This window comes from Cibotium barometz, chromosome 58 (genome assembly GCF_041138505.1).
Source record: "Cibotium barometz isolate CiBa-2024 chromosome 58, ASM4113850v1, whole genome shotgun sequence".
Lineage (NCBI taxonomy): Eukaryota > Viridiplantae > Streptophyta > Polypodiopsida > Cyatheales > Cibotiaceae > Cibotium > Cibotium barometz.
In genome coordinates, this window is record NC_141103.1 from 17,800,489 (window position 1) to 17,872,577 (window position 72,089).

The 72,089-nt window shown below is 39.2% G+C and overlaps 1 protein-coding gene across 3 annotated transcripts; it reads left to right on the forward strand.

Moving 5' to 3' along the window:
• The first annotated feature begins 1,393 nt into the window (after positions 1-1,393).
• On the forward strand, positions 1,394-24,626 carry LOC147605979 (homeobox protein knotted-1-like 1). 3 transcript variants are annotated; one of them, XM_086792790.1, is made up of 8 exons: positions 1,394-2,062; positions 2,204-2,281; positions 2,428-2,475; positions 3,038-3,604; positions 3,723-3,842; positions 3,938-4,073; positions 23,376-23,641; positions 24,224-24,626. In XM_086792790.1, exons 4-8 carry the CDS (start codon positions 3,056-3,058, stop codon positions 24,398-24,400), a joined length of 1,248 nt encoding a protein of 415 aa, XP_086648916.1. In that variant the 5' UTR covers positions 1,394-2,062; positions 2,204-2,281; positions 2,428-2,475; positions 3,038-3,055; the 3' UTR covers positions 24,401-24,626. The 3 variants fall into 3 exon arrangements, with proteins under 3 accessions (XP_086648916.1, XP_086648917.1, XP_086648915.1); XM_086792789.1 differs by having other exon boundaries at positions 1,395-2,062; positions 2,365-2,475; XM_086792791.1 differs by lacking the exon at positions 2,428-2,475.
• The last annotated feature ends 47,463 nt before the right edge of the window (positions 24,627-72,089 follow it).

The window sequence follows — 72,089 nt, forward strand, 5'->3', positions numbered from 1 at the left end:
CGTCCCGTCACACCCCTGCCGGCGTATTTATATGTCACCCGCAAGTTGATGGGCGGCCTCTGATGGAGTCAGACCCATCTGGGACGTTATAAACACGGAAAATATATATTGGTATTGGGACTTAGGACGGAACACCTATTGTAAAGCGCATGGCGTTGGTGATCCCGAGGTCTCTGTACGAAGACGCGGAGATGCCAGCTCCAGCATCCACTAGAGTCTAAAAAGGCCCCCGGCTAGTGTCAGATAAACTTTTCTTAACCCAATTTTATCGAAAAATAAACTTCTCTTAACCAGTTTTTATTTAAAAAAATCATAGGGGGCTTGTTTTAGTGGTTAAAGGGGTAGCTAAAAATTGAAAAAAATCATAGAGTGCTTGTTCTAGTTGTTAAAAGGGATGGCTTGTAATTGGTTCGATCCCTGGCTAGACACCCGATTGTTACCTTGCCTTTACTTTGTAGAGATATGAGGGGTCCTCACGGAGTATGTTGCACCCTTCTAATAGTTGCCAAAATTTTTGTGGAAAAGTCATAAGGTTTTATACCTAATGTTTTAAAACTTTGGCTAACCAGTGAGAGAAATAAACGATCTTAAAACTCAACCACTTTTTATTGGAAAAACGGATAGACTAACAGATTTTAAAATGTTAAAAAAATTAAAATTTTGAATCTCTAATCCAATTGTGGCAACTGTTTTTTTTCTCATGAAAATTACATTAGAAAGGACAATTTTTTTTCTATGTTTTTGTCCCTTGCCCACACAGTATGAGTAATAAACTCTTCTTTAGTGTAACTAAAGAAGAGTTTATTACATTAGAAAGGACAATTTTTTTTCTATGTTTTTGTCCCTTGCCCACACAGTATGAGTAATAAACTCTTCTTTAGTGTAACTAATGGGGACCCGCTGCTGTCGGAGTCTATCTCCCCTTGTACACTCTTGTCACGTGACAAAATAAGATGGTCATTGACAAAATAAAATATCCATAAAGAGTAGCTCGTGGGTGAATACTGTGGGAAAGGCAAGAACAATGATAATAGATTTATATTCTTTCAATTAATTAATGAATTTTATTTTTAAGTCATTGTAAGCCCTATTGAAATAAACTTTATAGTTTTAAAATTTCCATAAATTGATCATAATCTAGCCTAGCCTTTGAATTTAAATAGTCAATAAAAACCGGTTAGAAAAAATGATAATTTGTGGCACCCGCCCCCAAAAGCAGAACAACACTGCAATCCCACTTCACCCCTCCAAAGCTCCCCTGAATGAACCCATAATCAAGGCTCAGCAATCCAGGCGGTAAGTTTCTCCTTTTCCTCGCCACAGTGAAACCTAGTATTTTACCGTTTTGCGTATTTTCCTGTAGCGCTGTCGCCACCGACCGACCGTGCTGGAGCTTCCAACCAAACCCAGAAACGAAGAAGGAGAACGGCACACTCAGTAGTAGAAGCTGCCGGACAACGCCCCCAAAAACCTGCACTCGGCTGAGCGCTTGCTTCCTTAATTACTTCCCCACCCGCCCCTCCATGAGCACCTGCCGCCACTCGTTCTTAGTAATTCTACCTGCCGCCACTCGTTCATAGATTTTTTTTTCACTTGCAGCGTATTTCTGTTCATCCTCCTCCCCCCTGCCCTTATTCGTACCTTACGCATACACCTTTGCTAACCTTGCCTTTTCGTCCGACGCGAGATCTATGGCTTCCAATACCCCGGGAGCTTCCAATTTCCGACAGAAACGCCTCTACGGCGAACCCTGAGAAGAAGATGAACGCCCTCGTGCAGAACAACGCTTTTATAACCTGCACTATCCTGGTGGCTGCCTGCTTTTTTTCCATCCCCACCTCGGCCCGCCCGCGAGAAGCTGTCGCCAGTCGCGCCTAGGAAATCGCGGCGCACTTGCAGCGTTTTTCTGCCGGCTCTCCGCCTTCCCTTGGCATACCTTACACTTTACCGGCTTCCAACCATCGAACTTCCGCTTCGTTCATCGCTTGGTCAACATGCTTTGCCTCCGTAAGTCTCAGTACCCTGTGAACCCTCCAAGGATGCCGTGTGAAGCTTGGTTAAGGTAAGCCATCATAACTCTTTCGAATTCGTTCATTCGTTCTGATTGTTGTTGTTGCATAGCTTGGCAACTCACCGAATCATGTGTTTTATCTCAATTTGTTAAACCTTCATAAGCCTTTTGATCTAATTGTGATTTTTCCAGCTTCACTGTTTATATTTTTGGTACCTTCGAGCCTGATTTTTGAGCCCTAACAAGGCCTGCGAGCTCCTAAATCTGCTGGTAAGCATGATCGACTACAACACTGCTTAATTTTCATTGTAACCCCTATAGAATAAAGTTTGGATGGTAAACATGTCATGCAGAAGCAGCACGTACATCACCCTAGGGCACTGAGCAACGTTGGTGGTTGGGTTTCTGTCTCTCAGATGTTGCTCCCCCAAAAAAACCCGGTCGAAAAAGTGATCTATGACAAGGTGCCACCACACCCTATATATTGCTCTTCGACTTCTTATGCTCTTACATATGGGATAATCCACCACAACTTCTAGTCATGCGATCACTCCAGGGTAGCTACGAGAATTGCCGCTTCCAACACCTTCCAATTCGACTACCTTGATCAAACAAAGGTTAGGACCACCCAGGACCACATAGGCCAAGCTTTAATACCACGTCAAAGTCACGCAGCAGCAACACGCACACCACCCTAAGGCATTGAGCAACGTCGATGGCTAGGCTCCCATCTCCTAAACGTTGCTCCTCCCAAAAACCCGGCCGTAGGACCACTACACCCTATATATGGCTCTTGAACTTCCCATGCTCTTATATATTGGATAATCCACCACAACTTCTAGTCATGTGATAACCCAACAGTAGCTACTAGAATTTCCACCTCCAGCAAAACAATCTTCTCTTTTTGAATCCCCTATCTTGCTTGCGCTTAATCGTGTCTAAAAACCTTAATCTTGGTTGCGCTTCTGACTAAATTATTACTGTACAATCTTTCCTAACCACGAACAAGCTATTTTTGTGCGCCAGGTTACTTGAGTTGTCGGGATGGATTACAACAGCCATTTGGGATCTGATATGAAGCCGACTGCAACAATTCGCGAAGCGATGAATTACGAGGGAACGGCCGGCTCCATGATGACACTTGTTCAAGAAAACGAGCAGCATCTGTTGGCGACTACACAGGCTCATGCTCTTGACAGACCAGTCCACACCTATTACATGAACCACGCAATTACATCACAACCTTCTTCACAGAATGTCCCCTTGCAACCTAGTAATGCTACCCATCTGCAAGCTCTACACATCCACACCCATGATCAAAATCATCATTTATCCAGAGGTCACTTCGATAGCCATATTGATGAGGCGGTATTACCTGCAAGCAACCAGGAAAGAACATGGAGAATGGCCGAGGCAACTTCCAATTGGCAAAAATGCGACCAGCTAGAATCTTCATCCATGCTTGCCAGGCCAGGTGCATTTACTTCACATGATGCATCTGTATCTGCATCGGACCTGGAAAGCCAAAAATCAAAGATTATCACGCACCCTTACTTCTCTCAACTCGTACTATCTTATGCAAACTGCCACAAGGTAATTCTTTATTTTCTTTTCCACTACAGCAGTATTGCATGTTGTAGAGGCTACACGAACAACGGGGTGTACACACCTAACAATATCTAGACCTCATTCTAACAATGAGCCTAATTAGATTGGAGCTTCCCCGGAGGCGCTCATTGTCCTTGATGAGGTCTGCAAAGAGTATCAGAGCTTTCCATCGGGAACAGCAACAACTGCTATTGGGGAAGACCCGGAACTTGATGAGTTCATGGTATGCCTAAACTCTATGCCTCTCATGATTTCTAGCTGCCTTGAAACAGGCAATGTATATTTTTAACTTTGACAACATCACTGTTTGCATTGCAGTACGTGTATTGTGATAGGCTACAAAAATATCATGACGAGTTGACAGAATCCTTCAAAGAAGCTAAAACCTTTCTAAAGCGGATGCAAAAAGAACTCAATGCACTTAGCAAAGACAACAAGACAACTTTTGAAACAGGTGCGGGTATGTGGGTGTTCGTATTTAGATATAGAGAGAGAGAGAGAGAGAGAGCATGTGCACATGACTATCTCCTCTCCGGCATAGAAAGTGACTAGGCCGGAGGTAGGTCACCAGACACAGGCCTTCCTTGCACATGAAGGGATAGCTCTGATCGGTCACCCAAAAAGGTAAGTTCTTAATTAAACAGTTACTAGGGTTATGTTTCACTATTAGAAGAGATCTTTACTTTCATACAAGTTTCTGTACTCAAACACAAACCGTATAAGCCTATGGAGACTCCAACCCCAAAGTAGCATGTTTGTTACTTAGCGACTAAGAGGCACCCACCGCCCACTCCCAATCAGTGTTTGTTCGAAGAAAGTGAACAAAAAAATGAGACTAGAAATAACGGACTTGCTTAGCCTGCGATCATGTTGCATTCTCAAACGGAAGTAGTGGAACAAGGTAGCATGTATCCATGCCCATGATTCATTGACACCCCATGCTAGCCCTTTTATCTCTTCCACATTTGCATGAGGATCTCGTTGATCTTGCAGTTCAGCTTCGCCACGCATTTGTACAAAATTATGTAATAAACAACATGTAGCAACGACTTTTGGTACAAAAGTCATGGCCACATTTAAGTCCCTTAAAATATATCAACGATGTTCTAGGATCCTCAAAGCATTCTCTAACTTAACTCTATCCTTTGACAAATGTTTATCAAACATTATTTTCTCACGTAAATGTTCTCCAAACTTCGATTGATAAGGGTTGACCAAGAAAGTAGTGGACTTATATGTAGAATCTACCACAATATACGGCCCTACAGATTCTCCATGTGATTGCAACGTAGGGATATTAAGTACATGTATTCTTTAAACGTTTATACAGCCTACACACTTTGAAATATGTTGAGTCATGCATCCTCTTGAGCATTGCACCATATGGTACTTCTGGATATCTTCCTAGAGTCCATAATACCTTGTAGTCTACACATACTGGGTAGGGAAATAGCTTTTTGGTGCCTTCCATTGAAGCTTGGTGTGCAAGCCATCTACAAAACCACATATGCTAGGCAATGATGTCAATACTTTGAACTCTAATATGATACCGTAAAGATGGTTACCATGTGGTGCACTAATACCATGTCTCTTGAATATTTTTCGTGCACACAAGATACCCAAAAATCTACGCATATATTCATGAATTGGTGACTCACCTACACCAAAAAATTGGGATATGCAAATGGATGAATGCCAATTTTCTGATCTCCACACTATTATTGCTAATGCAAGCTCGATTGATATGGGATCACGAGTCGTCTTCTCATTATTAGAGCAAGGTAAATGAGGCATTTATCAATGCACACAAAACATGAAAGGACTCGTAGGACATTCTATATGCATAGAAGGACTTGTGCTTATTCTCTAATCCTGCCTCGGATAACCAAATATTGGAGTGGATGGTTCATCAAAAGGTTACGTTTTCATCCAACCCTCCTTCTCCAAGTACACTATGATTATGGAAAACATTGCAAGGCAGCTAATAACAAGCATGTACCTCAACGACAGAGACTCATACAAATGAGGGGAAGGTACTTCACTATCAAAAGTCTCATTCAATCCAAAGCATTTTGGAATACTACTCCACAATGTATTTAAAATATTATAGAATTTCCATTAGTGTCCTTGTTGAGTGCATCTAAGAGTTTCTTCCAATCCTTGGCTTGTAAATTTACGTTCTTGATATGTGACCATACATCCTTGTATCATTTTAGAAGTGTGAATGTCTATTTATCATCCTACACTACAAGATTCACCTTTGTCCTCTTTGCATTACTAACATCGGTTTGGGTGGGTGGAACTCCAATGCTATCTAAGGGGATTTTTTAAGTTTTGCCACACACGTGGAAGAAATATTTGAATTTTCCATTGGTGGGATATGTAGCGATAATGAGACATCCACTTTCGGATCTACAAATATCATTTTCTTAATTAGGGTTTCCCAAGGAGTAGTTGTCATGTCAGTAAAAGAAATTGAACCATGTTGCCCTTGTGGCCTAGAGGCATCTTCAGAAAGAGACTTATACTCCTCACAATCATCGTGCCATGTGCTGTGTACGTTTGAAGCACGACGGACAACCTAGGAATGTGCTACTCTCTTGTTACTAGACATGATATTGGATCTATTTTGTACATTTGAAGAATGCACGACCTAGGAAAGTGCTGCTCTCTTATTACTTGGATATATCTTGTACATTTGAAACACGCATGGCCTAGGAAGGTGCTTCTCTCTTGTTACTTGATATGGAAATGTATCAAACTACATAGATAATAATATTCTGTGAGCTTTTCTTATTGTTACTAATAATGGCCTTCTCACATCATACATAGAATTTGTATTGATAATGGCATTTCAAGTGTTTAGTAGGCCCAAACATGTGGAGAATTTGTACTTGTTGGGAGTATTTGTTTCACTACACATATAATAACAACACTAACATGGAATCGAGAGAGATGACTTTATGGTATCAAAGTTTCAATGCTGTTATCAACATTAAGTTCTTCCCATAATGAGACATCCACTTCATATGAGTTTTGATTTGTTCTTTCTTTCTTATATTGTTTCTTCAAGATGTCTATTCTATTCCTGGTTTGATTTGGATTGTAGGTGCCATTAGTGTCCTTGTTGATTGCATTTGAGAGTTTCTTCCAAACCTTGGGTTGTAAATTTACCTTGGGTTTTGATTTGTTCTTTCTTTCTTATATTGTTTCTTCAAGGTGTCTATTCTATTCCTGGTTTGATTTGGATTGTAGGTGCCATTAGTGTCCTTGTTGATTGCATCTGAGAGTTTCTTCCAAACCTTGGGTTGTAAATTTACCTTGTTAATATGTCACCATACATCCTCATATCTTTTTAGAAGTGTAAATGTCTACTTATAGTCCTACACTACATCATTCACCTTTATCCTCTTTGCATTACTAACATTGGTTTGGGTGGGTGGGACTTCAATGCTATCTAAGGGGATATTCAGAGTTCTCACACACATGGAAGCAATATTTGAAAGTTCCATTGGTGGGATACACAATGATATTGAGATACTTGAATGTTCCATTGGCGGGATATACAATGATAATGAGATATTTGAATGTTCCAATGGTGGGATATGTAAAAATAATGAGATAGATGAATGTTCCATTGGTGGGAAATGCAATGATAATGAGACATCCACTTTAGGAGCTACAAAGTTCATGTCCTTAGTTACGGCCTCCCAAGGAGTAGTCATTGGGATTGGGTCAATAAAAGAAATTCAACCATTTGGCCTAGAGGCCTCTTAAGAAATAGGAACATACTCCTCGCAATAATCATGCCATGTACTTTGTATATGCCCACGAAGGTGCTTCTCTCCTGTTGCTTGACATGATATTGGATTTGTCTTGTACATTTGAACCATGCATGGCCAAGGAAGGTGCTTCTCTCTTATTACTTGACACGGTTTTGGCTATATCTTGTACATTTGAAGCATGCACGATCAAGGATGGTTCTTCTCTCATATTACTTGACATGGTTATGTATCCAACTACATAGATAAGATTTTTTCTTACTACTACTAATAATGGCCTTCTCACATCATACATGACATTTCAAGTGTTTACTAGGTTCAAACATGTGGAGGATTTGTAACATTGCACATGATAGAATACCTAGACTAACATGGAATTGAGAGATGTCATTATGGTATCAAAATTTCTGATCTAAGAGGCAAAACATAGGCAAAGAAAAAATCAAGAGAAAAGGCTTGAACAAAGAATGGTAACAAGGTTTCAATGTTGTTTTCAACCACAAGTTTTTTTAATTAAATATGGTAGTTTAGATTTTGGTAGTCACTATTATACGTATAAAAGACTAGATGTGAGCCACAATGTGGGTGAACTTAATCCAGCTAACATTGGTACTTAATCCAACTAACACTGGTCAACAATACTAAAAACGAAGGGGAGCACTTTACACTTCCATGCATTCACGAGCTTGTGCACATGACTATCTTCAGCCAACTCCATCTCGCCCAAAAAAGTGACGTGGTTGGATGTTGTCACATGGAGGCCTTTCTCACACATGAAGGGAAAGCTATGACTGATCATCCAAAATGTTTGGTTATAAATTATTAAATTAAACAATTACTAGGGTTACCTTTCACCACCAAGTTCTTCAAAGAGACCTTGACTTCTGTACAAGGACTAGCACTGAAACATAAGCAGTTCGAGTCTATGTGGAATATCAAACCCTAAAGTAGTATGTTCGATACTTTGTGACCAAGAGGCTTCCCACTCCCAAGTTAGTATTTGTTTGAAGCAAGTAGAAAAAATGGAACTAAAAATAAGAAACTTGCCTATTAGCTTAGGATCATGCTAATTCTCAAACAGAAGTCATGGAATAAGGCATCTCATGTCCTCATGCCCATGATTCATTGACATGTCATATTATCCCATTTGTCATCTTCCCCAATTGAATGAGGATCTCATTGATCTTGCAGTTCAACTTCACCATGTATCTATACAGAATTATGCGATTCAGCACATGATGTAACTACTTTTGGTTTAAAAGGGTTGACCACACTTAAGTCTCTTAAAATATGCCGACAAAGTTTTAGGATTCCGAAAGCATTCTTTACTTTAACTCTTCCCTTTGAATTTTTTTATTAAAGATTATTTTTCCTCACCAGTGTTCTCTAGCCTCTAGCCTATAAAGAAAGTACTTAGTGGACTTATCTTTAGAATCTGCCATAGAAATACTCTTGTACATGGATTCTCCATGCAATTGCAAACTAGGGACATGGCATTCGTCAAGCCAAAAGACATGACCACAAATTCATAGTGATTCTATTCCATACCGAAGTGACCACAAATTCATTGTCTTCGGGATATACCCTTCAACAATCCTCACCTAGTGGTACCCACTCTTCAAGTCCACTTTTGAGAACACCTTAGTCCCATTTAGCCTCTCAATAATATAATTAATTCAATGCACGATAATCAACACACAATCGAGAAGAAAAAAACTTCAGTCTGACAAACATGATAGGTGCTGTAAATGGTGAAATAATGGGATGTATGAAGCCAAATTGTTATAGTTCTTGGAGTTGGTAGACCAACTCCAATTCCATTGCCGTGGACATGCAGTATGGAAACTTCCTCGGGGAATCCGATCCTGGGAGGAGGTCTATCTTGTGGTCCTCCGGTATAGATGGGGGGAGCTGGGAATACAGATTGTCTTGAAGAAAAATCTTCTAGAACTTATCATGGAGAGTTTGGTGCTTCTTTGAAGCACTCGCTACCATTTGGGTAGTCTGGATGTATATCATTGCACATTGTGTACCTTTCATGATTTGTCGTTTAGCTTGTAAATGGCTTATAAGAGGAGAGTTTGGGATTATTGGCTCACACATGATGGTCACTTAGGCTTTGTACATATTCTAGATAATTTGAAAAGTGTGTGTGTCCCAATCAATATCTGGTTGAAAATTATGAAACTATTAATTTCCTATAATTATGGTTGCTCCTACGAGAGGGAAAATCGTAAAATCTCATACAAACTCTATGCTATGAATCACCAATTTAGTACCTCGAGATTTAAACTTGATGCTCGTTGTCATGCATGTGCTAAAACTCTCAACTTTCTTATCCACTGAAGTCAAGACAAAATGGGATCGCCGAGCGGCCAGTTCCATGACCACATCCTCTATGCTACTGTTGTCAAACAAGACAACATCTCGTTGGAAACCTATGTAACCAAAGACCTTGAGAAATTTGTTGTGCTCATACTCATGGTCTCGGGCATCATTGTGGGGTCAACTTTACCATTATTTATACTTGCTAAAGTTCATTTTCTCGTGAAAATGAAAATGACTCAAGGAAGCTACTGGTGTTATTCTTGCCTCCAAACCTGCAAGGTATCTTTCATGTTCCACATGTCGCTTTGCATCTTTGTGTAGCAGCATAGGATGCTACTGCACAGTCTTCCATCATTCAAATCTCCAGTGCATGCATTTGCAACTTGAGCATAGAACTCGGTTGTAGTTGCAACCGTTCAAAAGAGAGGATCTGTTATCAGGATCTGGGAAACGAAAGGAGTGGGAGGAGGAGATGGAGAAATAGGGGCTCGAAACTGGGTGCGCTCTTCTAGGCCAAGATCTGTGCCTTCTGCTCTTCCAATTTGGTGCTATGTTGCGCGAGTGCGCGTATCATCTGCTAGAACATATCCTTCACACTCATGTTTTTCTCCCTCGAAGGACTACCTCGTGCACTTTGTTCCAAGGTTCGTCATTCTCTCTCTTTGTGGTAGCTCGCCACAGATACAAAATGCACTACCTTTACGAAGGACAATTTGACCATCCACTACGTGTGTGGGAGACTACCAGAGGCTAAAAACCAACCGTCCTCTTGTGGGTAGGATTCATGCCAAAAGGGGTGGTCCGTCAGAGCCTAGCGATAATTTTTTTTAAAATTTTTTTGTCGAGTTTTTGAGCTGAATCTTCACACATGAAGAAGGCTCTGATACCAATGTAGCACGCAGAAGCTTCGTGGAAGAATCGGTTAATTCAATGCTGAGAATTCAACAATCATTCATGATGATTATAAAGCACAATAATAAAGAATATGTGTACAAAATAAAGAGAGAGAGAGAGAGAGAGAGAGAGAGAGAGAGGGAGGGACGGAGGGAGAAGAGGACACAATGTTGGGTCCCAAATATCCTGTCTAGGGCCTCCACCACGAATGGTGTATTTGCTTAATAGAATTTAAAAATGGTGTATTTGCTTAATGGTGTATTTGCTTAATAGAATGATGCAAATCTAAAAATAAAGACGGAATTTAAAGTTGCACTTTTCACATTGGTTGAAGCACTTTCTCTTGGCTGTCTTGGCCCTTGAACCGCACCACCACTTGTGAATTATGAGATGCTTCTACTATTGAGTTTTTATACCCCTTCAAATGGTTGCTACCCCATACAAGGGTCAGCCTACTGAATATCCTCATGACTAGATAAAATTGCTTTTAATGTTACTTTTTGCCATTGTTTCAGACTCTATAAGTGGCTTTACATCCATGCACAAATGATGGGCTGTTGGGGAGCCCCTACGTAGGCTGTGTGGGTTTCTGGCCAACTGGTTGGGGAGGGCTTGGCGGCTGCCTAGCCCACATTAGGGCTTGGGGGCACAACTTGGGGATCTCTTGGTCCCTTGGGGTGGCACTAAGCCTACTCCATGGGCATGCAAGAGCCTTAGGCTTTGTTTGGGGTAGCCTTATGGTTCGGACCCCCTTTTCTACATGATGCAAATCCTACATGCTTCTACAAATGTCCGGCATCTGGTTGCAAATCAAATATACAGATCATCTGAGATTATTCCAAAGCAAGACTTGCAGTACAGACTGGCATTGCTTCATGTGCACGACAATGCACATCAGATCTCTTTTGCATAGGGTGGAATCTAGGTTGACTCATCTCAGACTGGGCTCGCATGGGACGAGTTTCCACTCTAGGTCTTGCACCTTCTTGTTTAAATCTATACGTGGCATCCAAGTGTGGGATGAACATAACATTTAGATTTCTTTGCTTCATCAAAGGAGACATGTTCCTCTTCAATTACGTAAACTAGCAATACGAGCATGACCTGCATTAACATGAGATGCAAGATTAGAACCTGTTAGAAGTCATCTCATGTCTATACATATACACCAGGGGTGTGCCCGCCCAAATTAGGTGTTTTCTCATTTTTCCCCACTCTTCGTATTTTTCCTTCATTTTTTTTTCATTTTTTCTCGTTTTGGATGGTTGCCCTGTGGTGGTAGGAGGACCTTGTTGTTGGACGACTACATCAGTGTACATACTGCAGAGCTGGCCGACTGATTTGCATGAGTCGTGGACTTCACATATGCTCGCCGACACCCCTGCTACTAGCCGACTGTACACTTCAGCAAGTGGAGTTTTTTGTGCTGTCGGTTGCCTTTCTATAGGTCGACTTTATCATTGGGGCCATATAAAATGGCCCCATAGTCCCTTGCCATTGTTGTATTGTATTCAGGATTTTCCTTGTGTATATAGAGTAGAGTTACACGCCTCCCTCTCTCTCTCTCTCTCTCTCTCTCTCTCCATTGCTGTTTATTTTCTGCACTTGCTCTTGTGTTCTCAAATTTTGTCTTCATCTCCGTTGCATATTCTGACATGGTATTAGAGCCCTATGCTCTTGATAGTTCTTGGGATTTGTGTGAGCATGAGGGTGATTGTTGTGTTGCTGATTGGTGGACTATTTTAGACTATTCAAGAAGAGAAGCAAGAGGAAGACATGATGATTTGCTGGAAAGCCACTTGCAAGTGTAAGTTCTTCTTTGTTCCCACCCACCCACCCTTTTCAGTTACATCCCCGCAATGGCAGATCTGATTGAGATGGTTAAGAGACATGTAAAGATCCCAACACTCCCCACATTCCCACTGGAGTGTCAGTTGGACAAGAATAACTACGGCATATGGAAGGTTATGATGTAATTTGTTCTGGAGTCTTACGACCTTGCTGATATTTCATCGTTGTTGGGGTTCCACGGCCGGAGGTAGAGGAAGGGGAGTTACCGTCGATTCGCAAGGACCGGGAGGAACAAGCATAGTTGTGGGATCGTGTCAATGCCACGGTCTGCTCATTTATCTTCCTCAACTGCACACCACAGGTAATCAATGATCTAAAGCATATGACACTGGCCAAAGGTATATGGTAGCATTTGGCTTCTCTTTATGACAGGGTATTGTCCATGACGAGGATTTCCTTGGAAGTACAGATGCGGGTTATGAACCTTGCAAAGTCATCGATGATGCGAGAGCACATGAACAAGCTGCAGGCTCTTCAACAGGAAGTTCTTCTAGCTGGCAAGGAGATATCATCAGAGGACATGGCCATAACATTGCTCTCACATTTTCCCTCTCAGTACTCACATTCTACTTGTCTTTGATTACCAGTGGTAGGCTCAGCACCATCACGTGGGAGGCGCTTGTGCCCATGGCCTTGACCGGGAGGAAAGATTCTCGAATCCTCCACACAGGAAAGAGGTTCAGAGGCCTTAACTGGCCAACGGTTGAAAGACTGTAACAACAAGGACAAAGGGAAGGCTTCTTCATAGAAGTCTTCTGAGAACCACGAGAAACTGAAGGCAGAGAGGACCTGTAATGATTATGGCGAGAAAGGGCACTATTGGAGGTAGTGTCCCAAGGGAAACACCGAGAAGGGAGGAATGCTTCCCCCCTCTACCATTGGGAACTATCTCCAACCTGCCCTCACTATAAACTGGGATAGTGGATGTATCCCCAGTAAGAATGTGACAAAAATACCTGCAGAGATCCTATAAATCTGAACAGGAAGGAGCCATGTGCCTAGAAGCACCATTGTCTAGAATCCACTTTTGAGTATCCGTACGGGGAGTCCTCCAACCTCCTCCCTGCCCGAAGAAAATGAAACATCGATGTCCATCACCTCCAGGTGCACAAATGCTGGAGTCTTCACGATTGATGCTAAGGATTCTTCACTTGCCTACAGGTGGAGTTTGATGAGCATTTTGTTGCTCTCCGGTACAAGGCAACATGCCAGGTAGTTTGGGAAGGCGGAGTGGAGAATGGAGTTTACAAACTTTTAGCACTCTCTCTCCCAGGTCCTCTGTTTTGTGATGAGTGGTAGTCTGGTAATGGCAACTTAAGTGTGGATACGTTGTAGGCTTTTGGGGACCAGATGGAGGATAGCTTGCCAGTTGATGGCAGCAGTTGGTAGGAACTTTCCAGTACATATGTTGGAGGTTCCTGTGTTCATCAGTCATAGAAAACTTTATAGATAACTTATGCTTTGATGTCTCATAGTATTCGGGACAAAGACACTCTTGTAGATGAGGAAGTTCTTTCCACGGGAACCTCTTAGAAAGCCAGGCAGGTGACAGTTGATTACTTGCAGTAGAAGGAGATGGATGTTGCACATTCTCTAGGCTTTGTGGTTTCGGATTCAGAGGGGGTTGGTTACAGGTTTTTGAAGGGCTTGAGTGGTCTTCAACAGGTTTTCCAGGACTTGGCATCCCACTGTAACAGTTGTTGATCCTTGTGAGTAGTATGGCACCTCTCTAACTCGTAAGCAGAATGGTTCATTGATTTGGTTGATGTATACCAGATTGGACGGGTGCTCTTGATGAGGCTATTGAGCTCATGTTTGCAAAGGACTCTTTGTGAGGCAGGATTGTGTATCTTGTGGTTTCTACAGCATGCAAAGGATCTTGGAATCTTTTACACAGGAGGGGGATTGATGGATAGAGTCTGACTCCACGGTTGGAGTGACTCAGATTGGGGAGGAGATCCAGACACGAGGATATCTACTTCAAGTGACAGTTTTACTCTCATCTTAGGAGCAATTTTATGGAGCAGTAAGAGGCAGCTATCTCCTACCTTGTCGACAGAGACAGAGTACCGGGCTACTTATGGTGCTGCTTGCGAGAGGTGGTGAAGTTGCAGAGGTTACTTGGCATGATTGGGTTTCCACTGGTGGAATCCTTGGTCATCTAGAGGCGCTTTGTTCGTGAAAAGATCATTGCTCATGACATCTTGCTACAGTTCTGTTCGACAGAGGACAGTGCGGTGGACCTCTTCACGAAGTCGCTATCTCAGAGGTTGCTTTGGCAGCACTCCAGCTCCTACCTTAAAATGTAACTTTTACTTTTGTAACTAGAGTACGATTCATTTAGGTTAATTGCTTTCAATGCTTTTCTAGAAATGAAATCATGCGAGCTACCATCATCGTGCAATATAGAAATTGTTTTTTCTTTTATTTTTCCTTGAATTCTTAATAAAGCATGAATTGAAAGCGTAGCTTCATCTAAATAGTCGGGATCAGAGTTGCCCTCTTGCTTGAAAGAATCATTGTCGTCTTCTTCAATAACATTGAGTCAAGCCATAGCTATGGAATTCTTCTTTTTTGTCAGGACAGTCTTGTGTGAGGTGTCCTTCCTTGTGACATTTCTAGCATCTGAAGATTCGATTCTTAGGTTGACCATTCGAGGGTTTGTTGTTGTTGTGTTTTCGAGCATCTCGTTTAATCACATCTTTACCTTTTTGCATCTTGGATTTATCAAAATTACTAGAAGGGAAAGAAGATTTAGTAGAATTGATAAAAGATTTACCTTCCATCTTGAAATCTTTAGATATAGATGTTTTCGAGCATCTCGTTTAATCACATCTTTACCTTTTTGCATCTTGGATTTATCAAAAGTACTAGAAGGGAAAGAAGATTTAGTAGAATTGATAAAAGATTAACCTTCCATCTTGAAGTCTTTAGATATAGATGTTTTATGTTTTGAATATAAAGCGAGGTCCATAGCAGAACTAAGGTCATGTGGATAGAACATATTAAAATCAGCTCTAATGGTAGACTTAAGTCTAGCAATAAATTTTCTACGTTGTTCTTTCTCCTAGACTTTTTCAATTACTTGAACTTGTAAAAGAATACTCTAAAATTTATTAATATAAGCTTGGACATTCTCTTTTTCAATCTGGCATAGAGTTTCCCATCGTTGACGTTCTTTAGCCTTGTATTGAGATGGTAGAAAATGCTTCTTTAAGAGTTTTTGAAACTCTTTCCATATTAAAGTCTATTTCACCCTATTTGATCACATTCTACCATAACTCAACACTTTTGATGAAGTGATTTACAAGCACATTTAATTTCATCTTTTTTTGAGAACTTTTTGCTAGAGAAATAGTCATTCAGTTGGCTAATCCATGTAATAAGATCTCGTGCATCCTTTTTGCCATGATAATTCTGGAAAGTGAGCGTCTTTTGACTGATTCGTAAGTTTTTTCGGGTTTTTTGAGCACACAAGGAAGCTTTAACAGTGCGTCGAACATGATCACTTTCCTCCTCATCTGAGTCGGAAGAGTTAGAAGAATCGCTTTTGCATTTGAATTGCGTCACGTTATGCTCTAATTTGCATTGGAGTTCTCGCTTACTAGCAATTTATTCTTGTAGTGCTAAGATTTGTTCTTGCATAGTGGGAGATGTGGATAAAGTGGCCATTTCAATTAAATAGATAAAGAAAATGCAAAGAAATAAATGAAGATGGAAAACCTAGCCCTAAAATTGTTGAATTCATCGTTCGATGGTTGGCCTTGATTCCGTGCTTCAAGAATTTGCCGAAAGTCGATAATTCTTTGATGTCGAAAATTTTATAGCAAGAGGCTTCCAATTTCTCGAAAGAGTAAAGAAAACTTTTTTTGAGATCTTTATGTAGATTTTTTGCACCTCTGAGAGGTGAATTTCTCTGAATTTTTTTTCTTTGAATAAACTCTTTTTCTTCTTTGAGATCCTTGAATGGTTTTCTAAAGATAAGCTTTTATAAAATAACATTTTAAAGCTTATTTAAAGCTTCACTTTAAAGCTTAAAGCTAAAGCTTAGCTTTGTAAAGCTTACAAAGCTAAAACAAAACTGTACTTCTTTTCTTTGGAAAACCCGTCGGCTGCACATTGTAAAGGAGGATAAAAACTACGTTGTCGCCGTCGTGGGGAAGAAGAGAGAGAGAGAGAGAGAGAGAGACAAATGTTCGCTGTGGAGAGAAGGGAAAAGCTTAATTCATTAAGCTTTTATTTAGCCTGCAAAAAGTGATTAAAGCTTCTTCAAGAGAAATTGATTTGAAGATAAATAAGGATCCTCCATTATGGATTTTTCTCTGTAGCAGTGGTCTAGCAATTGAATCATGGGATCCAAACCACCTTCAATAGTTGCTTTAATCTATACGGTTGGATCAATGTGAGGTATGAACTTGGGAAAAGCACTTTTGAACAAGAAGATGGTTTCATGGTTTTCTGCAGAGTGGTTTGCTACTTCCTTTATCCCTTGGTCTATGTCCCTTGGATAATAGAGTGCAACTCTTCAAGAACCTTTGAATCAAGCCTTCAATTCTTGTCTCCATCTTCCTAGATTTAGCTTTGATACCACTGTCTACGGATCTAATTCTTCTAGGAAAATAGAGTTTAAAGAAACTTTGCAAGAGATGATTAAATCAAATTAATTCATCAAATTCTACATCGTCCATATATTTAATAATTGAGTAAAACATAAATAACACGAGAAAATACTTAGCTCACAAAGCATGACTCCAAGATTGGGTGCAATCATTCGCCCTCGTGTGTGGACTCTCCCCACTCAACATGAGTATTTACAGATTATTTTATTACAATTTAGGCCATAGCCTCCAAAAATACAAAAAGATACTTTTTTTTTGCACGACACTCTCTTATACTCAAAACAGAGAGTCCATAAATAGAGGCTAGGGTTTAAATCATATCATGGTTTTCAAAATATTAAAATTTAAGTCTATGCTTGATAAACTAAGGCTTTTTCAAATAAATCAACTTGTGCACAAACTAGCACATGTATATACAAATCTTGTTTACAAAAATGATGTGCCAAGTAATAAATTTATGTAATTTCTACTCAATCTTCGGAATCCTCTTTACTTATAAAATAACCAATAATAAGTTGGTGAAATAAATATTCCATAAGTATACAAACCATAACCACACATGTTTGCCAGGCGTAAGTAAGCTAGGAACCACTCTTCCACATAAACCAATATGAAACAAACATTGGAGGTCCCAAACATATGTCAATATCCACCAAACGTATTAATATTTATAATGGCATCACCCATGATATTAACATAATTTGGCTTGACGCAAAGATAATCCAAGCGTCTCTAATTATAATATTTTTAAGAGGGCTTAAAATATATTTCCATAACAACAATTCAATGCTTTGTATTTTAAAGATCATGCTTTCACTATTGTGTTTTCATATACTTCGGCCATGTAGACTTAACCATAATCTGATTCGAGCTCAATTTTACTGAAAACCCTAGTCCCTTTGAGTTTATCAAATAAGTAATGTGCTCTAGAGACCGGGTTTTTTTTGGGTGATCTTGTTAGGAGCATGCTAGTAAATTAAAATTCAGAGAGTTTTGTTATTGTTTGACGAGAAAGTCTCGAACTTCAAATGGTGAACTACTAGGTCTAATCAAACCTCTTTCCTTTTGATTCACGATATTAACTCTATATTGATCTTTACAAAACTAATAGTTTCGAAGAATTATCACAATTTTCTTGTCCTTTGGTCAGGATTTAAGAAGCAATGTTAAGGTACTTTGTCCATGAAGCAATTAGAGAATTTTGAGAGAAATGGATGTTAAGATGGAATAGTCGGTGTGAACATTAGAATTAGCTATCAATAGATTGATTAACACCAAAAGAGGATTATCTTTCTTTCTCAAATTTTTCTTTTCTTGGGTATGACTTACTAAAGCACACAATTCTTCTTTATATTGTTACCTTACATAGTTTTTTTTATCATCTTTCACTAACCAAAAGGTGTGTGGGTCATGGTCGATCTTTAGGTTATGTTAATGCCTCAATGGCATACCCAAAATGATATCTACTCTCTCAAGTGTGGCTATAGAAACTCTTTTTTTTTAATGATGTATTTTTTAAAGGTGTGTTTTATGTCCTGTGCACAATATTTGTGAGGTCCCCACACCCACAACCTCAACACATAGAAATTACAAAACTATGATGTAAAGTTTTCACATTCAGTGGGAATTTATCACTCTCATTGTCATCATGATATAACTTGAATTCACAAGAAATGAATTTAAAAAAAGAGATTCACTGACAATAACTTAAGAACACACCATGTCACCTTCTTTAAATTCTATCCATGCCTCTTCTTATCATAGTTACTCATTTGTCTATCCTAAGCAGCACTCATACACTCCCTAACGAGTTTAATATCCTTTTCCATTATCATTAACATCTCACGAGACACCTCTACTCTATTAGTAGGATTGTTAAAATTTATGGATGTCTCGCAATCTTGACCATATATAGCTTTGAAAGTAGACATTTTAATTAAACTATGCCAAGAACTACTATAGGAAAATTGAACTAAGGGTAAGAATTAATTTTAGTTGGGTTTTCCTTGATTTACATACATTATTCACGTCTTCTAGTACATTATTTACCCTCTCAATCTACTAGTGGAAAATAGCTACATATATTTTTGTTAATTATGTTCATATTGGCTCCTGGAATAGATATCTTTTGAATAATTTGAGTACATGGACCTCTATATTTTAAGATGGGACTTGCAAAGTGCATGAAAAATGGTAGAGTGTAAGCATAAAAATCTATATTAGCAATAAACTTTAGGGTATGTCTTCTCCACCTAAGAGGATAGCTCATTTCGAGACTCTTATTTAACGAGATGAGGAGGAGGGGATGAGGGCTAGGAGAACCTACCCTGATACCAATTATTGGAGTGGAGACAAAGGTATCACAACTCATATGCAAATGCATGCAAGAAAGCATAGATATAGAGAAGCACAATACTTAAAGAAGATTGATAAGAAAGAGTGAAGTATAAGTAAGTAACATGATAAGGTCACTTAGTCACACTCATGAGAGTGTGTATATATATGCTTGGGAAAAAAAGTCTCCTAAGAAGAGAAATAGTGGCCCGATCCATTACTAGGCTATGTCCACATATCACTATCATATAAATGGCTATACTCCTCATCTTCATTGATCATATCTACTCGTGCCATGGATTTTATATGTCATTTAAGATATACATGTGATTTAGTTTTCGCTTTCTAGAAAAAGTAGCATTAGATCAAACGTTCCTTTTGATTTTTGTTAGAAATTTTTGTAGCATCTTTATTTCTCACAATATCTTTTTCTTTAGTCATCCTAGTCTTGGAAAAATAGTGCGGTCTAGAAGACTTTAAAAAGTATGTGTAACATACTAGTGCTTCTCTACAAACACCATTTTTTCTATTAAAGTTAAAAGCTGAAGAGATTTTCTCACTAATAGAGTGAGGACATAACGTTGAGTGGCATGCTGAAATAGATCAGGCACAAAAGATTAATCTATCTTTTTCTTTCCTTTGCATAAGACATTTATATCTACATCTATCCTCAACCTGCTTGACCATGGACTAACATTGGATCCATTTCTAGAGGACTCTTGACGTCCACAAAGCATCTATGATTGCTATTCTATATGTGGGATAGTATCATTACTTCTTACATCTATTTGCATCTTCTGTTTCTTTCCATGAGGCATACCAACTACTCATGTCATCAAGCACAACATCTTTGCTTACTTACATCTTATAAGTGGTGGGATTATAACATTTGTATCCTTTTTCTCTAAAGCATAACCAATGAAGATGTATTTCTTTGCCTTTGGATTCAACTTTTTTCTCACTTCATTGGGAACATGCATATATACAATACATCTAAACATTTGCAAGTGAAACACATCTTGTTTTATCCTTGTAAACCTATGTTTAGGTGTCATACCATGAACATCTATAATGGGAGTCGTATTTACAATGTAAGCAACATTTGTTACTATTTTTACCCAAAAATAATTTAGCATATTCTTTTAGACATTAAGGCATGTGTCACTTCTACAATGTCTCTATAACATCATTCTGTTTGCAGAGTGTACTTACATGGTGAACTGTCTCTTGATTCCGTACTTTTTAAAGAAATCATTAAACTTGTTGAAAAAATACTCTCCTCCATCATTTGATCTCAGGCATTTTATCTTCATATCCTTTTCTTTCTCGACCAAGGCTTTAAATCTATAAAAGTAAGCAAACATAAGTTATATAGGATGGAATGACACCTAAAGATATATATGATACCTTGGTAATGCTACATAGCACAAGTACCAATTATCACTTTCCTTGTGTCATCTTATCAATGAATGTAATATGAAGTCTACAACTTGCAATTGTTACAGTCTTGTTCAATCTCCTTATATCCGAATGGCTTTGCACTGACATGCTTTTTATAAAAGAAAGTACGTTTGCATTGTTTTTCAAGTTGACATACTTCACATACTTTATGCATAGCATAACCTTAAACTTTAACGAACTTGCAATAATATTTTGAGCCTACAAGGACTTCAGCCTCTATATATTTACATGAACAATGCACATGTGTCATATGTCAATATATATAATAAAACGTATCCTATATGCGAATATAGCTTCTTTCACCTTAAGCATATTAACATTCAAAGTAAACATCTTGCTATTTCTATTATCCTTTGCAACCCAACAGCACTGATTTTTGATGTCTTACATAAAACATTCTTAGGATTGAACCTAAATTGCGGACCCTCTATCCACCAACAAAAACCAAGCTCTTTGTAATGTTTAGAACATGAAGTACTTCATTTTGTCATTCTAAATAGATAATGGAACTTTACCAACATGCACAGTGGGTTATGGAGTATCAGCACATGTTTCTATATAACTTGGTTTTTTCATTTTTTACATATCTCTAAACCATTCACCATGACTAGTCATGTGGTTTCTCTAAGATTAGAAGAAAACAGACCTTTTAATGCAAAGATAGTTTTCATGCACGTATTTTCTCCCTAATGGATAGGGTCTACTTGGAGTTCAAGCATGCAATAGACTATAGAACATACCTATATTTCGCAAGATGTATCCCAATTGAACATGGTGTCAAAAGATAGTTTTCTGTAGTGTTTCAAGGCAAAGCCTCTTTAGTCAACAATACTTTTTGGGAATAGCTTGATTGAATCCTTTGCAAAGAGGGGAACTCTTTGCTCTCTGGTGCCTAGTTACAATGGTAGTCTGGTGCATATCATTTCTTGGTACTAGTGTTCAAACTCGAGCATGTACTCCAAAATGAGTGCCTAATGTGGGTCAATTTTCCAAACTTACCATACTATCTATGGCCGGAGTTGTCCACGATGGCTAGTTTGTTAGGAAAAGTTCTTTTTGTACCGAGTGAGGTCTTTGCACATGCCACATACTCTAGGATGAAATGAATGATATTCTTGATGAGCTCACTCTCTCTACACCACAAGGAATTGGGATTAACATGGTTATCAAAGTTTGGCAAACGTACCATTTTGCCAAAGATTATCCACAAGGATGCTCTTCTGGTACCAAGGTAAAGACTTCAGATTCCCCCACATGGGATGCACAACGGAGCAGATCTGATATCCCCTCAGGTTAGGTTGGCTCCTCTACTAAACCACTTTTCGCTTGCTGTCAAAGCAGAGACCTCTCGTAAGCACAATCCGGACCCACCATGGAATACCACCTTGGGGGTAGATGGTAAGTCCCCTAGCACCCGCACTCTCCTGCATCTAAAAGACCCTAACATCCCCACCTCGCTTCAAGGTAACGGCTTCCTGCAATAAAGAGGAAAGAGCCAAAGGCCAAGCACTCACTGTGGGCAATAAGTATGGAGTCCCCGGATTTGGAAATGTTGAAGGTAATCCCTAGCACTGGTTAATATGTCCATGCATGCGCAAGTCAACATCCTCTCTTGGAACATCCTATGCTATGTCTATACACCTGATGAATCTACTAAAAGGGTGGCCCTATGGGACTACCTTCGTTGCCTCCTAGAAAGGGACGAAGCCATTCTCATTGGGGATTCTAACATGGTGGAGGATCATGCAGTCCGCGCTCCCATGCCCATAGAGATATGTACCTGAGGAGGAGGCTACAATGGCTCTCCCAGAATTGCTCCCTTGTGGAAAAGTGAATGAGGCCTCCACTGCATGCAAGTACGTACACATGGACAGGACAAACATGCAAGCGCGCAACAAACCAAGGCTAAGATTCTCAGAGGCGATGCAAACAGAAGGAACGAAACCACAGTCACTACACTAATCAATGACCTGGATGGATTTCGTCAAGAGCAAGCTCACATTAAGCCTCAAGGTACCAGGCACCAGAGTCCACTCCCAGATCAAATGATTGGCCAAGGGAAATGCCCCCACAAGCTTCTTCTTTCATTATGTCAAAGAGAAGCATAAGCGAGAACGGATTGGAAAGCTCCAACTCCCTGGCTCCTTCGTGATCAGTCTGTTTCTTTTTAGTGGATTTTTAGCTAGCGCTGCAGATAAAAGGGATCCCTTGAAACCAGATTAAACCATATGGACCACTACTGATATGCAATCTACTGTATGCAAACACTTTCTTAAGGCGAGGTATACGTGATATACTTCGGTCACTCGCATCTTCGTTTCTTTAATCAGAAATGCTTACCGAAGAAAGATTGAGTTTATTTTTTTGTTTAATGAACCGGCGCAGTTTGTGTCGTTACGATCATGTAGAAAACTGCCATAGTTTATGAAGCTGCGATAATTTGGAAGTGCTAAGTTCCTGTTGTATCGATCGATTATGGTATTAAAGCCAGGGAGAAGCTGGTGGAGAGAATCGGACCTTCAGAAGAAGAGCTGGATGGAAGCTGTTGTGAGGTAGACCATGATGATCTAAGAGACGCGCTAGCCGACGACAGCCAGATTAAAGAGAAACTATTACGTAAGTATGGTGGCTACGTGATCTCAAGTTTAAAGAGAGAGTTTCTGAAGAGGAAGAAGAGAGGAAAGCTACCAAAGCAGGCCCGCCAAAAGCTGCTCGACTGGTGGAGTGAGCACTACAAGTGGCCTTACCCATCTGTAAGTATTGAAGTAGTATATGTATGTGAATTTCGTCAGAGGTTTGGATGGGTCTCACTGTTGCTGTTCTGGCTCGGCTTTCTTTCATATAAATACCATGTGTTCGTTCCTCTGGGGGTGTGTGTTTGGGGTGGGTGTGTGTGTGTGTGGGGTGGGTGTATGTTGTTCATGTTACGGATGTTAAACACGTTTGTTGGTGTGGGTGTGGGAGGTGTGTGTGGATTTTGTTTATTTTGCGGATGTTAAACACGCTTGCATGGCGCTGCAAACCGCAAGTTTGTGGTGGAGTTGTGCCACACCATAGCCAAGTTTGTAAGGCGGTTGAAGTTCAGCGCACTGATGCGCCCCGTGTCGTGCAGTTGAGTTTGTAAGGTGGGCGAACTCCAATGCACTGATGCAGGTTTGATCCCTGCTCGTTGCAGCGGGTGGATGTGATATATGGGTCACGGAAGAAAAATAGTTACATTAATATATGAATTGCTTAGCCTATTGAGTCTGGTTACAAGACTACTTCTTTCATTACACTGTCTCATCTTCCAGTTTCGCTTGTGTTCTGAATAATGAATCTTTACTATTTCTCAGGAGAACGAGAAAACATCTTTAGCCAGAGTGACCGGCCTAAACCAAAAGCAGATCAACAACTGGTTTATCAACCAGAGAAAGAGGCATTGGAAGCCCCCAGAAAATAGGCAGTATGTGATGGTGAACGCCAATGAATCATTGGAGAGTTACTTTGAAGCAAGCGATTATCAAGTTTGATTTTTCAAATGACACTTACTATAGCCTATAAACTTTACATGATACTCAATGGGAGGAGGCAACTGTAGTGCATCTCTGATTATGGCTTTATTGATGAGAACCTTCTCTCTAGATCCATCTAGCTTTGTGATGGTCCCCCTTTTTTTATTCTTGTTGTAGGTTTTGATATATTCTGGACATAATGATGGGTTCATTGTTCGGGGAAGTACCTCTACCATCTTTCTTGTTGGAAATACAATAACACAAAGAGATAGGGATAGAGTGACTCACGGAGAGAGGAGGAGGAAGAGAGTTACACCATATATGCTCCTAAAAGACTAATTTATATTAATTATGAGTTTGTATATATAGGTGAGATCTAGGTCAAGTTAGGGTTTAGTATATATAGCTCCAACATCCCCACCCAAGCAAAGGTCTCTAGTTCTACGAGTGAAAAAACCCTTGGGGAGTACAAGGGAAAAACTTGAGCCCCTATACATACATATCATATACAAAAGATCAATGTGCGTAATGTGAAAGAGTATCTAGAAGGAGATAAAAATACGTTTTGTACAAGTTTAATTATTCACGGTGTGAGTGTGAAAAGTATTAATCTCGAAAGCATGAAGCTGCAAAATAACTCCAAGTTGTCCACGTGATGATGTGAATCGAGCTTCACTCATTCCTTTGGTGAATATATCTATAATCATCTGATCAGTGGGACAATGCTCAATCATTATTGATCTTTTCTTTCTTTCATGTCAAACATAATGATAATGAATAGCAATATGCTTGGATTTGCTATGTTGAACATAATCCTTTGTAAGACTAATGGCACATTGATTATCACATCTAAGTGGAGTACTTGAAAATAATGGATGTCCAAGATCAACAAGTAATTGACGAGAAGCCATATACCAATTCACGAGCTACTAAAGATGCAGCTACATACTCACATTTGGTTGTAGAGACTGCAACACAATGCTGTTTCTTGCTAGCCCAAGAAATTAAGCAACCATTAACAAAGAAATAATTTTCACTTGTAGATTGCATAGACGAGTGAGAACTTGTCCAGTGAACATCGAAAAAACCAAGAAGACATAAAGAATCCGAGGGAGAGGATTCTTGTTGGTAGTGATAAATGAGTCCAAAGTCTTTAGTGCCTTCCAAATATTTAAGAACACATTTGGCTGCAGTCCAATGCCTAATAGACGGAGAAGCACAATGTTGCCCCAAGAAATTAGTCTTAAAAAGAATATTTGGTCTAGTGTTTAAGCCAACAAATTGTAAACAACTAATGAGATTAGCATAAGGTTGATGTGGGGCTAATGCTTTGTCATGCTTCGTAGTTGTATGCTTGGTGGAGCTTACAAGACATGGAGTATTTGCAGAATGAGCATTGACCAAACCAAACGTTTCAATAATATCGTCAATCAATTTTGATTGACAAAGAAACAAGATACCTTTTTGGCGATAGTGTTGAACTTTAATACCAAGACAAGAGTGAATCTCACCAAGATTCACCATCTCAAAAGTTGATGACAAAATATTCTTTATGAGTTGCATAAAGTCAAGATTATTGGAAACAAATATGGTATCATCCATGTATAGAGCAAGAATAACAAATAGAATACCTTTGTGCTTGACATATATATTAGGATTAGAGAAACAAGAGATAAATCTTTTTGATGTGAGGAAGAGATCTATTTTGATATACCAAGAACGCGATGAAGGCAACAAACAAGATGTTCCTTGTTGCCAGGAATTGAAAATCCTTTTGGTTATTCCAAATAAATCTCTTCTTTGAGATCACCATTAATAAAAGAACTTTTCATATCCATCTAATGAATCGCCAAATCAAAATGAGTAGAAAATGCTAAAAGGACACGTATGCTAGTCATGCAAACAAAAGGGAAAAATGTATCATGATAATCAACACCTGCAACTTGTGAGTATCCTTTGCAACTAAACCAGCTTTGAACTTATTAAAAGATCCATCAGCCTTTGTCTTTGTTTTATATACCCATTTGCACTTGATAGGAATACGATCAGGAGGAAAATCAGTAAGAACCCATGTGCCTTTAGAAATCAAAGAATTATACTCGGCTTGCATATCCTCGTGCGAGTGATCCTTTTGTGTGGAAAAGAGATAGCTTCTGTGTTAGTTGCCGGATCTTCATGAACATTCATAGAATCATCAAAATTATCATCATAGACATGATTTAAACCATGTTCAATATCAATGGAAAGATTAATGTATATATCAAGATTATCACTAGAATCCTTCGTAGGGTCTTTAGAATCCTTCATAGGAGAAGAAGGATGCACAACATCTTGAGAGATACAATGATTATCAAACATAAAAGGAAAAGCAGTGAGTAAGGATTGTGTATCATCTTACTAAACCATGTACCTCCCATCTAACGTTCATCAAATATAGCATCACAACTGATGATGACTTTCTGAGAAGTAGGATCATAAAATTTATATCCTTTAAAGTTATCAGAATATCCAGTAAATATAACTTTCAATCCAAGACGATCCAACTTTTGTCACGTTTCTTTTGGCACGTGAATATAAGCAATGCATCATCCAAAGGTGCAAAAATGTGATACAAAAGGAGTTTTCCTTATCCAAATTGTAATGGGAATCTTACCAGCAGGTGCAGTTGGGGGAAGATGATTTTAACAAAGACTGCTGTATGAACTGCTTTAGCCCAAAGGCTCCTGGATAATCCAGAATGAATAAGCATACATCTCATAGCATTAAGGATGGTTAGACTCTTACGCTCTATAATGCCATTTTGTGGAATAGTGAACTCATGAATTCCTTGTTCAATACAATAGTCATCGAAGAGATTTAAAATATATCATTCACCGTTATCACTACGGAGAGTCTTAATAGAGCGACTAGTATGAAGTTTAACTGCTTTCTGATATTGATTGAATATGGATAAGGCTTCAGACTTATGCCTCAAGAGAAAAACATATGTGGAATGATAGAAATCATCAATGAAGGTAATGAAACAACGATAGTGAGATTTGGAGGGAGGAAAAGGTCCACAAATATGCGTATATGAATGAGATCTAAAAGGGCATGTGAATGTGTAGAGGTAGAGATATAACAAGGTTGTTGATGATGCTTGCCAAGAGCACAATACTCACAGATGTCCATATGAGGATGAGCTTTAAGATCCATACCTCTGACGAGATCATGCTGATGAATGGACAAATCGATAATGCCATAACTTGCAATCAAGATCTCCTGTAGTAGTAACAACATTTGCAACATCATCATTCAAAGGAGAGCTCAAAAAGATTACCACGTCGAGGAGCTACTTCGATAGTATGCCCATCCTTCTTAATTCGACACTTTGTATGATCAAAACCAACAAAAAGACAAAGATCAACAAGCCGAGCAACAGAAAGAAGATTTCTTTGAAGATCTGGAACATGCAAAACTCCTCGCAATATTCTAGTAGAGGAAAGGGTGCCAAGATATAGATCACCAACACCCATGACTTGACAAGTAGTGTCATCAGCAAGATACACCAATTTCTTAATTGGAGGAGCATGATAATTATGAAGCCATTGAGATTGGTAAGTCATATTACCAATAGCACTAGAATCAATAATAAAAAGAGAATCATCCCGAACAAGAAGCACTCTTCCAGGAGAAATATCATGATGAACACATTTTACCTCCTGATGATTATGTTCATCACTACTTGTATGTTGAGCAGCATATGCGCGATTGCGATCTTGATCATATCGCTTTTTGAAACAACAATGAGATGGATGATTTGTACGACCACGATAGTCACAAGGAGTACAATGTTTGGGGGAATTCGAAACGAGGTTGCTTGGTGGTAATGCCATGTTTCTCATCATATTAACGTGCCCAACAATCAGAGATAATATGACCATTCTTACCACAATAGGAGAACAATGTTTATTAGGAAAGGAAAGTCGAGAAGAATTTCCACCTTGATAAGAGCGACCACCACGAGTAAAACGCAAAAAGGAACGCTTATGAGTAATACAAGCCGTTTCAAATTCTGCAGCTTCTTGTGTATTCAAAATAGTGTCAGAATTCTCTGACGATGTTCATGCTATTGAGAATATTCAACGAGAGAAATACAAGCAATGTCAAAATCAATGACATCCTTGTTAGACAAAATAATGACAATATTATCATATGAATGATCCTTGACTGTATGAAGAAGATGTGTAACCAACTGATTTCGTGCAATAGGAGAACCAGCAGAGCAGCAAGCTGATTGACGATGTCTTTGAAGGATTCAATATGCGAAGTCATAGGAGTACCGATTTTGTATTGTAAATTGTTGTAATCTGCATGAATATATGGATACTTGTGTGAATGATGATGTGGATGCTTGGTTAGATGACACCTTGGAGGGTGTCTTTGCTTTATTTGAAGAATCTGTGGATCTAGATGATGCTTAGCGAATTGATGACCATGTGGATACTAGAGTGTGTGTTAGGAATGATGAGATTTTGGATGCTGTGAGCATATTATGGAAAGGAGCTGAAGATCTTGACCAGGGGGAGCAACAGGTTTGTTATTTGGGTTGTTTGCATGATGACAATGTTTAGTTTGTTGCTAGAATTTGGTTTGATGTTGTAGAGAATAGAGATGTGTGTGCACGTATGAAAGATTTTTGGAGTCATGCAAGTATAAACTTTGGGTTGTATGTAGGTGTGCAACAAGGATATATGGTTTTTAATCAAGGGGGTGGGTTACAAGTGCCCTTGGCCATCACGCTTAGAGTGGCCTCTTTTCCTTTTGATCCAAGTGGAAGTGAAAGTTGTTTAGAGTACACAAGAGTGATGTGAAACACTTGAAAGTGTTCCACCGTAGGGGTTGGGCTATATGTGAGGAAAATTTTTGTGATGCATGTAGAAGGTACTTGAGCAATCCTTGAGGAGGAGAAGCCATGAGAGCTTCTGATGGTGTGACTTGGACAAGTCATGGATCTCATGAGTAGGTCAATCTGGAGCAATCCTTGCCATGGCGACTGCCTCCCGCTCTGACAAAGCAACCTCGTGTATACACACATATCCAGGGTCGCGTGCTAAGTCTGCCACTATGCGAACGACCAAATGCCGAATCCCTGAGGTATCCACACTCCCGGGATCCAAGAAAAAATGAGCCAACTCCCAAAGTCGGCCTATCACATCTGTCACCTCCAGATCGCTCATGTGATGAGAAAACTCAACTGCCTGAGTCTTCAAAGTGCTGAGAGCGAGCTCTAGAGTCCACTCCCGGTCGCAAGGGCCACATAGAGGGAACGAGAAGGCCACCGCTGAGTCTAGTGCCTCCTCTCCGCGGGTCGGAGGTATCACTACATGAACTCGGATGGGTGCTGGCTCATGGGGGCCCTCTGCTCCAAAAAGTCGTGTGAAGGTATAATCAAAAGCCTCTGAGTGCTGTCTAATGCCAAGGCGACTCAGCCGACTGCGGATAGATGAAATCCGTGAAGCCCTAATCGGCATAGGTCTCCTCTGTGATGCTCGAGCGAGGTCAGTGCTCAGCGCTCTCCGCACTGCAGGTGAACGCCAAGGAACTGCCAACCACGGCCTCCCGAGAAGGTGAGGCGAGCGGAGGGGGAGGAGGGGGAGGCGAGAGGGGTGGAGAGGGAGCCGCTGCCGAAACCGGAGCAGAGGCGGGAGGAGGCGATGGTGGAAGCGAGGCGGTGGGGGGGGACAGGGGTGGGGGCGGTGAAGGAGGGGGTGCTGGCATCTCCTGGTCCTCACTCGTCACCGCGGGGGTCTCCTCCTGGAGGGGAGAAAAGCTGTTCCTCACGGGAACCCAGTGAGGCTGAGACTGTGGCTGCTCTGCTGCAGCGGTCTCTGGACGTGCTGCTATGGCTATCTCCCTCGGCGGCGCCTCTGTCCAGGCTGCCACTCCGAGGCCTCTGTGGCCTGAGCAGGTGTCCCGGAGGCAGCCTGCCGAGTCGAATCTATGGGCGGGCCATCAGTAGCCTGCTGTGGTGAGGGTCGGGGTCTCCTGCGAGGGCAGGCCTTGGCCAGATGGCCGACCTGTCTGCAAATGAAGCACTGATTCAGGAGCCCCGAGAACTCCACTCTCTGATCTATCCATCCCCCCCTATCCTAGGTAGCTGAATGACCTTAGGAAGGGAGGAGATGTCAGACACCAACACTCTGACCGAAGGTAGCTGGCCACCACTGAAGCAGCTGAGGGGCCAGTCTCTAGTATCGAGCCCACCAATGCTTCGAGCTTGGGGAGGAGTGGAAGATACTCCCGGCGGAGTCCAGGGAAGCAAACTGTAACATGAAAAAGGCGCTCTCCCTGCTCCGCCGCTGCTGGGTCAAATCCATGCTGCCAAGGTCTGAAGAAAGCCCGAGCCCCCCTGATGTCAAGGGGACTCATGGCAAGGACCTTGGCAACACTTTGGGCGGCGATCTGGTAATGTCCATGGCCCAATAGCTGTACATCCAGGATCTTGCCCACATCTGCAAGAAGGCAGGCCTGAAGAAGATCCCGGATCTCCCCTCTGCTGGGGCGAGTGCCGACTATATGGCAGATGGTGGAATGTGCCTGGAGGCGTTCCACCTCTGCAGCGAGGCTAGCTTCCTCTTCTGGCGAAAGAGAAAGCCTGATGGGGGTATCCTCAGGGACGGTCGAGGGGGCTGTAGAAGAGTCCCTCTGAGGCGGGGCGGGAGGAGCCTCCATCAGAGAGCTGTGGCAAAGGCGGAGCGAATGCGATACCTGCAAGAACCGAGCTGCACGCGAGAGGGCGGAGAGGGAAGGCGGGAGGATAATAAAAAAAATTTAAAAAAATAATTATTATTAAAAAGAGAGAGAGAGAGAGAGAGAGAGAACCCCACGGGGCGGAAAAAATAGCAAGAACAGGGGGGTTAAGGCGACGAAGAAACAGGGGGGGCGGGAGCAGCGCGAAAGGTGAAAAAACAGCAAGAACGGGGGGGGGGTTAAGGCGACAAAGAAACAAGGGGGGGTGGGAGCAGCGCGAAAGGTGAAGTGGGGGTGCGAAGGCGAACTGAAGGGGGGGCGAAGGCGAACTGAAGGGGGGGGAGCGAAGGCGCGGACTGAAGGGGGGGCACGAAGGCAAACTGAAGGGGGGGGAGGGGGGCGCTTCAGCGCGAGAGAGGGAGAGAAAGCGAGGAGAAGGGGGGGCGCGATGGCGAGAAGAGGGGGGGCGCAAAAGCGCTGGAAGGCGGGGGACAGGGCGCGAGGAAGGGGAGGCGAGGGGCGAGCAGCGCGAGCAGGGGGGTGACGGCGGGAGCTTCAGCGAGCCAATTCAATAATGGTTGAATTAAACCCTTATCTAGCAATTTCTTTATTGATGAGATGAATTTCTTATTGTTGTAAAGGATTTTGTCTATAAGGTGCATGATGTGGTGGTTTACTACCTGGAGAGGTCCAAAGGATTGCAATGATTTCAAAATTTGGATTCAAGGTCATTTCCATCCCCGTTTTTGCTTTTCAAGTTTTCTACGTGTACTCATTTATGGAAGTGTCAAGTTTTCTACATGTACTCATATATGAAATTGTCATATATCCAATTTCTAGTTTAGTGCATAGCGGCATAGATTCAGCTATTGAATTGTTTGTGTAAAGAATCTGAGATTTACAGATTACTGGCAGATATATGTATATGTGACTCGTTCACACATAGTGGCAATATAATAGGTTTATTGTACTGTAGGAGGTGTGGTGTTGGATATCGTGTGGAGATTTAAACATATGAAGATAAGACATATGGCTAAGCATAATTAAGAGTGACTAGCAAGTGATTAACTTAAGAAAATGCTAATAATGACAACACAATGTAGAAGAAATCGGGAGGAGGAGATGCTTGACATCATCCATGACACATATTATGTTTTGTATTTAACCTATTTAAGAGGCACACTCTCATCAATCAACTCCTACACTTTCTCTAGATTCCCTCCTAGAATCTCTCATCAAATTCAACACTGGTGTGTGAGTTCATAAATTCATGAGAATAGCCGCCTCCTTCTAGGTAAAACTAGTGCCTGTTTACAAGAGTAAAGCCAAGGTTGTGAATGCCCCAAATAACCTTAAATATTAGTCATGATATTGGGTGTATTTCCCACAAATCTCCCGTCAAGCAAATTCCATGACAATGCTATAGATGGTCATGTGAGAAATCCTAATGATGCTTACAAAGCTTCAAGGTTCAGTAGTTACGTATAGAAATGGTGGGTTTTAACAAACAAGGGGCACAAACCTTAGGCTACTCAAAAGCCCAATTTGCTTCAACATAGTTGGCCTCCTCACACACCTCCTCTTGAGCTGCAAGGTATGTTTTTTATGCCTTTTTCTTAAAGAAACAATTCTCCTCAATATTATTATCTTTACCAGATAATCCACAAGACTTCTTTGCCTTTGAGTTAGTGAAGCTCATCTCATTGTTGTTGGAGAGCTTGTTCTTGGTGTAGTGTCCTCGTTCATAGACACCAGTCCTCTCTTTCTTTTTCTTGTGCTTCTCAAAGAGTGCAGCTTCAATGTTCTTTGAAGAAGTTTCTAGAAGATTTCACTACAATAAACGAAGAGCATAGCCATGTCAAGAGCCACACAAATTTAAAAGAATCTATATATGGAAAAAAACATTCACATGGCTCTATCAGCGCGGCTACAACCACGCATATAACCATGTATATAACCGCCTATTTACCTACACATATAATTGCATATATAGTAGCATGTATAGCCACACTACATGGCTATAGCTATGGACTATCTGAAAAAACAAATGAGAACAAAATGGGTGAGATATGTGGGGACTTGAGTCTCCACCTCTCTCCCTCATTCTATCCTTGTTTTTTTAAAATCACTTTATTTAAACACTACTTAATCATATTTTTTAAATATAAACACTAATTAATTACATTTTGTAAAAACACTTAACACTTAAAACATAAACAATAATTATAATATTATATTACAAATTACTACATACTAGTTGCAAATCACATAAGGTATTCATGTCCAAAAATGAATATAGATGAAGACATCGAAAACTAATTAAATTAATGTATCATCATCATTTCACCTGCATCTTCACCACGTGCACCACCACCTTCATCATCATCGTCACTTTCAGCATCATCTTCCTATGGGTGAATAGCGATATAATGCAAAAACTTTAGCCATAAGAAAAATAAGTTGGGTGATAATTAAAATTCAAGTTCAACTACTCACCATGTTTCCCTACCGAGCTTGTTGGATATTTACATCAGTGAGACCACTCCCTTTCATTTGAGCAACTCCCAAGTCGCGGCTTCCTTGTGATGCTTGCGATACTTATTCTTTTGAGACATTAGGGGGCGACCTATTATATCCTTTCCTACAACAAATTACAACATGCATGAGATATAAAATTCATGACAACAAAATGAGTAAACTTAGTGAACAGTGGCAACGAGAAAACTTACAAATCATGAAATCTAGCCTATCTTTCCTCTAGATCCATACTTTGTCGCACCTTATTTCAAGAATTAACTCGGATGTTGAGTACCCTCCCTAGCTTCTTTCTTCCCCTTCTTGTAATTTGGTGGGCATTTGTTTCCCATATTTTGTGCACCTCCTTGCGGCAAGAGACCTCCTATTATTAAGGATCTTTATTATGCGATTCCTCACCCACTCATCAAAAAAATGTGTAGTGTGTTTGGGAACCACTCATGCATGCACTGCACCACTTATATGAAATCTCTATCCTTCTATTCTCCCCATGGTTTGAAGGCATCCTTATAGGTTTGGTTGACTAAATAACGAAAGGTATAATAAATCCTCCATCTTGTGTCTTCTATAAAAGGCCCTCCCACATCATCAAAGGTACAGTAAATTATACCACCCTTCCCAAGCACATTGTTTGTTGCCATAGGTGAAGGTGATTGTGCATCCCCACTACTAGATCACCGATGGCTCTGATAAGCCCTCGAGCTATGTAAGATTCCTCCCTAGCCTCTCAAGAGGTCCAGCATCTTCCCCTGTAATCAAATCCCTCTTCAGAAATATAAAAGATCTTGTTTCTACCAGTTTTAGCCTAGAGAGAGAAAATCTTCTAGAGAGTGGTAATTCAAATTTTAAATATTTTTGGATAGAAAAATATCTCATCTTATTAAAATAAGTTTCCCTGAAATAGAAGTTCAAAAAGATTTTCAGAAGGTGCATTAGAAATTAAGTATAATCTGTTCAAGGACATTATCCTGGGGATGAAGATTATTTCAAAATTTTAAATTAAGGTTCCTATGGACCAATAAGATTCATCCATATGTAGGGAGGAGATAAATAGAAGAATAAAAGAAAAATCTCCCAAAAATGAGTAAATACTCACATAAGATGAAGAGTTGACTAAGGACAAGGTTAATAATTAAAAAAGGGATATATTTAGAAGTAATGATGCATTTTTGACACCTCTGCATGGGGGAATTTCCCTCATGAAGGAGGCACGTATTTCACATGCTTGAATGAGTTTTAAACTCCAAAATAATGAGATATTTTTATCTCCTCTCTCTCGTGTTTCAACTAGATCCAAAAAGTGAGCAAAACTGACCTAAAAATGGTCAAAAATTGACCAAACTGATCTGGAAATTTCTAGAATCAGTTGGCTTGGTTAGAAGCTCACTTTTTCCTATAAATAGAAGCCTTCCCCCTTCTTGAAGCTCAATAGTGTTTTGCACTATTACCTTGCCTCTCCCAAGTGCCAAAAATAGTGAATTTTACTCATAATTCATTAGTTTTTTACCTTCCCTCTTCCAAAAGATTGGTGGCTACTCTTGTTTCAAATAAGAGTAGAACCCTCAAACCATCAAGCCAAAGGAAAGCTCTCAAATTATCAATGTAAGTTGGAGATTCTTCTTTTTTATATTCTTTTTATGTTTTTTAATGATTTTTGTCTTCTCTAAATTAAAAATGATGTTATGCCTCATTACAAAAAGGCATTCCCCTCTCTTCTCTAGTAGATCCAACCATTCTTTATCCTAGATGAATGATTAATGAATAAAATCAAGTTTTTCATAATGTTTCTCTTAAATAAGTAGAAAAATGTTTACTTTAGAATAATTTAAATACTCTTGGTGCACTTTTAATTAATTTTAGAGACTTAAAATTTGAAAAGTTGTCAGCCATACAAAGGAGGTTATGGCAAAATTTTTTAAAAATTTAGAAATAAGTATTATCTTTTATTATTCTAAAAGAGTAATCCTTATGGTTTCTATATTCTAAAGTGTCATTTTCATGCATAGAAGATGTATTTTGATTATTTGTATAAAAAAATTTTAAAAAGTGTTACTTTTATCATATTTGATTTTCATGCATAAAAGATTATTATTGTTATTATAAAAGTGTTACTTTTATCATATTTGATTTTCATGCATAAAAGTATGCAAAAAAGGATATTTTTATTATAAAAGTGTTACTTTTATCATTATTGATTTTTATGCATAAGAGGATGCATAAATGAAATTTATTTTTATTATAAAAGTGTTACTTTTATCATTATTGATTTTTATGCATAAAAGATATTTTTTTTATATCAAAAGTGTGATTTTCATCATAAATGATTTTTTATATCAAAAGTGTGATTTTCATCATAAATGATTTTTATGCATAAACATACGTATAAAAGATAAATTTTTATATCAAAAGTGTGATTTTCATCATAAATGATTTTTATGCATAAAAGATATTTTTTTAAATTAAAAGAGTGATTTTCATCATAAATGATTTGTATGCATAAATATATGCATAAAAGAAATTCTTTTATGTTAAAAGAGTGATTTTCATCATCAATGATTTTTATGATGATAAAAGTGTGACCTTCATCAGAATTGGATTTTATGCATAATTAGATGCATATAGAATCTTTATAATTAAATAAAGGTTCTTTTTAATCCTCTATTAATTTTTATAAAAAATTACAAAAAGGAATAAGTAGATAATATGTGAGAGAAAATTCTACTATTTCATATTCACCAAGATGGTAATGAGAAAATTCAATTAAATTATCGAAGTCGAAGATCGAGATAAATGATTATTTTATTCCTTATAAGAAATTCATGTTTTAAAAATCTGTAAGCAAATATTCGTCGATGAAATTTAGAAAAAGAGAAATGGAAATAGTATCTTTCGAGAGAGATAGTGTAGGAAGAACCTTTTCAGACCCAAACTCAGATTCAGACTATTGACCAAGACCTAATTCCTTCGTCAATGACGATGTGCTCAGTTCAGAAAAATGCTCTCAAAACACCCACCCAATCTGAAACTAAGTTAAGACTTTTGATTTTGATTTAAGAATCAAGTTAACAGAATTCGAGGAATTCTGTTTGGAATTCAGACCTGGATCTAGAAGTATTGAGATATGGATTTAAGATTTTTTATGGTTTTCAAACAAAAATCAAAACTGAAAACTTGCATAGAAACCCTGTTTTCTTAAAGCACTGTCTTACACCAGAATGCTGGGTGGAGGGAGCATTTGGCATATATGTTTATCTAAGGAAAGTTCGGTTGCGACAGCTAACGTCGAGGGACAGCTCACGCGGCAAAGCCTGCCGGTCTTAACCAGCCTCGGTATGGTTAAAATGGTGCGCTCCCCGGTACGATGGACGAGGGCCGACGAAGCGGTCCCTGAGTGAAGTGCTAGGACACCTAAGGAGGATCCTGGAGGGTTCTGACCAAGCGATGCACGGGCTCGTGGTGCCGAGGACACCCATGCGTATGTCGAGGAAGATATTGTATGATAGACCAATGTTATTGTAATCTATCACTGGATCTTGTTGTTGACTTGCTGGTCTCAACGAAGAGTCTAGAGTGATACTGTTTTGTGAGAAACAAAGACTCAATGGAAATTTTGAAGTATGACGTGTAACCAGTAAATTGTTGTTAATGGATTGTTTTTATTAAAGTTTTAAAGAGAAGTGTGTGCGTATCTGTTTTCTAAAGCTAAAGTTAAGAAAGGCATTTCAATTATGGGTGGGTGAGTACTTGTTCGGATCTGCCGATTCTAGTGGCAGGGTGGTGGCTAACCTATGGGCCGGATGGGGTTAGGCTGGAATCAGTAGAGTTTTAATAATCAAACTGAAAAATCTTAGAATTACTCTAGGATTCGAGTAGATAGTTAATTCCCTGATAAATTTCTCGATTGAGTGGATCAACGGCTATGCCTAATCTTGATTAGGAAAAAAGCGTTGAATTGCTCAAATGATCAAACTATATCACAGATAGTTTCCTTCTATCTGGTTTATTCAGGTGGAGGATAGTTAGATTTTGATCTCGTTAGAAAACTCGTTAAGAAAAATTCAAAAAGGTGGAATCGTCCCCGCTTTCCGGGCATGGGAAATTTTCCCGGTTTCGATTTTCGGAGTGACCACCAGCCTAGTAACTTCAAAAATTGAAAACTTATAAATTGAATTGGAAATTTATAGATGGACACCCCAAACCTATCTGGAATTCCTGGACTCTCTCAGAGTCAGGATATGATAGCTTTTGCGTTTGATCACCTCATCAACTCTACTATGACCCGAATGAGTAGAGTGAGACTCGCTCACCATTTTGAGAGTCTTTACTTTCCTGATCCTCTTGAGCGACGTCGGTATATGTGGTTCAATGGAGGACGGTGCATTAATATCAGTACCAGCCAGCGTCAGAGGCTCACGCAAAACATATCCTTGGCCATGATTCTGATAAGACTAGGGCTTTGTTCAACATGTTCAACTCTTTAATCATTCACTTAGGAACTTTAGAACTTCATGCCGATTTTTTAGACTTCTTAGCTGCTTTATCCCGAGAAATAGAATTACAGCACTTCTTTGTGTAATGAATCATGTGTACCATGGTATGACTTCTTCACAGTTTTGCTTCTTTATACGTTTACGTCTGAGGCAATGATTCTGGAGCCCGAGCTGCTCTATGTACATATTGCAACTTTTATATAAATAAAGAAATGTTTTTCAGAGAAAAATTCCCTGTTGTATAAGTGATTGTTTATGGACGATCTGATAAAGAAAAATCTGTTATCGGACATATGTCATAGATCTCCAATAAGATCATTGTCTTGTTTAAGAAATTGTTTTCCGAATCTCTTAAGTCTTAGGATCTCGTGGATGATATCAAAATAAAAATTTAATAATATATAAATTTTTGTCAGAATCATGAGACGAGGAAACCGTGGCCGTCAGCCTGACCCTCTCTCTGAAGATGACGAGGTTGACCCTGATGTTCGCAAAGCTCTTTATAGGACTCAGCCACGACCCTTCAACAGGCTACAATGAGCGGAGCAAAATGGCTCTTGCCCGACTGAAAATAGTGGAAACAGCCAGGGTAGCATGGAGGAACCACTGTGACAACAACCATCTGGACAGAAATACTCAGTCCTGGAACGACCTAAAAACCTATTTGATAAAGAGATTTTGTCCCCTCGGATTTTTGGTTGGAAACCAAAATGAATGAATTCTTAGAGCTAAAGCAAGAGAGCAAAACCATCGAGGAATATCACCAGGCCTTTGCTCTTCTACTCAAATATTTACCACCTCTAGACGAAGAACAACTCATGGCCAGGTTCATTCGGGGAATGAACGAACCCTTGGATGACACACTGGTAAAAAATGCCAAGCCAGTGTACATTTTTTGAAGCAGTGACTTTCTTGGATCTCAGCACAGCTTATCACCCTGAGATCGATGGTCAAACTGAAAGGGTGAACCAAGTAATCATAGATATACTTCGGTCATGCTGGCAGGGAACCCAAGAAGTGGCTAAGCTATCTGCTTGAGATGCATAGGCCATGATGTAACAAGCGACGATCTACAAATTGACAAGCATTGTGATCGAATGTTGTGAGTCCTAATTACGCACAATGCATAGATAAATTATATTTAGAGCTAACTCATATTTGATAATTCAAATCATAAGAAGGTGATTGAGAATAAAAAACATACCAGAGCACTCTCCATATCTCAAAAAGTCCATTTTCCACAATTAAAATTGCATTCACCGCCGTGCTACATTGTGTAAGCGGATGAGACACATCATGCATTTGGATGCAATGCCATAGAGTCTCAAGCTCCTCAATCAAAGATTCAAGGTACAAATCCATGTCCTTGACCTTGGGCTTGTCGAAGCACGAGAAGAACTAGCATTACATGACCCTTCTTTATTTACTTTCATGAAGGGAGATTCTAGTTCACTACTACCACTAGCTGTGTGGTCCATGATGTCAATTTGAGAACAAATGGATTGAATCCATCCATACTCAATCGAAGTCATAAAAATGACATGGCTCATTCTTGAATTCAGAACACGCCTCTTCTATGTGTTTCCATGTTGGGGAATCTATAGTAGGGACCCTCATCATGCCATTGATGGAACGATTGTATGCGTGCCATGTCATGAGTTTGGTAATAGACTTGCATCGAGACATGTGTTGAATGTGGGGCATGATAGGAAAATACCTCAACATCTTTTGAGCAATCATCATACCTTGCATATAACTTCGGTAATAACGAGACTCTCCGCATTTAAAATGAGTTGCATTTTTATGAGAGTACCCTGAAATAGCACATAATCATTGACACATGCATGTATATGTTCATAATCCATGCCAAGTGCCATTAGCACTCTCTTAGAATATGCCCTTGTGATTGTTATCTTGTTGTCAAAAGGAAGCATCTTCTTGTTGTCAAAAGGAAGCATCTTCTTCATGAGACTACAAAGAGTTTGAGAGAATTTAAAATATTGTTTATAAAGACTATGGTATATTAAAATTATGAATTGCTAACCACAAAAGCTAAGGACTCACCGAAAGAGGCTTGTAAACACTAGAATTGATCCAACCATACATGGTTTGCAAGTTCATTAACTCCATCGTCGCACAAAGGGTGCAGTAAACACACCCCTTATATAGTGGAGTGCAAGAGGCTTATTACAATTGATCTTTGTCAAGTGTGGTTTTGGGTTTCTCCTCTTCTTCTTTCTCAAGGTTGTGCGAAGGGTGAAGTACGCACACCCCGTGTATACCCCGTGTATAGTGGAGTGTAAGTGGCTTGTCATTGATCTTGGTCAAGTGTGGTTTCGAGCTTCTTCTCTCCTTCTTTCTCAAAGAAGTCATCCATCATCTTGTCAATGCCCAAATCTTCATCGACTTCATGTAACATTGATGTGTTGGAGCTATATATATCACACTCTAACTTTACCTAGATCTCACCTATATATATAAACTCATAATCAATATGAACTAGTCTTTTGGGAGCGTATATGGTGTAACTCTCTTCCTCCTTCTCTCTCTTTGAGTCACTCTGTCGTCCCTATCTCTTTGTGTTCGTGTATTTCCAACATGATATCAGAGCATCATTGATCTTGCTATTGTGAATAGAAGAGAAAGGAAGTATCAATTGTTAATTTGCATGTTTTATGTTTCATTCAATCTCTTATTCATTTTTTGTAGAATTCTAGTGATTAATCACTGTTAATTGGTTTTTGTGTGTGCACGGTGTTGCAAGCTTTTTATAGAGTCAATTAGTTTGTCAATCTGACATTTCTATCAAAAGTTATGTCATTCCTGATAAACAACACTCAAAACAGAAAAATAGTCATGTTTTTTGTGTGTGCCACATGTCGTGAGCTTTCTATAGAAAATTGTAAATAAGTTATTTTTAAAACAAGAAGGAGAGGAATCAGATAAGAAAACTCTTCATGGAAGTTTACAGATTAGTGCAAGGAAGAAACGTAACACGAGGTTCAACCTTGGTGAATGATATAGGTGATATAGATAAGAGGAGAGGTAGAGGTGCAACAATTAATGATATCATACAACAGGAAGAGGAGTAGAGAAGGATCAATAAAAGAGGGGAAACAAGTGGAGGAGGGGAGGAGGATGGGCTACTAGAGTAGTAGGGACGAGGAGGGGAGGAAGAGAAGGAGGAGGAGACAAGGAGAAGGGAGAAGAAAGAAGGTGAGATGAGTCAAAAGTTTGAAATATGGAATTTGAATTATGGGGGGGTCAAAAGTGAATGAAAGTGACTCCAAGATATGCATGAAAAGTAATCATGAGTATTCATCTTGTAAGTCACATTATAGGCTATTATACTTATAAAAATATAGTGACTAGTCAAAGTAGGTTGACACTTTAAGAAAAAATACTTAAAATTCCTAATGACATCTCTTAAAGGAATCTTAGAGCATCTCAACCTTCCTCTAATGATAGAGTGTAGAGTGTAGAAATGTTACTAGTAGGAATGTAGAAATTGACAACAATGACAATGGTGTGAAAGATGTTTTAATGATGGGCTCTAAAGATGCGGATTGTTAACAATGACGGACATATTTGTACACCAAATGTATGCCATTGTAATGAACAAAACCTAATCTTAAACAAAGATAGTTCAAATTGAATCTCCCTTAAGATCTCTACAATAGCCTTGCACCATGTGAACAAGCCCCAAAACGTGCTCCAAACGTCTAGAATTATGTTAAAAACTTGCTAACATAAGTTATATCATCATGACCTAAGAGGATAGCTAGATCTTAGATAATTAAAAGATAAGCTCGAGGAGAATATGACAAGAGGACTAAGAGAACCTACTCTGAGTGGAGACAAAGGTAGTAGTATATACACATATGCAGCAAAAGCAGGAGAGAAACATATAAGCACAATAATTAATGTAAGTAGATTCATGAGAATGAGTGAATTACAAGCAAAGTAACATGATATGGTTACTTACACACACTCATAAGAGTGTGTGCACATGCTCACGTTTAAAAACCTCCTAAGGAGTGAAAAAGTGTCTCCCAACACATTATTGGCCTATGTCCACACATTACTACCATATAAATGGCTACACCCCCATCAACATCCATCAAGTAAAATAAGATCTCTATTATGTATGAATCATCGCTCCTCTCAACCTTCATGAATGTGCAAGTAACATCTCCACCAAGGTAGTCACTAAAGCATCCTTGATAATGATGAAAAATATAAACAATCCTCAAGAATGATGGCACTAAAGCATCCTCGAGAATGATAGCTTTAAGAGCTCATTCATCCTTGGAAGGCCCTTGACCCTTGCAACAAGTAATGAGGATGGTACTTGGGTGTTGAAGTATCACACTACATAGGAGATGCTAAGGTTTAGGCGAGCATTGTGGGGGCATCAAAGATGGAGGTACCACAATGGAAAAGGGGTGGCTTGGGTACATGGAGAATTTACTTGGGTGCTAAAGTATCATCGCATGGGAGATGGTAGTGTTGAGGCAAGCATCGTGGAGGGATCATAGATGGAGATACAACAATGGAAAGGGAGTGGCTTGGGTAGTTTGAAATGTAAATAAGTGATGTTAAAAACAAGGAGGAGATGAATCACATAAGAAAACTCTTCATGGAAGTTTGCATATTAGTGGAAGGAATAAAAGTGACACGAGGTTGAACCTTGGTGAATGATATAGGTGATATAGATAAGAGGAGAGGTAGACGTGCAACAATTGATGATATCATATAGCAGGAAGAGGAGTAGAGAAGGATCAATAAAGGAGGGGCACAGCAAGTGGAGGAGGGGAGGAGGAGGGGCAACTAGGGTAGGAGGGACAAGGAGGGGAGGAAGAGAAGGAGAAGGGACAATAAAGAAGGTGAGATAAGTCAAAAGTCTAAAATATGAAATTGGAATTATGGGGGGGTGAAAAGTGAATGAAAGTGACTCCAAGATATGCATAAAAAGTAATCATGAGTATGCATCTTATAAGCCACATTATAAGCTACTATACTTAAAAAAATATAGGGACTAGTCAAAGTAAGTTGACACTTTAAGCCAAAATCCTTAGAATTCCTAATGACACCTCTTTTAAAGGGCTCCTTGAACATCTCAACTTTCCTCTAATGATAGAGTGTAGAAATGCTACTAGTAGTAATGTAGAAATCGACGACAATGTTGAAGATGGTTCAAAGATGTTTTGATGTGATGAGCTCTAAGATGTCGATTGATAACAATGAAGGACATATTTATACACCAAATGTATGCTATTGCAATGGACAAAACCTAATCTTAGACATAGATAGTTCAAATTGAATCTCCCCTGAAATTTCTACAAAGACCTTTCACAATGTGGATGAGCCCCAAAATGTTCCCAAAATGCCTAGAATTATGTAAAAAGCTTGCTAGCATAAGGTATATCTTCTCCACCTATAAGGATAGTTCAATCTAAGACACTCAAAAGAAAAGCTCAAGGAAAAGATGACAAGAGGTCTAAGAGAAGCTACTCTGATACCAATTATTAGAGAGGAGAAGAAGATAGCAACACATACATATATGGAGCAAAAGCAAGGAGAGAAATATACAAGAACAATACTTAATTTAAGTAGGTTGATGACTTGTGTGCACATGCTCGGGTGAAAAAACCTTCTAAGGAGTGAAAAAGTGTCCCAATGCATTACTATTCTATGTCCACACATCACTACCATATAAATGGCTACACCCATCAACATCCATAAAGTAATATAAGCTCTCTATTGTGTATGGATAATCTCTCTCAACCTTCATGAATGTGCAAGTAGCATCTACACCAAGGTAGTCACTAAAGAATCCTTGCAAATGATGGCACTAAAGCATCCTCAAGAATGTTGACACTAAAGTATCCTCTCGCGAATGATGGCTTTAAGAGCTAGTTCTACCTTGGAAGGCCTTTGACCCTTGGAAGTGGTGAGGATGGCACTTGGGTGCTGAAGTATCATTGCATGGGATATGGTAGGGTTGAGGTGAGCATCATGGATGCATCAAGGGGGCATCATATATGGAGGTACCATAATGGAAAAGGGGTGGCTTGGGTAGATGGAAATGTATATGGAAAATATAAATGGTTTGATAGAAGGTTGGAAGGAGATGGTAGATATGGAGGTTTGGATTATAATAACCTCTTCAACATGAATTCTTCCCCATACTTTGGAAGAATTGGTCATATGCCTCACATACAAAAATTACTACGTAAAGATCTAGATCATTATGAGATCCTTCTAGATTTTCAAAAAAAGAGCCAGTGGGCAATATCTACAACAAAGTTAAAGACACATGCATATGGTAAGGGATAGGCATAGAGACAATGCATAAGCATAGAGGCCTCTATGTATAAGAGGCACATAGAGGCTTCTATTTATAGGAGGGACATAGAGGACTCTATACAAGGCATAAAGCAAAGAAACATGCATAAGGTAACGGATAGGAAAAGAGACAATGCATACATAGAGGCCTCTATGTATAGAGGCACATAGAGGCTTTTATGTATAAGAGGCACATAGAGGCTTTTATGTATAAGAGACACATAGAGAACTCTATGCAATCTCTTATGTAAAGATACATACATTAAGAGATATATGCATATATAGCAAGCTATACCCATGCATGAGAGCACTCTATGCATGATGCATGGATAAAGCACTATGCATGTATAGAGAGCTATGAGAGTTCATTTTATTAATTATATTGTATGATTTTTCATCTTTTATTATAAGACAATTAAGCACACTCATTATCATTATCATTATCATTGCATTGAGAGAGTATGAAGCTGACAATGGAGTTACAAGAAGAAAATCTTGCATTTGGAGATCATGAAGCTACCTACAAGGCTAAAAATGAAGATTTTAGCAATATGAAGATCTTTGGAGTCTACATCATCAACAAGAAAGTTGCCAAGGAGACAATGGTGTCTCAACTCAAAGGTTTTGGTTAGAGCATGAGAGAATACTCAATGTAAAGAAGGGTTGCTGATTTATGGGATGAGTGAATCCCATGGCTCTTGCAAGTTGGCAAAGAGCATGTGTGGAGATGTAAGCTTGTCTAAGCAAGGGATAAGTTAAGGGCTTAGGAATATAACCCATCTTTAGTACACCAAAAAGAGGGTAATATTGTCGAGTTGCTCATGGAAGATGAGAAAGTTGTGTGGAAGCCAATGATAGCCAGTGGTTTCAAAATAGAAACCTATGAGAGAACCCTTGAGGATGCATGCAAAGTCTGAGCATGCATGTTTGAAGTTCATTATGGAGCTCATAACAGCCAAAGTGGTGGGGGAGGTTTTGTCAAGACAAAAGAGAAGCTGCAAAGGAACTTCTACATCTGAAGGAAGAAACACATCTGGATCATGTGCCATGGAGGCTTGGTTCAAGATTCAGCTCACAGCTATAGCAATGATAGAGAAGAAAGTGCAGCAAGGGATTTTTATTAGAGAAGCATCACAATAGAGGTAAAAAAGGAGATGAAGGCAAAAAGCGTGAGCAATAGAAAGCTCATAACATAGAATAAGATACCCAGGATGGAGTAGCATGTAGAGGGAAACCTTGCGAGCCTTTTCTTATGGTTTGACGAGATGCGTCATACACCAGATTTCTTCTGCAATTAAAAATATGATCATTATTGCCATGACTCAAGCAACATTCAAGGCAGCCTCTACATGTAGGTTTCACTTTGGATTTAGGCGAGAACTCCATAAAAGTTCACTCGTACCAGCATGTGATGAACCTTCTCATCATATATGGGATGATGCAATTATTGCAACAACCAACAAAAGAATTTATGAATCCTGGACCAAAAGTTGTGGAGGACCTGAGCAAGAACATCACTAAGAGCAAATGGAACCTTGAAATTTCCAAGTGGGCGAGTTGCACTAATGGCGATCTCGCATGTCCGGATATCTAGCAAGAAAAAGCACCTGAAATGATGCTAGCTAGCCAAAACATGAATTAGATAGCTATGGGGAAAGAAGATATGGTGGAGTAATGTAATGAAGAAAAGATGGGTACCTCTGCATCAAAAGAAAGGTGGTGTGTTGGGCTACCCACCACAACCCTCAAACACAAGGAACTTTTGGTGGTTCCCTATATAGTGAACTTTACCATATATAGGAAATTTTGAGAGAAATTTCCTATATATATCTAGACAATCCTATTTCCCATTTACTCAATCCTCTATATGTAGGAAATATGGGCTTATATCTAGGTAATTCAATTTCATATATAGGAAATATGGGCCAGTATCTAGATAATTAAATTTCCTATATAAATAGAATAAGCCAATATCTAGATAATTCAATTTACTATATACACAGTATGGGCCAATATCTAGGCAATTCAATTTCCTATATAGAGAATGAATAAGAAATATAGGCTATTATCTAGATAATACAATTTTCTATATAGAGAATGGATTGCATATGTGGAGAATTGAACCACAAATGAGTAAATGGTTATTTTAAAAAATTACTTATTTTTTAAAAATTGGTTACTTTAGAACTTTTATACTTAATTACTTATTTTTTAAAATTTGGTTACTTTAGAACTTTTATACTTAATTATTCAATCATCAATATTATTACAAATTGAAATACTTAAATTCTTCTCTCTCTCTCTCTCTCTCTCTCTCTCTCTCTCTCTCTCTCTCTCTCTCTCTCTCACACACACACACACACACACACACACACACACACATTAAAAAAAAAACTCAATGTAACATATGTTAAAATGTAGATATGTCCTCTCATCTTATATCAAAAAATAAGAGAATTATTTTACCAATACTAGCATGCCCATATTCAAGCTAAACAGCCACCTACCTTAGAAACTAACGTTTTCTCTCTCCTCATTAAACAAATAGATATTCTCTCTCTCTCTTTCTCTCTCTCTCTCTCTCTCTCCCTCTCATACATAATCCAAAACCTTAGATCATTATCTCTCTCTAATGTGTCACAATAGTAATTAATGATTATAGTAAGGTTTTTCTCCCCCTCTTAGTGTGTTCATGTCCATCTCCTTTTCCCACTTTGTGTCAAACGTCTCTTAGAATGTATATTTTTTAAAAAACAATGTATACAATAGCCTTTATCTCTCTTTCACTAGGTCATTGCCCAATAAGAAAATACTACACACAATGTATTTAAAGCCTCCCTCTGAACTCTCTAGAATACGAAAACCTCTAGAGCTTCGAACCTCCAGTCATCCACATGTAAGATTTCATCTCTAAGGAGCTCTAAGGTTACCTCTCACCACTTCAAATTGATTAATTGAAAAAAATTAGGAAACCATATTAAGCTTGCACTAAGCTAAAATATATACAAATAGGACAAAAGATTTGTGTTGATATTGCGAAACAATGGGAAAGAACATTTTGCATGGGAATGGAGAGAAAGAGTGAGTGTTTTGATAGAAGTACGTATGTATATATACATATGTATATACATCTGTGTTTTGAATATATGTTTTCCACCCATGTTGGTCTATTAATTCAAACACCATTGTGTGAGATTAGCTGACATCATTGTGTGGGATTAGCTTACACCATTGTGTAGTAGAGAGAGAGAGAGAGAGAGAGAGAGAGAGAGAGAGAGAGAGAGAGAGAGAGAGAGAGAATGTTATGTGTTGTATTTTTATAACAATACTACATTTCCATTTCAGATGGCAACAGTAGATAATAGTCTACGGAGATGTAAATCGTCAAGCTTAAATAAGATTTGCTACCTAAGCATCGAGCGTGACTCTTGGATTGACCCTTAAGGAGATTACATATCTATAGTCGTGGGAAGTGTCAACATGTGATGGCCATGTTGCCTATAATCGTGGATCACGTGACAATCATGGGACGACCCAGAATAGCCATTCGATCTAAAGGCACAACGAGTGTGCTTTGGTAGTATTGTTGTGGTAGCCATTTGATCTAGAAGCAAAACTAGTGTGCTTTGGTAGCAGTGTTGTGGATTGGTGAAGTGTCGAAGAAAGGCATGATCATGTTGATGTTATATTAAATTCATGTTGATGTTTTATTAGGTAATTTTTTGTTCAAAAGTACTCGTGATCATGAATGTGATAGTGTTAAACTAGTGTGCTTTGGTAGTAGTGTTGTGGATTGCTGAAGTGCACGATCATGTTGTTGCTATATTACTTTCATGTTGATGTCCTATTACGTAAATTTTTGTTCAAACGTACTCATGATAGTGAAGAATGACTATGTGGTAAGCTTTTTGTACAAAGAGTTTGAGATTGAAAACTCATACATAAAGACGTGGCAAGACAAGTATACATGGATTATCTTGGGTGGATGCCCCTTATATGAGAAGAATGTAGCGACCACTGGGCACCATTTAATATTCTTGCAAATTTCCACACCTAGAAAAATAATGTACTTATCAGAGCTAAAAACGTGCAAAAATTACATTTTGAAACTTGTTTATATAAATTATGCATGCGTGTGTGTGTGGAAAAAAGAAGAAAACCATATACAAGGTATGGGCGGAGAGGTGGCACAATCCTCCGCTTAATTAAATAATCAATAATTATAGGTGCCTTTCTTATTTGCCGTAGGGGAAACATGCCTTTCCCTGTTTGCAGTAGAGCACTTTCAAGCTAGAAAGTGGAGTCGGCGAGAAGTTCATAGAGTCATTTACCAAGTATTAAAGCACTTACAGTTTAAATGCTTACAATGAATTTTGTGCTTGCTGATGAGTAAAACCTTAATGTAGAGTGCTCTTGGTCTTTTTCTTTTTTTTTGGTATAAAAAGTTTGGCTGGAATTAGATAGAACAACACACACACCCTACATGCCACCGCTTGCGAGGGGGGGCATTGGGAAAGTTTATAATAAATTTAAATATTAATCTATACATTTTCAAATTTCAATGTTATTGAGAGAGAGAGAGAGAGAGAGCTGAGCAATGGGCTCCAGAGAGTGGTGATGCCAAAAATTGGGAGCCTGTAGTACCTGCTACTGCAATGGTACGGGTTCCTGTTCAAGAGTGGTCTTCAGGCACACTGGTGAGTAATGTTGCATTGTTGTGAACCGTGATTATGATGTCTATTGTGTTGATCTACTGAATTTAATCTAACTTTGGGCACATTGCTAGCTGCTGGTCAAGGATGAGATTCTGCACCTACACCTGCACTTGTGCCTGCAGGAGGTTGAGATCCAGCCGCCGGTGTGGTTCCCGTCTCCTCTCCTACTCTGCTGGCTGGGAGTCTGCCGCTATAGGTTGGGAAGCAGCCCCCCAGTAATTATCTCTTTTAGCAAATTTTGTAGATGATTGTATTGCAACTGTGACAAAAATTAGGGCAAAGAGTGTGGTGAGCTCTTTTTTTTTTTTGAGGCCTACAGAGGCAGGACAAATATGCAGGGCATTGTCGTCTTAGATTGGATGTTGCAGTTTGTTTTTGGATGATTCTGGATTTTTAGGGAAGTAAGCCTATATGAATCTCAGGAGTTCTGCAATTTTTGAGAAGTCCACAATCCTTTGAGGCATCAAGCTCATCTTTGTTAAAAGTCAGCTTTCTGTGGGTTCTTACAATGGTTTAGGGCATCTTATACCAACCTAGCATTTGGAATTCTTTCTGTTGAAGAAGTAATTCAACTGTACTAGGCCTTGGTTTTAAATTGCTACTAACACTTGTTCTTAGTATATAGTTTGAATGGGTGCTGGGTTTCTCACTAGTGAAGTGGGGTATGCAACTTTGATTCCGTCCAGTCTACAAATGTGTGCCACATTAACCACCAATAGTTTTCAAGGTAATCGAAAGATACATTGCGCTGTGGGGTATTGCATCATTAGTCTTTTCTGGAAGGGTCACCATGTCCTATCCTAGTTGTTTGTGTAACTTATATTGAGAGTTTTCTCTCATAGAATTGCCTGCTTCTAGACACTACTTGTGAGCCCAACCATGACCTGTAAGATGACCCAGCTAAGAGAGAAATCATCAAGAGTTTTTAAACCGTATACGAGCCCTTCAGTGTTGGGACAAATTGTCAAACCAAGGGGACTTTCTCCAGTGAACTTTTGAAGGAAGAGGCAACTCCTCCTTGTGCGATGTAGCCTTGTGGGGCTCTGTTTCTTTACTTACTTGGCACAAACTGTGCCTTAAGAATTCTCTGGCACTAGAAAGGTACGTATAGGCTATGACATAGATAAGGGGGAGGGAGGGAAGTTGCCATGTGGTAGAATGTGGAGTTCCTAAGTCTTTCAGGAGAGACTCGTAAAGTTTTGTCTTTTTAGATTTTTCCTTGTCCTTTTCTTGGCTTGGTTGAGTGCTTAAGAGGGGACTAGACATGCAAGAGATACAGGAGCTTCGTACAATGGATTCACTATATAATTTCCTAGATACAAATAAGGATATCTAGGAAAAGTGCAAACTAGGGAAAATGTAACAGTTTCCTAGATAGGCTACCTAGAAAATACAATGCATGGATTTCTCTACATAGATAAATTTACATATATAGGAAAATTTTTCCTATGTAAGCAAATTTTTCTATATAGAGAAAATCTTCCTACATAGGAGATTTTTTCCTTTGTAGGAAAATTTGTTATATAGAAAATTTTTACTATATAGATAAATTTTCCTATATAGAAAAATCCATGCATTGTATTTCCTAGTTAGCTATCTAGGAAAGAGTTTCATTTTCTCTAGTTTGCACTTTTCCTAGATATGCTCATTTATATCTAGGAAATTATATAGTGAATGGCTTTTTTTTACTATATAGAGAATGAACAAAAGTGCCTTGTGAAAGAGGAAGCTTGAGAGGAGCACGATAATAGAGCAGAGAGACGATGGACGCATGAGCAGCGAAGTGAATGGTTCACAAATTTTTATTTAAGTAAAAAAAACAAGGATAAATAAAAAGATATATGTAATTCAATAAACCAAAATCTTTCTTTTAGAGTTTTCAAGTACCTGTCGACCGTATGGTCTCATGGCCATCTCAAACTGCGCGTCCGTAATACGTCCCTCGGCTCTGAAGAGGGCCCATGTGTCACGTTTACTATGCCGGTGAGCATACCCAGTATCGTGGGCTGTGGGCTTCCTCCCCATAACCCGTCATCATCGCTGTATCATAATCAACACAATTTGTAAGATTAAAACAATCATAGAATCAATGAATTAAGTAAACAATCAAATAAAGTGGCAAGATACTTATGAACTCTGCCTCCCATGACACGACACCGCCAGATCCGAAATGCAAAGATCCAATGGTCTCCATCTAGATCTGTCGTGCCTCCACATGCTGCCTGCTCTTCACGCCACCCTCTGCTCGTTTCTTTGCCTCCTTCCACTCGCGTTTGTGCGCAGTGGTGGCAGGTTTCTCGACAGGATAGCCACCTGCAGCAGCAGCTACATTTAGCCCATCATCGTACGTGAGTTTCTTAAGGTGAGATCTTTTATTACTTAAGATCTCCCTTATTCGCGTCCTTCCCCATACATCCAAGAATGTCGCATGTGGGGGATTGGGGTACCGACTATGTACAGCATCTATCACCTCCCCAACTAATCGGCTATTTTGATCTTTAAATCTAATAAAATAATTTCTATACAAGTTTGAAACTACCCCATGCATGTACTCCATTACCTCTTTCCCCCTCGCATCCATCACTACCCCGCCCCTATCCATCACATCATAACAGATCACTCCCTCCACCTCTCTCACTCTTCCTCATCCTCACTGTCTCCTCTAACTCTTCTCCCTCTATCTCCTCTCTCCTCACAGCGTGCCCTACTACCTCCCCCATCAAAGCACCTGCCGCATCCTCCACTCCCACTATTCCTACTACGACGTTTGCTCTCCTCTGTACTGCGGGTGGAGTCACGACTGGGGGATTATCTACGTGACTGTGGCTGTGAGGGAGTACGTGATGGTGGCTGTGAGCCCTGACGTGACGGTGCCTGGGAGGGTGTGCGTGAGTGTGTTTGGGAGGGGGTATGTCTCCTCGGTGGGCGTGGAAGAGGAGAAGCTGCATGCTGTCTTGTCGGACTCGCAGGCATAGGGGGCAGTGGAGTGACATGGATACTTGGGGGCGGGGTATAGATACCAGGCAATCTAGGAGGGGGATGGGCATACATGTACTCTGTAAGCTCAACTAGACCAGGATGGTACCCAAAATGATTTAGCATCTCCATCATCCAAGTGCCGTACACAAATGGATCGGATGAAGAACTTGGATCCATGAAGAATCTGCAAAAATAAAAGTATATACATGATTGCATCAAAGCACAAATGCAAGCTAGCACAAATGCACAGTCGTGTGTATACACGCGTTGTCCAAAAACGCGTGTATATGCGCGTGAACGTCTGTACAAATAGGATACACGTAGACATACACGCGGCCTGCGCAAAATGTTTTTTTGAAAGCGACCGACCTCCGACAAATCGTCCTTATAAAAAAAGACCACTGTCACAATCGTTCACAAAAGTACTACCAGAGAAGGACGGAGACAATGGCATAAAGAAAAGAGACAATAGCATAAACAAATGGAAGGAAAGAGACAAGACAAAGGACAAACTGACTCACCTCTGAAAAAGTGAGTCTTCTTTTTGGCTGGTTTCCTTCACCGGTGTGTGCTCCTTATCTGCTCCTTGCACTTAGGTTTAGTGCTCTGTTGGAAGAGGTGGCGATGAAGGAGAGGAAATCTTAGTTTGAAAATGTTTATTTAGAGAACGCGGCTTATTTTCAGGTATAGACAGGTCGTCGTGTAACAGCGCGTTTATTTTCGCATGTATGATAAATCAGCGCATTTATACACGCGATTTTAAGGATGTAGCCGCGTTTATACATGCAATTTTAAGGATGTAGACGCGTTGATACACGTAATTTTCAGGATATAGACACGCTGTTACACGCGATTTATATAAATTTTTATACTTTCATTAAAAACTGATTATGATTTTGTGTTTGCTCTTTTGTACATAGGATGTCATCAACCTCCTCAAGCAGTTCTGGTGAGGATGAGACAATGCATCATCGTAATCGCGATGTGTGGTTGGGACAAAGGATCAAGTGTATGTATAATCGATGTCAAGGATGCATTGTACGAACGCGTCAAATTACCTTGAATCACATCTCCATGTATGGAGAATGGAATCAAACAGGTTTAGAGGTGAGTAGATGTAAATTAATAGTATTCAAATGACTCATGGTATCCAAATTAAATTAATGGAGTTGTAATATATATACTCTAATTGAAGCAAGATACAATACCACACCCTAACATGGTGCCCTATGCGCGGCAAGAGCACGCAAAGCGTCGACGAGATGATGCTGGAGCTTCAGGATCTATTGTCAGAGATGAGTGAGAAAGGGATGACAATAGCCCTGCACCCCACGAAGTTGTGGAAGAGGAAGTGTTTGATGATATGGTGCGGTATCTTTTTAGGGATGATCCCAAAGGTATGGATGACGATGATATGGAACAAGAGCATCTTTACAAGGCTTCATCGACACCGATTTTTGAAGGGTGCACATTCTCTATTTTACGTGCTTCACTTGAACTACTCAATATACAAACAGTCTATGGATGGAGCAATGCAAGTCTTGACGCATTATTGAAGTAAGCATTCTAACTTGCAAATTTGAATTAGTGGTTTAGGGTTTAGGATTTAGGGTTTAAGGTTGAGGGTTTAGGACTAATTGATGATATTGGATGCAGGCTATTATCAAACATGATTCCAAAGGGGAATAGACTACCCACCTCAAGAGACATAGCGAGGCGCTATGTGACATCTCTTGGAGGATTGGATTATGATCGCATACATGCATGCGTCAATGATTGCATTCTCTTTCGTGGGACGCATAAGGAGGCTTCACATTGTCCAACTTGTGGTGAAGCAAGATATAGAACAGATGTGAAGAGTTTTGATGTACCTCGTAAAGTCTTGCGACACTTTCCTATAATTCCTCGCATCAAACACATGTTCAAGTGCAAATCCATAGCAGAGCTCATGTCATGGCATTCCGCACATCGATCAGATGATGGCATGTGGAGAATTCCCGCAGACACTCCTGCTTGGAAGCATATTGAAGATGAGTGGCCCAGCTTTAAAACAGAGCCCAGAAACTTGAGACTTGGCCTAGGTATGGATGGAGTGAATCCATTTGGTTTCAAAAGCACCGCATACAGCGTGTCGCATACAGTGTGTGGCCAGTTGTGTTGGTGAATTACAACCTTCCACCATCACTGGCGATCAAGAAGAGACATCTTATGTTATCCCTCCTAAATCTAGGAAAACATAAAGTCAAGCATATGGATGTTTATCTCAAATCGTTGATTGATGAGTTAGAGGAACTATGGAGAGGTGTTGCGGTGGTGGACATTAGTAGGCCTCCCTCCTCTCGACACTTCGACTTAAAAGCAGTGTTGATGTGGACAATGCATGACTTTCCAGGATACAGCGATTGTTCTAGTAAGAATTCTAATTACCTCCCTACTCTAATACTATTGGCTATATTAATTATAACTATTGACTTTATTATTCTAACTTATATTTATATTTTAACAGGTTTGAAAACATCGGGTAAACATGCATGTCATGTTTGTGGCCCTTTGTTAGTACATGAGTATGCTGACGGTTTGTGTAAGACCATATTAGATAATCATCATCGATTTCTCCCGTCAGATCATCCTAAATATGTTGCTAGTAAGAGTAAAATTCCTCCACAAACACTTCGTGCAAAAGATTGGAAGCGTATTTGGGAGTCTACAAATATTCTTCCTCCAGATGGCATGAACACGTATAGTAATGTTTTTCAATCTTGTTTTGTGTAGTCTCTAATTGGATTAAAGATCACATAGAGCAATCCCTTGTGTAGGTACTCCATTTTTTTCGGCTACCATATTGGACCCATTTTAAGATCAACCATCTTCTTGATCCCATGCACATCTTCAAGAATGTGGGATCTGGTATTTGGGAACATGTTATTGGTAAACGAGATAATGTTAGCATACGGGAGGACTTGCGGGTCGTAGGACGTATGCTTCAAGCTTGGCCACCACCACGAGAGGAGGGTGGGCACGTTCGTCTTCCGCCTACACCATGGATTATATCAAAGAAAGAGGAGAAGCAGGTAAAGCAGGCCATCACCACTTTGCGTACTCCCACTGGATGCATGAGATCATTGAAGGGAGCCTTTACAACCACTAGGAAAAGAGGCGTTGAGCAACTATATGGGTTGAAGTCCCACGATTAGCACAAGATGCTCCAAGTAAGTGTTTTCCAAGTCTTGTACATTGAAATTAAATTTTGTAATGCCATAAACCATACATACATGTGCTCTTATGTGCGCAGTTCATACTACCTTCTACTAGCATCGACCATTGTGCAAATAAGAGTTTGAAAAAATGTATTTATAAGATGGGCGAGCTTGTGAGGTATGTAAAACCCATGTCAGATCACCCTTCATTATACCTTGCAAAATGAACGTGCATGAGGTATAACGTACTATTCATTTATTTTTCAGATATGTTAGTTCCAAAGCAATTGATCCAGCCACGTTGGATGATGCGCGTGTTATGGCAATGGAGGTGGTCTGTTTGGTAGAGGAGACTTTTCCGTGAACCATCCTCACAAGTCAACTACATCTCATTGTGCATTTAGTGGATGAAATTGCTTTATGTGGCATTGTGCATGCACGTTGGATGTTCTTCCTAGAGTGCTTCATGAAGACCTTAAAAGACTTTGTGAGGCAAAGTGCAAGGCCCGAAGGAAGCATGGCCGATGGTTGGTTGATACAAGAGTCTCTTGTATATATTTCAGAATTTCTTAGTCAGGTGGACAGCTCTTTGCCACGACTATGGAGCAATGAAGAGGACTTGAGGATGACCTCTATTGTGCCTCAAGGAAAAGGACAGAGTAAAGTAATTGACAGAACAGTGATTGATGATCTCAATTTCACTTGCATCCGTAATAGTGATGCGATGAGCAGATGGGTTACAAAATATGAGGATGCAAAGACAAAAAGGCAAGCAGAAAGAGCTCTCTTTCAGAGGCAATATGGCTCTCGTAAGACGTACCCTAAGCATCTAGCAACACTTCCGAATGATATCCATGTTGATTGGTTGCATGAGGAAATGGAGAGAGCAGAGAGCGGCGAGGGGCTGCATATCACGGCAGAAGAATGGAAGTATGCACGAGGATGCATGTTAAAGGTACATAGAACTAATGTTTTGCATTAGTTGTAAGTGATTTGCTTTTAATATTTATTCACATTGGTTACACAAATATTGCTTCTATTTTGGTCCAGTGCACTATGTTCAATGCTATATGGTGTGAAGGCAAGCATTTTCGAACACAAAGAATTGATGAAAAGAGGAATACACAATATTGCGGTGTCATTAGTAGCTTTGAGGGAGCTAATGGAAAAATGGATGATTATTGTGGCACAATCCAAGACATATTTAGGCTTGACTTTCGTTGCTTCTTTTTGTATGTTTTGGATGTCAAATGGCAAATGAACGTGGTGGAAAAAGGGCCTAATGCAACGATAAAACGCCATGCAAGTGGCTATGTAACTATTGACTCTACAAAGTTTTGGCAAAAAAAGAAAGATAGGCTCGTATTGCCACAACAATGTGAGCAGGTATGCATTTTTTTACTAATGTGTTTCATGTACATATATATCTAAGCTCGCGTACCCCTTGACTTTTGATATGCTAATTAATTACTGCAGTATGTGTATTTAAGTAGGTTATCTATCTGCCAATGGTGCATGACATTAAATGGTGGTACGTCATCCCTATTGCACCACGTTCCAAAGTGATGTATAATACATTCACTGATATGGAGCATATGGAGGATGTAACAAGCCGCAATGAAGATGATGTCGAACATGCCAATGAAGACGTTGTGATCGATGATCAAATCGATGATCAAGAAATAAGAGATGATCATGATAATGAGGATGAGCGTGACATTTCTCATGATCATGAGAATGACCCTACCATTGAGGATGATGGTGATGTTGATGAGGATGATCAGGGCATCGATACCATTATCAATGGACAGAATATCGATAGTGGAATAAATTTAATCGTAGCCTTACAAATTGATCAAATGGATATTGATGTTGATCGTTTGGCAAGGATGGATCTTATTGAAGATGAGATCGAACCCTAACCAATCCATCACTGTATCATTCTAAATTTATGACATTTCTATTGTATATGTTGTCTTTTAATTATCATCTCATGATTTATTTTTGAATATATTTCATTGTTGTAAATGCATGTAGTGGGATTGTGAAATGATATATACTATAATGTACTATGAGATGGTTTAAAGGAAATAGTTTTTAATTTTGTAAAGGAATGGAGTTTTTCTTAATAAAGTTCTCGCGTGTAATAATGCGTGTATATACACACGCTGATACACGCGTTTTTAAAACCAGTATACACGCAAATTTAGATGCAAATATACATGCCCTGGTAGACGCATTTCTGAAACTTCAATACACGCGAATTTAGATGCCAATATACACGCGCCCGATACTACTCATATACATGTGCGACCATACACACGCCCGTAACTTATCGCGTGTATTGAACGCGTGTATGGCAGCAGTGTCTTTTAGTGATATCAATGGGTTTAGAGCTTACTCTAAGATAATGGAGAGGGATAAAAGAGACCACATAAGATAAATGAAAGACCTATACATCAAAGAAACATGAATTATTAAAAAAAATATCCATGCATAGACTCCATAGAGATCCTTACACATGTGGATACCTCTTTCTTTTGCATAGAGTGCTCTAACTTATGTATAGAGCTCTCATGCATAGATAGAGAACCCCTATGCATAGATAGATATCCCTATGCATGAATAAAGCACTCTATGCATAGATAGAGAACCATGTATAGCATAGATAGAGAGCCCTATACATGCATAAAGCTCATAGATAGAGATCCATATGCATGCATAGAGTTCATAGTGCCCTATACATACATAGAGAGCTCTATCTATGCAGGCATAACGAGCCACATTTGGAGAGATCTATGTATGCATGCAAATATCTCATAGACCTATGCATTTTGAGAGCTCTTCCCTATGTATAGAGTGTTTCCTAGAGTGCTATACCTTATGCATAGAGATCTTATGCATAGATAGAGACCCATATGTATAAATAGAGAGCCCTATGCATGCATAAAGCACTCTTTGCATACAAAGAGAACCATGTATTGCAAATATAGAGAGCCTTATGCATGAATAGAGCTCATAGAGAGAGATCCATATGCATTCATAGATCTCATAGAGTCCTATAGATATATAGAGAGCTCTAGCTATGCGTCCATAAGGAGATCTATCTATGTATAGATCTCATAGAGAGCTCTAGCTATGCGTCCATAAGGAGATCTATCTATGTATAGATCTCATAGAGAGATCTTCCTTACGTTTAGAGTGCATAGAGTGCTCTATATTTTGCATAAAGCTCTCATGCATAGTAATAGAGATCCCTATGCATGCATAAAGCACTCTATGTATAGATAGAGAACCATGCATCTCATAGATATGCATGCATAGAGATTTCTATCTATGCATAGAGCTCATACAGATTCTTATTCATGAACAGAGTACTCTATGTTTAGATTGGGTACTCATGCATAGAGATCTCTATCTATGCACAGAGCTCATGCAGATTCCTATTCATGAACAGAGTTCTCTATGTATAGATTGGGTACTTTATGCACAGAGCTCATACAGATACCTATTCATGAATAGAGTTCTCTATGTATAGATTGGGTACTTTATGCATAGATAGGGAGCCCTACCCATGCCTTTATGCATTCCTATTCATGAATAGAGTACTCTATGCATAGATAGGGTAATTTGTGTATAGATATCTATGCATGCATAGGGCACATAGAGCTCATAGATATTTGAGAGGCTTTATGCATTCATAGAAAGAAATCAATGTATGTTTAAATCTCATATCCCTCTATGTTAAGAGCCAACTTACCTTAAGAGAATGGAGAGGGAGAATAGAGGATGTGTAAGAAGATAGATGAAATACATACAGTCTTTGAAACATGAGTTATATGAAAACATATATGTATAAGACAGCTCTTCGCATAAGAGCCCTTATGAAAATGCATTATGGAGATTCATAGAGCTCTACCTTATACATAGACCTCAGAAAGGCTTCTATGAATAATGCAAGATCCCTTATGCAAAAATGCTTGAGAGCTCGCATGCATTTAGTAGAGATCAACCCCCTATGCATTTGGAAGAAGATATCCCTATATGCATTTAAATAAGGGATCTACCTTATGCATAGAGCTCAAAGACATTTTTCTGCATAAGGTAAGAAAACTTATGCTGCAAATGCATAGAGATCTCATATATTTGGTACATCCCATGCATAGAGCTCTCATGCATTTGGTAAATGCATTTTAATAGAGCTCTCATGAATTTGGTAGAGAGTCCTATGTACATTTCCATAAGGGCCCTCTACCTTACTCATGAAGCTCTATGCATAAGGTAAGAGTGCTTATGAAAATGCATAGAGCTCTCATACATTTGTTAAATCCATCTATATGTCGGCATAGGGCTCTACCTTATGCATAGAGCTCAAAGACCGCTCTATGCATAAGGTAAGAGGCCTCATGCAAATTAGATATCTCTCATGCATTTGGTAGATGCCTCTATGCAAATGTATAGGGATCTACCTTATGCATAGAGCTTAAGTAACATAGAGCTCAAAGAGATCTCTATGCATTTTCATGAAAAGCTTTATGCAAATGCATATATCTAAGATGCGTTAAGTAAATACCTCTGTGCATTTTCATAAGGACTATACCTAATGCATAGAGTTCACAGAGAGCTCTATGCATTTTCATAAGGACTATACCTAATGCATAGAGTTCACAGAGAGCTCTATGCATAAGGTCTGAACCCTTATACAAATGCACAGAGAGCTCTATACATAAGTTATGAACCCTTATACAAATGCATAAAGAACTCTGTGCAAAAAGAAAGAGATTCTATGAAAATGTATAGAGAGATCTATTCATACGGGAAGATCTCTGATGCAAATGCATAGAGAGATCTTATGCATTTGTAGAACCCTCTATGTAAATGCATAAGGTCTCTACCTTATGCGTAGAGTTGAAAGAGATATCTATGCATACCATTAAATCCCTCCATATAATGGCTCTAACTTATGAATGGAGATCAAATGGAGTGCTATATATAGCATAAGAGCCCTTATACAAATGCATAGAGCGCTCATGATGTTTTTTGGTAGAGCATTTGGTGGAGCCCTTTTTATGCATTTACACTACAACAAACAAAGAGCACAACCATGTCAAGAGCCACGCAAATTTAAAAGAATCTATATATGAAAAAAAAATCCACGTGGCTATCAATGTGTCTATGCACATGGCTATGATCACGCTGTCGTGCCATGGCACGTCTATGATGTGAAACCGTGCATGTGAGGCCATCAAATACTCATCCAGATGCATGAGGTTATGTGCCATGACGAGTCATTATATGATGCCATGTACATATGTTCATATTGTAAATGAGGTTCAATAAGACAAGCTGAGGCTGAGCCAGATCTAGGAGTTTCTGTATATGAGTGTGGAGGGTGATGGTTCTGCTGTTACTCAGAGCCCATGGATAAGTTAGAAACATCCAGTTATATATGATGGTATGAGTGGCACGCCAAAGGGATAAGTTAATGATGTTAATGGCTTCCCATGTGCATAATGTGTGGTAGCTTTTAAATGGTATCGATTGGGTCAAATCAGTGAATACCTCTTATGGAATGCAAACATGAGGGCATCTCAATGCACAAAGGAATGTATTTATGAAGATATGGGAAAATACTTGAATGAACAATTGGGGAGTCTATAAATCACATGGCCAATATGATGATTTATACACTACGGAGGCATTAAGAGTAATAGAGATTCAATGGACATTACAGTGCCGAAGAATTTGATGAATGCCGAGGAATAAAATTCAATGAACTGCCTTGCATTGAGAACTTTAACCTTAATGCTAAGGTTATGCCTTGCATTGAGAACTTTAACCTTAATGCTAAGGTTATGCCTTGCATTGAGAATTTTAACCTTAATGCTAAGGTTAGAAGCAATACGCTAAGGCTGGCAGCGCACGTGGAAAAGAAATACATAAGAAATGTATTTCTTTATTTTGGAATTTTCTAGATAGTATGGAAGGGAAATGCGAGCGCAGCTTTTGTAATTGGAAATTTCCGCATGGATAGCTGCAAAAGGTGGTGGGGGGCGCCGAATTCTCCGCGGGAAAAAGAGAAAAAACCAGAGGCAGACGGCGGCGAAGTTCAGTGAGGAAAAAAATCTCTGCAGAAAGAGGAACAGCGTCCATTCGACCAGTTTCTTTTATTTCAAGAATATATATACTGCTTGTGCCTTGTAGGTGCTAGAATTAAAGGGTAAATTTAGTACTACATGATGATATACTTTTGGGAAAAACCATTTTCAAAATCGACACTGAAGCGATGCTGCTCCCCGCGTTTCTCCTTCGCATAATCGGCGTTGAAGCGACTTTTGAGACAAGCAAAAATAAAAAAAACAAAGTGTAAATCCACTCATACATTCAGATAAGCTTTTTTTTCTACTACTTTATTGGACTTAGGAAAAGGGTAAGACCCATAAATCCTTAAAGGATTTGGAATTGAAAAAAAGCTTGGTGAACAAGCTAATGGTTGTTTTTTAGAACTTGATGTTTTGTGGAAAAAGGTATCCTCTTAGCACATTTAAATCACGGGAAATTGGTCTAGCTTCTGCTTGATTGAATTCTGGAAGTCATGAGCATGTTATGCTATCTTTGCTTGTGAGATGTTAGAATATTAAGGCAGGTTTTCAGGTGAAAAAGAGCATCATGATATAATGGTTTTGATGGCACTGGATGTAAAGGATGTAACTGGTCACATGTATATTGGGAAAATTTGAAGGCCTTGTTATGCCTACATGTGAATGGTTCAAAGGATTACGAGAAAGAAGTCAGTGAGCAAAGGAATAAACACTTGGTATGCAATTTTGTGCAATCATCAGGATGAATTCAAGGATGTATTGAGGCAAGTTGACACATGTAATTGTCATTGGAAAAAGTGATGTTCAATACTCCTTGGGAAATTTTGTGCGTGAGTTTCCTTGTTGGATTTGACATTCACTCTCACAGCTAGAAGTTTCGTACTTTCCTGGCTGTACCGCACACTTCACGACATCTTTGGTGAACCCGACGTGAAACTGCTGGGGTGAGAGTGTGGTGAAATATACAGGGAAGGTATGGCTGAGAATTCTGAGGGTCAGGGGGTTCATTTTGACCCTAGAGTTATGCAGATGTTTCAGATGTTTACCATGTACATGCAACAACAACAAGCTGCTGAAAGAGGACAAATTTCTACGACCAAAGCATTACAATCAATTGTGAAAAAGATGGATCAATTTGATGGGAAGGACATTACAAAGTACCTGCGCAATTATATAAAGGAGATGGAGCTAAACAGGGTGACTGAGGAGGACATGGTTCGAAGTTTCGAGCTGGTATGTGTTCTTGAAATAAGAGAGCGCATAAAAGGATTGCAGACAGCACATGGTGGCAGAAATTGGGAAGAGTTCAAGCTTGCTTTAAAGGATGAATATTTTATGGAGGATTCTGAGCGAGTGACCAAACGAACTTTCTTGGAATGGGTCACAAAATCTAAAATGGGAATTTTTGCCACAGAATTGCTAAGAGAGTTTGAGAAGCGTTATGCCCAGTTGTCAAGGATAGAGCGTGCAACTTTGGACAGAGAAAAGACAGAGCTCTTCTTACAAGCAGCTGGGAAAGATCTCCAGGAGAAATTGGAAATCCTCCTTGAGGATAAGGATACAGAACAGGGATTAAAGAGTGATTGGAATGATGTTGAGGATGCAGTTACTATGTTAGCAAAGCGGCAGCGGAGGAGGGATAAAATGGTGATGGGCTCTGCAACCCCAATAACTGCTGTCACCCCTGAGAATCTATCCAAACCAGCTGCTACAATTCCAAAGATAGATGGGCCGATGGATGAGCTTATCAAGGGTATGCGTGACTTAAAATTGAAGATGTCCAGGATTGAAGAAAAAGGTCTACCATTGGGGCAGGCTTCTATGCAAAGGCCTCAAAGCAAAGAAGGGTTTCCATATAGATGCATATGGTGTGATGATCCAGAGCATGCAAAGAAAGATTGTGCTAGCTATAAAGAAGCCCTTAAAAATCAACTTGTGTTTTTCAAAGATGGGAAAATCCATCTTACAGAGACTGGTCTTCCATTGAGTACAAACTTTGGGAAAGGAGGGATGAAAAAGCTGGTAGAGGATATGGCTGCTAGTCATGCCATTTCTATGGTTGAGGCAGCAACCTATGGATTAAAGGTTGGTCAATTAAAGCAGGGATTTGAGAATGATGAGGATTATGAGAATGAGGATTTTTGGCCATCAACAATGGAATTAATTGCGTCAAAGAAAGTGTCAAAGCAAGCTTTGCATGAGGCAGGTGATTGTATACGTCTTGAGACTGGCTGGGAGGAGCCTGTGGATTCTTTATCCATTCATGCCTATATTGCCAAATGCCAAAATAATGAGGCACAGGTAGAGGAGAAGCGTAAAAGGGAAAATGAGGAAGGAGGGCCATCAAAAAGAGTTACACATGGAAGTGAAAAGAAGGATCCTGGGCCATCACATATGCCTCCACAGCATAGCAGACCTCCACAGGATGTTTCAATGGAAGAAGTGCCAGCAAAAATGAAGGAGAAGGGTAAAGGGAAAAGTCCACTCTACAAGCTTCAATCTGATATTGAAGTTGCAACAGATCTCAAAAAGGTACTTGAAGAAAGGATTCTAAACAGCAGGGTGGAATTCACACTAGGGGAAGTCTTGGGGATTGCAAAGAAAGAATTTCATGATGAGATAATTGATATTATACGAAGAAAAAGGCAGTCCATAATTGAATCTATTCCATCACAAGGGGAGGCAAGCACTTCCAAGACTCATGGAGTACAGGTACAGAAAAAGGAAGAGAGAGAAAATGTGGTGGAATGTAATCACTCTGCTGATGGGGCACGACAAGTGCGCTTTGTGGAAGAGGATGATGAAAAAGAAGTTCTTACAAAGAGTCATTACTCCAGGAGCTATTGGGCAAGAGCAACCACTGAAACCCTTGTCAAGATAGGTGATTTGGAAGAGCCATATGTCGCTCTAATTGATCATGGGTCTGAAATAAATCTTATGGCTAAAAATCTCTACAACAAATGTAAGTGGCCAATGGATGTGGATCATGGGTGGATGATTAAAGCAGCTAATAACTCATCTGGAGAGCTTTATGCAGCATGTCCAAATGTAAGGGTAACTATAGGAGATGTGAAGGATGATCAGAATTTCTTTGTTCAAGAGATGTCATCGTATCCCCTTATCCTTGGGCAACCCTACATTACAGCTGTAAGGATGGAAACAAAGGTTTTGGATGATGGTTCAGCATATGCAAGAATAAGGAGTAAAGATGGCAAAAAAGCTGTTCAGTTTTTGACAGTTTGCATTAATCATGAAAGGAATCGTGAGTCTCTTCGGGCACAGTCACTCCCAAAGATAAACAGAGAGTTCATGAATTACAGGGAGATGAGGGATTTTGGCCAGGTGCCATTGTAAAGCGAGATTCCAATGGTACAAGGGGAAATGAATTCTCGCAGGACTCAATCAATGTAAATAGCTTTTCAGCAAATTTTCAGGGATTCTCCAGCTATGGGTCACTGGTTTTTGTAAAAAGCAAGGATTTGAAGCGTGGTATGCAAAAACATATACAAAATGAACAAAAAGGTTTTGAGCAGTGTGGTCTTCTAGAGAAGAATGAGTGCTTGATGAGGTGTCATTTGTAGATACTATGGATGTGCTTTTTGATATGGGAAGAGCATGCTTACAGGGTGGAAATGAAATGATAGAGGTGTCATCTGTGGAGATGTATGATATAATCCAGGAATTTAAGGGGGTGGAATGTAAAAACATGAATTGTGAGATGGATGCTCATGTTGATACAAAGTACAAAACGGTTGCAAAGAAGGTGAAACCAGTTGCCTTGCCCTTGCCACCAGGAAGCAAGGAGAAGATAGATGAAGCTTCTATGCAACCAAATCTTAGAGATCCGAAGAAAATTGGGCATAAATTTACTCAAGAAACTCTAAAAGAGCTGAAGATTGGTGAGAAGGATTTTCTGTTGCCAGTTGAAAGGGAATGTTTTGAGGAGATGCTTGTAAAACATGGGAAAGCCTTTGCTTTTCAGCCGCATGAGATAGGCTGTGTTGATCCAAGTGTAACAGCACCAATGGTGATCTTTACTGTTCCACATGTGCCCTGGAACCTGCGGCCAATTCCAGTACCAAAGGCTCTCTTGCCAAAGTTGATGGAATTACTAAAGGAAAAGATCAGGATGGGAATCTTGGAGCCTTCATGTGCCCCATATTCCAACAGATGGTTTACTGTACCAAAGAAAAATGGGACGTTGCGCTTTATTCAAGACATGCAACCTATAAACAAAGTCACAATCAGGAATGTGGGAGCAGGTCCAATTGTGGATGAGTTTGCAGAAGCATTTGCAGGGAAAGCTATATACTCTATGGGTGATCTGTATTCGGGATATGATCAGTTCCAGCTGGATATACAAAGCAGGGACTTGACCACAATGAGAACTCCTTTGGGATTAGTAAGGATGTGTACCTTACCACAGGGAGCCACCAACTCAGTGGCACATATGATGAATGGAATGAATAAAGTCTTACGAGACTTCATACCACAAAAAACTATGCCATTTTTGGATGATGTGCCAATAAAGGGCTGTGATGAGAAAGACAAAGATGAGGATTTGGATTCAAAGGGGTGCCGCAAGTTTGTGGCAAATCACATAAAGGATTGTGACATGATTCTATCCAGGCTTGAAGAAGTGAATCTTACTTTATCTGGGCTGAAATCAGTGTTTGGAGTTGGTGAAGTGCTAATAGTGGGACATCTTTGTAGTACTAATGGACGCCGTCCTTGTCCAGCCAAGATAGATGCAATACAAAGAATGAAGGAAACATGCATTAATGTTACAGAGCTGAGGAGATTTCTTGGAGCATGTGTCTTTTATGTTATTTGGATCCCACATTATGCACATGTAGCAGATCCTCTTTATCAACTTTTGAGGAAAAATCAAAAATTTTTGTGGAGTGCAGTACATATTAAAACTATGCGGAAGCTGAAATATTTGCTCCAATCATCACCCATTTTGAGAAAGGCAGATTATGACTGTGGCAGGCCTGTGATTGTTACAGTTGATACTAGTCCTACTGGGATAGGATGGGCAGTAGGGCAAGATGATGAGAATGATCATAGGTATGTAACTAGATTTGGAGCAAAGGCGTTAAGCTTTCGGCAACGAAAGTATCCACAGATCAAGAGAGAGTTATGGGGGATAGTCACTGCTCTAAAATGTGAAAAAGAATATCTTATTGGGGCATCTGTACTTGTGGAAACTGATTGCTTACCACTTCTTGGGATGATAGCAAGTTGTACCACTCCAGATATTGCTATGCTTAGGTGGATTGCTTATATCAAGTCACTAAATCCTGAGTTTGAACATATTGCGGGAAAAGATAATCCAGTTGCAGATATGCTATCAAGAGCCAGGTATGAAGATGAGAAAGAAATGATTAGTGACATTGATAATGTGGGTACAAAATTCTATACTACAGCATATGCAAAAGGGGATCATATTTGCCTATCAAATGCACTTGAGTCTTTTATTGAGGAAATATATGAAGGAGATTGGTTGCTTATTGGTCAATATTTGAGTACTCTGACAAGGAAAGAAAATTGGTCTGACTCAGAATTTAAGAGAATCCGCAGAAAAGCATATGGTTATTTCCTAAAGGATGGGTATCTCTGGAAGCATCCTAAGCAGAGGAATGCTATGCCACAGAGAGTCATATGTGATAAAGAAACTCAAGGAAAGCTTGTGAAAGAATTCCATGAGAGTCTCTGGGCTGGACATAGAAGCGTGTGGGCCACCTTTACCAAAATAAAGGAAAAATATTGGTGGAAAGGAATGTACAAGAATATTTCCCAATATGTGGAAACATGCATGGTATGCCAAATGTACTCAAATGTGCGGCATCGTGATGGCTTGCAACCAACCTACCCACCTGCCATGCACTACAAATGGGTAGTGGATCTAGTTACAATGCCTTTGGGAATTTGGCAGATGCGGTACATTGCACTTGCAAGAGAAGATTTGACAAATCAGGTAGAAGGGCGTGCTCTTAGAACAAAGAGTACGGAAACAGTATGCAAATTTCTCTTGGAAGATGTGATCTGCCGGTATGGTTGTGTTGGGAAGATAACAGCTAATAGGGGTGAGCTAGATGTTGAAGAAGCAAGGGAATTCTTCTCTAGAATTGGTATCAAACTGTCCCTAACATGTGCTTACAATCCTGAGGGCAATGGGAAAAGTGAGCGAGGGCATCCTCCAATCATTAAAGCTTTGGCTAAGGCATGCAGAGAAAGAATGCGAGAGTGGCCAAAGCTGCTACCATATGCCTTGTGGGCTGACCGTACAACTCATAGCTCAGTGACAGGATACATGCCTGCAGAATTGATGTATGGTCAGAAGCCAGTGATGCCAGTTGAAGAAGTAGTTCTAACTTGGAATGTATTGCCCTGGGTCGAAGGATTGAGCAGAGATGACCTCCTTGCATTACGAATAAGACAGTTGGAGAGGAGGCCTGGAGATATAGAGCTTGCTAAAGCCCGCTTGAAAGATGCAAGGTTGAAAAATAAAGAAAGATTTGATAGTAGACACAGACTCCGGCCAAAACCTATTGAAGAAGGTGATTGGGTTCTAATGTATGACAGTAGCCTTGACAACCAATTCACTGTTCAAAGAAAATTTGCAAAAAGATGGTTTGGCCCTTACATTGTCAAGCATGTGCATGGAAATGCCACGTATACTCTGTGTGAGCTTGATGGAACAGAAATAAAGAATCTTGTGGCTGGCAAAAGAATCAAGATATTTAAAAGAAGGCATGATAATGATCCTTTTGATTCACAAGAGATTCAGGATGAGAGGCCTGACAGTGGTAGTATGGATATGGTTGAAGAGGAAGAGGATGATCTTCCTGGAACTGCAGAAGATGAAGACGACATCCAGTTATATGTGGACCTTGATGATGATTTGGCACATACCAGAGGATGTGCAGGTTTAGAGGGGGTGGATGTCGTGCCATGGCACGTCTATGATGTGAAACCGTGCATGTGAGGCCATCAAATACTCATCCAGATGCATGAGGTTATGTGCCATGACGAGTCATTATATGATGCCATGTACATATGTTCATATTGTAAATGAGGTTCAATAAGACAAGCTGAGGCTGAGCCAGATCTAGGAGTTTCTGTATATGAGTGTGGAGGGTGATGGTTCTGCTGTTACTCAGAGCCCATGGATAAGTTAGAAACATCCAGTTATATATGATGGTATGAGTGGCACGCCAAAGGGATAAGTTATTGATGTTAATGGCTTCCCATGTGCATAATGTGTGGTAGCTTTTAAATGGTATCGATTGGGTCAAATCACTGAATACCTCTTATGGAATGCAAACATGAGGGCATCTCAATGCACAAAGGAATGTATTTATGAAGATATGGGAAAATACTTGAATGAACAATTGGGGAGTCTATAAATCACATGGCCAATATGATGATTTATACACTACGGAGGCATCAAGAGTAATAGAGATTCAATGGACATTACAGTGCCGAAGAATTTGTTGAATGCCGGGGAATAAAATTAAATGAACTGCCTTGCATTGAGAACTTTAACCTTAATGCTAAGGTTATGCCTTGCATTGAGAACTTTAACCTTAATGCTAAGGTTATGCCTTGCATTGAGAATTTTAACCTTAATGCTAAGGTTAGAAGCAATACGCTAAGGCTGGCAGCGCACGTGGAAAAGAAATACATAAGAAATGTATTTCTTTATTTTGAAATTTTCTAGATAGTATGGAAGGGAAATGCGAGCGCAGCTTTTGTAATTGGAAATTTCCGCATGGATAGCTGCAAAAGGTGGTGGGGGGCGCCGAATTCTCCGCGAGAAAAAGAGAAAAAACCAGAGGCAGACGGCGGCGAAGTTCAGTGAGGAAAAAAATCTCTGCACAAAGAGGAACAACGTCCATTCGACCAGTTTCTTTTATTTCAAGAATATATATACTGCTTGTGCCTTGTAGGTGCTAGAATTAAAGGGTAAATTTAGTACTACATGATGATATACTTTTGGGAAAAACCATTTTCAAAATCGACACTGAAGCGATGCTGCTCCCCGCGTTTCTCCTTCGCATAATCGGCGTTGAAGCGACTTTTGAGACAAGCAAAAATAAAAAAAACAAAGTGTAAATCCACTCATACATTCAGATAAGCTTTTTTTTCTACTACTTTATTGGACTTAGGAAAAGGGTAAGACCCATAAATCCTTAAAGGATTTGGAATTGAAAAAAAGCTTGGTGAACAAGCTAATGGTTGTTTTTTAGAACTTGATGTTTTGTGGAAAAAGGTATCCTCTTAGCACATTTAAATCACGGGAAATTGGTCTAGCTTCTGCTTGATTGAATTCTAGAAGTGATGAGCATGTTATGCTATCTTTGCTTGTGAGATGTTAGAATATTAAGGCAGGTTTTCAGGTGAAAAAGAGCATCATGATATAATGGTTTTGATGGCACTGGATGTAAAGGATGTAACTGGTCACATGTATATTGGGAAAATTTGAAGGCCTTGTTATGCCTACATGTGAATGGTTCAAAGGATTACGAGAAAGAAGTCAGTGAGCAAAGGAATAAACACTTGGTATGCAATTTTGTGCAATCATCAGGATGAATTCAAGGATGTATTGAGGCAAGTTGACACATGTAATTGTCATTGGAAAAAGTGATGTTCAATACTCCTTGGGAAATTTTGTGCGTGAGTTTCCTTGTTGGATTTGACATTCACTCTCACAGCTAGAAGTTTCGTACTTTCCTGGCTGTACCGCACACTTCACGACAACGCGCCCATAGCCACGCATATACCCGTGCATATAGCAGCATGTATAGTCATGTGTGGCTATAGTCATGACCTATCTGCAAAAAAAATGGAGACTGAATGGGTGAGATATGTGGGGACATGTGTTCCCACATCTCTCCCTCATTTTTTTTAATCACATTATTTAAAGACTACTTAATCACATTTTCTATTTAAACACTACTTAATCAAATTTTTAAAAACACTTAAATACTTAAAATATAATGCATTAAACTTAATACACAATGCATAAGCTATTAAGCATTAATATATTATGCATAAGATATTAAGCATAAATGTATATGCTTATTGCATTAAGCATTAATGCTTAATTTCTTGGTTCCTCAATGGTTACTATATCTACCATTCTTGGTGTGGAATCCTAATTATTCATAATGCATAATATAATAAGCATTATGCATAAGCTTTTAAGCATTAATGTAATAAGATTAATATATTATGCTTATTTATTAATACATTAATGCATTATACATAAATCATAATGCATTAAGCTTAAACATTATACATAGGTAAAACAAAATCCTCGGCACCCAAAGGTGTATAAAATTACAAAGAGTTCAGTCAAGAGCTTTCCACTTATCCTTTTATGAACAGTTCATAATGCATGAAGCTTTAGCATTATACATAGGCAAAACAAACTCAAGAAATAATCCCTGGCACCCAAAGGTGCACAAAATTACAAAGAGTTTAGTCAAGGGCTTACCGCTTATCCTTTTTAAAAGCTTGTATGTGGTTGAGGGAGTTTTGACAAGATTGCCTTGACCTAGCCAAAGAAGAGAAAAACCTAGCCACACAAAAGAAAGATGAGTAAATTTAAGCCATAAAGCTTATGCTTGTGCTTATGCTTAATACAATATGTAATATGCTTATGCTTAATGAATTATTGCATTATGCATTAAGATTAAGCTTATACAATAATGCATTAAGCTTAATGCATAATGCAATAATACATTAAGCATAAGGTTAATGCATGAATGCATTAAGCATTTGAATGCATTTTGCATTAGAATTGTACTTAATGCATTATTGTATATGCATGAAGCATAAGATTAATGCATGTAGCATTAAGATTAATGCTACAAAAGCTTAATGCATCCTTTTATGAATGAATAATCTTTTAAGTGCATTAAAAGATTATTCATTCATAAAGATTATGAATGCATTATGAATTAATCTTATATGCTTAATGCATTATTGCATAAAGCTTATGTAATATTTCATTAGCTAACACATAGATGCATAAAGTTTATGCAATAATGCATTAATGTATTATGAATAAGCTTAATTCTTTATTCTTAATTCATATATAAGTACGAGAGGTTAAAAAAATCAAGAAATAATCCACGACACTCGAAGGTGAAAAAATAACAAAGCATTTGGTCAAGGGGCTTACCTCTTATGCTTTTTAGAAGCTTGTACGCTGTTGATCTTCTTTGGAGAATATTACCTTAAACTACCCAAAGAATGCCTTGACCACCTAGCCACAAAAAGAAAAAGATGAGTAAAGATGTCTTAATCTTATGCATATACGATAATGATAAGATTATGAATGCATATATAATCATAAGATTATGCATTCATAATCTTAATGCATCCATTTATGAATGTATAAGATTATGAATGCATAATCATAAGATTATGCATTCATAATCTTAATGCATCCATTTATGAATGTATAAGCTTATCAGCACATTATGCATTAATATTATGAATGCATTATGCATTAAGCTTATGCTTAATGCATTATTAATAATGCATAATTACATAAATATTATGCAATAATACATTAAGCATACGCTTAATGTATT

Coding starts and splice junctions, on each gene's coding strand:
- LOC147605979 (XM_086792790.1), top strand. CDS start 3,056: ATGGATTACAACAGCCATTTGGGATCTGATATGAAGCCGACTGCAACA. Junction 3,605..3,722: donor CTTATGCAAACTGCCACAAG/GTAATTCTTTAT, acceptor GAGCCTAATTAG/ATTGGAGCTTCCCCGGAGGC. Junction 3,843..3,937: donor CGGAACTTGATGAGTTCATG/GTATGCCTAAAC, acceptor TTTGCATTGCAG/TACGTGTATTGTGATAGGCT.